We start from the raw sequence: 70,403 nt of genomic DNA on the forward strand, positions 1-70,403 counted from the left end.
GGCCCTGTCCTGCAGCATCTCTTTCTGGAGAAGTGCTGTCCACCCATGAAAGAGGAATCAAGTGCATGGTTCTGATCACCGCGGGGACTGACTCTAAATTCTAAAGCAAAGAAGGCTTTAGAATAGGCACCTGGGGACTTCCCTGGAGGTCCAGTGGCTAACCCTCCGAGCTCCCAATGCAGGGGGCCTGGGGTTCAATCTCTGGCCAAGGATCTAGATCCCACATGCCACAACTAAAGAGCCCACGTGCAGCAAGAAAGACCCAGCACAGCCAAATAAATAAAAATGAATGAATAAATATTTTTTTAAAAAGAACAGGCATGGGGGAGGAAGTACAAGAATATGGGCAGGGACATAGCCCTGGCAAACCAAGCCATCTTCAAAACAGAAAGAATCAGAGATCGTTGTTCTGTTTCTCTTTGACCTCATTCTTAAGGAGCAGCTGTTGAAGAAGCACACAGTGAGGGCTTCTGGGAGAAGGGAGTGGTTGACTCTGAGTACAGACATGGGCTTCCCTGGTGGCTCAGCAGTAAAGAATCTGCCTGCAATGCAGGAAATGCAAGAGATGTGTGTTCAGTCCCTGGGTCAGAAAGATCCCCTGGAGGAGGAAACGGCAACCCGCTCCAGTATTCTTAGCCTGGGAAATTCCATGGACAGAGGAGCCTGGCAGGCTGCAGTCCATGGGTTCACAAAGAGGCAGACACGACTCAACATGTATATTCTATTTATTTATTTACTTTCAGCATGTGGGATCTTAGTTCCAAGACCAGAGATCAAACCCATGCCCACTGCACTAGAAGCTCAGTCTTAACCACTAGACCACCAGGGAAGTCCTCCTGGTCCTTTTAATTCTTGTAGATCCTTCCACCTGGAAAGTTCTTCCCCTTCTTTTCCTTCTCAGAAACTCATATGCATCCTTCAAGTCCAGGCTGAAAACTATTCTGACAGCTCAGCCTTCCCTAGCCTCTTCAGGCAAAATTCATTCTTGATCCTTCCCCCACACCTGTATTATCTGCTTTAGTTTCTCTTACTAGACTGTGAGGCCCTGGGGAGAAGATCATGTTTGCTTCATCTCTGAACTAGGGGTCAGACACATAAATGGCTCATAATATGTGACTACTAAATGAATGACGTAATAAATTTATCTCTGACCTTAAGTCAGGCCATGAATGACATCACTCCTTAACCTAGTTTAACATAACTCCTTAACCCTGTTTCCAGAAGGTCCATAAAAGCAGTTCTAATGGTAGTGACTGGACAACAGTGGTTAGCAGGGTATGTCTCTTCTCTAGCTGTGGACAGGAAGTGCCCACTTTAGGGCAAGAGCATCTCTGGTCATCCTTGGCGCCAAAGGGATGTTTGGGAGACCCAACCACTACAATTGGTCTTAAACTTTTTGGCAATCACAAAAAGGTAGAGGACAGAGTGAATTTGAAGGACAGAGTGGATTTGAAGGCCAGAACCTGATTGTTCTCTTAAGCTCCCTTCAAACCTATGAGCCTTCCATAAGGATGGACTGTGTCCTCTAAGATGTCCTCTCAGGACTGACATGAGAACCATAGCATCAGAGGAAGGGCTAGACTGACTCTCTCAAACTGGGAATTTCCAACCTGCAAGAGAGAGGGAGGGAATGAAAGGCAGTGGGAGGAGTGAGAGAGGAAGGATAAAGAATAAGAATGACTGCAGAGAGCAGTAATGCTCTCTACATAAACAGGTGATAAAAGCTGATAACAGCAATGACAAAATTAAGAAAATAAAAACACTGCTCTGAAGATTTATAGGCCAGCTAACACAGAGCTAAATCGGCAATACCTCGGGCTGACAAAAAGCAACAGGGCATCAACCACATAAACACTCGGTCACTTCAATGCTTCCGTGTATATTACGATGACACTGGTTTGTTGACACCACCCCATCCCCATGACCTCAGGCGGCAGGAGCGGTGCCTGACTCACAGAGGGGGACGTTCTGCAGGGCTGATGCTGACGAGGAGCTTTTTCAGAAAGACAAGTTATCCTTGACTGGATGCAGATGGCCCAGTGAAAAATGAAATCTGCCAGCGGAGGCTGCCTTTATCAGCTGGAGAGGTTCAGCAGGGACAAGACTTCCCTATCCCCAGCCCGCCTGAATGAGCCTCCGGTTTCAGCACCATATCACTGACTGTCCTAATGAATTCTTCTGACGGGCTGGAGTCCGCACGTATCTGCTTCAAGGAGTGCATGCTGGCAGGCTGGGGCATGGTACCAAACTCGCCTGGGGTCTGCATTCCGCCTCCAGAGTCAGCAAGGAATGCTTGTGGCGGGAAAGGGGCTGTCAGATCCACCAGGACTGAATGCCCTGCCCACACCGACCATCCTCTGGCTCTCCTGGGCTCCCCTCCCTGACCAGCAGGCAATGGGTGCCCAGGAAAGGACAAGAGATTCTCCAGGGCATGCCAAGCCAAACACCCATGGGAGTCTACCATGTCAAAGACAAAATTACAAGCACAAGCTGCTGTTTATTAACTAACTTCCTATTATGTGCCAAGCCCCATGCCAGGCACTTCATCAGGTTTACCCCCATACGACTGTCCCTGAGGTCAGTGTTACCTTCCCACCTTAGAGATGAGCAAATTCAGAGTTCAGTCCAGCTGTCCAGTCATAGGGCTTCCTAGGCGACACTAGTGATCAAGAACCTGCCTCCCAATTCGGGAGATGAAAGAGACGTGGGTTCGATCCCTGGATGGGGAAGATCCCCTGGAGAGGGCATGGCAACCCACTCTAGTACTCTTGCCTGGAGAATCCCATCAACAGAGGAGCCTGCGGGGCTATAGTCTATGGGGTCACAAAGAGTTGAACATGACTGAAGAGACAGCATGCACATCCAGGGTCACAGGGCTGGGAAATGGCAGCGCTGGGGCATGAAACTGGTGTGACCTCCATCCATACAGCCTGTTATCCTAGGAGGACTGGTGTGGAAGAAAACAGGCAAAGTGAGATAAGTATCTGGAGGCTCTATAGTAGATAAGATAGACTTTTCCATTTTCATCCTGGTTTAGTAGTGCCATGGAGATGACTGTAGTAAAATATTGATAAACTCTGAATCTATCATTGTGGTTTTTGAAAACCCACACACTATAAATTCATCTCAGAACCCAGAACCAGAAATTTTTCATCGCAGCTGCTTTTGACTATTGGAGCCATTGTTCCTCTCGTTCGGTAACCAAACAAGGTGTTTCCAAAGACCCAAACAGACCCCAAAACTGAGCCCCACAGCTCTCCAGACTCCTTGGTCCTGTCCCTCTTGCTGACACATCCCACATTTTGTGCCTGAGCCACGGCTTCTGAAAACTTTTTTCCTCTCCTCTTACTTGGGAAGCTGAAACCAGCAGCTTCTGATGGGTTCAGTGAGGACCTTTATACGAAAGAGGGCTCAGGACACCAGGGTGTGGACCTGACAACTGATGAAGGTGGGTCCCAGCCAGTCCCGCTGACAGCCGCTCTCTCCAGGGCAACCTGTGTCCCAGCCCCTTCAGTCTCCTAGAGGGTCACACAGACAACTGTGGGATAAGTGAGGTTTGGCAGTGACCGACACCCTGTCCCTCCCAGCTTTGCCCAGCACTGCCCACGTCTCCTCTCTGCAGTGCAGTGGGCCATGGCTTGCTGGCAGGATGACTCGGTGCCAGTGTGGGCGAAAACTGGGGACAGGCTCTGCCTCAGTCCTCCTTGAAAGGCTTTGCCCTGATCATTGCACAGCTAGAGACCTGGCTACCCTGCCTGAGCATGCCAGCTGAGCATCCCCTCCAGGCTTCTGGAACACTCTGGAGAACAGTGTTGTTATCTGAGCAGAAGCTGAGGTTCAGGAGTCTTGGATCTCGCGGTTTGAGCTGCAGAGCCTGTATCTCATTGCTGGGATGCTCCTGGAGGACATGCCGACCCCAAGGCCTCTTTCAACAATCCTCATCCTCGGCTCTGGACCTTTCTAGACCCCTCCTGTCAGAGGAGAATGGAGGGACTGGCCAGAGGCTGGATCGGCAAGCAGAACCATCGTGTCTCGCCACTAGCAGTTAGGATTTACTAGACGCAGGTCGAGGACGCATCTTGCATGGTTCACAGCACCTCAGCTGCTTCTCCTAGGGCCCAGGAGTCCCTGTCTAAAAACAGCGGCAGCTTATCTCCACATGACAGCATCGGGAGCTTCCTCAAACAAACTTTATGGTGTCCACCCAGAGATTTCAGACATCTTTATCAGGCGGAGCCTACGAAAGGGGGTCAACTCAGCCTCACTCCACCTGCTGCTGCCATGAGGGCAGGTGTGGCCTCACTGGACTTCTTCCCCCATGAGACCTCCACAAACCCTTCCAAGCAGAGCGTGCCCCACCTCCCCTGCCAGGGGCCAGCTCTGCTGCAGTGGCAGCTGGAAGGAAGGCTATGCCCACATTGAGTGATAAAGCCCACTGACATGGATCACTGTATTTGGAGACCTCAGAAAAATTAGGACAAGAGACAGCTATGAGTCTGTCTCCCTGGAACTTCCTCCTTTGGATGCTAAGGGCCCAAAGACATCTTCGAAACATGAAGGCTGCCTGCTAAGACTAAGGGACAAACCTGTCCATGGGACACACCCAAGATTTCCCCCCACCCTGACCATCACCAGTCACCAGCAGCTTCCTCCCCCGCCCCCTCCCTCTGACGCAGAGCTGCTTGGGAAAGCAGGATGCTGCTTTTTAAAAGTACTCATTGACCTTGAACTCTTAAATGTGTTTCTCAATTTTCCCCTTTTATCACTGTCCGCCTAACATTATGCTATGTCATTTAAGTTCCAGTATTTAATACAAAATATTGAATAAAAACATACTTCACAAACAGGCTCTATCACTGGATATGGGAGGAACATTTTACCAATCACACCTACCCTTCCTCTGGGCACTCGGCAAACATTCCTAGTATCTGAACAAGCTGGTGGGCAAGAAGATATCACTGCTGTGTTCTCTCAGCATTTCTGTCCTCTGGTTCGTGGGGCCAGCATGCTCTGGGATGAGGGGGATAAGTATTGTAAAATGAAGGGGTTAAGAGTGTGGCCAAGAGTCAGAGTTGGGTTTGAATCTCTGCTGTACAAGAGCTCTGAGACCCTGTGTGAGGTGTTTCGTAGAGCCTCGGTTTCTTTATCTGTAAACTGGGCACATTCTCAATAAGAGAATGCATGTACAATAGCACTGGTCTGTACATAAAGATCTAGTAAATGGCCCCATTATTATCATCAAGCATCTCCCATTTGGAAAAGCCCTGGGTGCATGTTAACAGAGTTGGGATGGGTTCACATGGGTGTCGGGCCCTGTCAGACAGAAGCCCCCTCTTCCTGTCAGACTTCCCTAACATCCACACCCCATCCCTCATCTTTCTTCCCAGAGTTGTCCCCCTCTTTCCTCTTTCTCCTGGACTCCAAATGCCTCCTCAGAGTCCCTACCATGTCAAGCAATCACCCAGTGTCAACATCAATCCTCCCAGGATGCCAAGAGGAAGAGATGCCATTCATCTCAACCAACCCACCCTCTACATTGATCTCAGCCCCACCCTCATGGACCATCCCTCAATCCTTCTGTGCTCCATAAAAATACCTTGTGATCTCCTAAAATTACATATGCTTATTTCCTCTGCCTTAGCTCTTTACATCTGAGATCCTTCTGTCTGAGGCTCCCATTCACAGCAGGCTGTTTTTCAGTCTGTGCTTAAAGGTGTGGACTTCTCGGAGTCCTCAGGAGTTTGTCCTCGTCTCCTCACCAGTCTCTGAAACAAAACTTTGTTCAGTAGCACCTGAGTCTGGCTGTGTGTTCTGCTGGGTTTCTGGCCCCTTGAGAGGTGACCCTTCCTGTGCTGCCTGGATCTATTTCCTTCTTAAGACGAGTCTGAGAATTCACAGAATCAGGATTTTGCTTGAAAAATGGAGAAGAACCTAGAACCCTCCACTGAGGCACTACTATCTCAGTGTAAAAAATCAGACCATGTGGTCATCATTGTGATCACTTACGAAGTTCTGCCCAGATTTCAATCATCTGAAATACAGTTAAGTAGTCACTAGAAGCAAAGACCTGAAATAAAAGGGCCAAGCCTTTCATGTTTTCTTGGGGATTTGTTTCTTTACTGTGGTTCTTACACATTTACCTGTGAGCAATTCCTATGAGCCACTCTGCTGGCTTCAAGCTCTGAAGAAAAATGTGTCTAGCTGGGAACCACTCTTCTACTTATACTCACATACACACACCTGTTCCTGACATGCCTGACCTGGTAAGTCCAAAGTCAGTGGTGCAAACAACCCGCAGGGAGAACAGGGCTCTGGAAGACACTGCCTTCTCCCTTTTCCCTTTGGTATCTGAAGAGCTAAACACTGGCCCCTAGTAGGGACAAGACATGGGGGATTCCTGCCTGGCTCATGGGAAATAAATCCTCTCCAAAACACTGGAAGGTTTTGGCCTGTGGGCACTGGCAAACATGGCATCAGGGAGAGGCCTGCGGCGGAAATGTGAACCCAGAGGGGTGTGAGGACCGGATATGCAGGTGGACCATGTGCCATGCTTCTCCTTACCTGGACTTGGGCTGGGGGAGAGGGTGTCTCCCCTGCCTGTGGAACGTCACTGACAGAGGATGGGCAGGCTGTTTGAAAACAAACCTCTGCAGAGATGGGACTCGCCTGCATGCAGCACTTCTGACCACATTCAACACCAGTGCCCTGCCCCTCAGCCTCAGGGCCCATTACAGTAGAGCCCCAGGCCATCTTCATGGTCACTGTCCACAGGCTAAGAAGGTTCGGGGTAGTCCTAGGACTGTCAGGTGCAAAACTCAGCAGAAAGTATTTATGGAGCCCAGCCTTTAGGTTTTTGTAAGAAGTGTGGTCCATCTGAGCCACCAGAAATACAAGAATTCCATGGACAGAGGAGCCTGGCCGGCTGCAGTCCATGGGGCTGTGAAGAGTCAGACGCGACTGAGCACGGAACACGAGGTGTGGTCCACAGCCCAGCAGGGTGGGCATAGCCTGGGAACGTGTCAGGAATGTGGTCTCAGGCCCCGCCCCAGAGCTTCCGAATGGGAGACTGTACTTGAACAAATTCCATTCCATAGGGAATGTCTATGGGTAGTAAAAGCTGAGAAGTCCTTGAGGAACTAACACAGGAAGGGAGATGATCCACTCCTCTGGGAGCTCACACATGGTCAGGAAGGTGTAACTTGCAGATAGAAAACTATGGAGCAGAGTGCACATCTACATCGTCAAGCACGTTTTGGAAGGAAAACTGGATATGGAATACCAAGACCAGCCTCAGCCACTGCTATCACTGAGCCTTAGCTTCCCCAAGCGTAAAGTGGGAATAATACTTTTCCTGTCAACCTTACTGACGGACGGTCCTAGATGGGAAAGCACAACACCCATATAAGATGCTATTGAATGTTATGTACCCCAAGTGCTACAGAGGGTCCCGGATGAGAGTCTGGGAAGAACCACTGAAGGACTGGAGGTGGCCTTTTAAAGATACTGGACCAGATATTTTACTAAAGTGAGATGGGAAAATGTACATTTTGACACCTGCACCTAATATAGCCTCTAGCCTGAACTACAGAGAGCTCCCTGTGACCAGCGTTCTTTCTGACAATCTGCTCATGGTCAACACCACAGGTCCCAGAACACCTACTCAATGCCACTGGGTGCATTACCAAACACAAAACCAACAGATGTGGTCTCTGGGGGGAGGCTGACGAGAGCTTCTGTTGCTGCAAACCTTGACTCTGGTTTGTGGTACAGGGAAATGGATTTGTTTGTCGTTGGGTGGACTTGGCCTGTGAAGATAGCTGAATACCCGAAAAGGACGCTGGAGGTGATGGTAGTGTTTGGGGCAGGGAGGTGGGAGAGGAGAGTGGAAAGGAAATTAGCATGAGTTCTTGGGTAATCATTTTCCTAGATGGTGTGTATGAAGCCTTTGCTATGTGCTTGAAGTTTTAATGCTTTTCCCCTATTTAATCCTCACTACGACTATCTGTCAGACACACATGAGGGAAACAAGGACTGACGATCTGAACCCAGGTTGGTCGGCTTTCCAAAGCCCATGACCTTAACTGCAGGCTAACCTGCTGAAGTGGTGTGAGAATCTCTGGGCTTCCTCGAGCAGCTGAAACAATGTGGCCGCTTTTGTTGTGAAACCTGGCTCGTTCTGACTCGCTGACGTTTGCCATGCTTGTCCTGAGCTTCTCCAGAGAAATGCTGTCTTCTGGCAGGAAAAGATAAAAACTGCTGATACAAATGAGTCACCACATTTGCTATAATTAACAGTGATGCAAGAGCCAGATGCAAACCAAGTGGGGCCTCAGGACCTGACTTTCAGGCGGCCCCAAACTTTGAGCTGCACTTCAACACAGAAAAATCCCTGTGGTGAGCTGCTGTCTGTTCAAGATACATTTTAAATGAAGAAACGAAGCCTGGAATGCATGCAAGTTCCCAGATAATGGAGTGGAGAGGAGCGGCACCAAATTAATCTCCTTATTTACAACTGAAAAACTATCCACCAGAACCAGGAGGAGAGTTTATAGCTTATAGATAATGTAGATCTTTGCTTTCACACTCAGCTGCCCTGGAAAGCCTGAGCTGTCTCCAACCTGCTGAGCTACTTCATAGCAACTACAATTGCTAATTCAGTTGTACTAGGTGTTCAGTTTATACCGTCCTGATTGCAGTGTGTACCTGTCAACTTTTTTTTTTTTTTTAAAGAACAGTTATTTACATCTCTCTAGGCTTTTTTGCTGACATGGAATAAGAAGTGATGCAATGATAGCCTGATGAAAATGACTCTGAAAACACAAGTCCCCCCATCCAGCCATAAGCCCTTGTGATCACAATTACTTTATGATGAGAGGAAGGGGCAGTGCTCTCTGGCTGCTTCTAGGGTTAGTAATCGCCTCCTGAGTTTCAACAGAGAGAAACAAAGAATGGTCACGACCTGATTAGTCTGAAGTGGTCACTGATGTCAGTGTCAGCATCTTACCTGTGGAAAAGAGGCTCAACTCTCCCCAAGATGTGAACACAATACAGTTGATAGAATCTTACCACTTTCCTTTTGAATAGACTTTAATTGAGAGCAAAGTGAAAAATGCAGGTTACATTTTTAGTGTTATCAATATGTTGGAAGATCAACACCAAAACAGTGATGCGTCTAACATTTATACATATCCTAACTTTAGCTGTCAAAGAGCAAATCATTATCAGATATATATATTTACACAATAATTTCAAGCAACAGTAAATAATAAACTCCCTCCCTTAAAAAATAAAAACAAAACACACACACACATACACCCAACCACCTTTAAACAATGGATTTCCTCACACTATTAAGTCTCATTTTTTTTTTTCACATATACTTGGAGACCCAAAGTTATTTAAGTTACTTAAGAACAGTCTTATCAGTGGAAATTCTGGACCAGCTCTTATGTTCTTTTAGAGTCATTTTAATTTTTACAACTTGAAGCCACATAACCAGCATGGTCTGTATACTCTAAGGACACCCCAAATGATAAAAATGAATTCCACTTCCTTTGTGTGAGGAGATACGTACATCTCTGAAGATGTGTATGATTACAACTCAAAGTCAAACAGAAACACAAAAACAAAATCTCAGATCCTCAAGCACGATTTCTTAAGAGCAATGTGCTAACGTTAACAATGAATTAACTGAATGCTAAGATTCTTTCAGATATCTCTGCAGAGGTACTGGTTAGTTCTGATTCTTTTTTTTTTTTTTTTCCAGCTGCTTGAAATGCTTGAGTTTTAAAAGTTGCCTGGTCCAGGTTAGCAGCCTGCCTAACCTCCGGAATGTCGGACAGGACTCACCCCCAGTGCCTTACTCTCTGATTTATTTCTCGCTGTTGCTGTTAGTAAATGGAAACCATGACAAAGTTTACATTAGCAGACACATCCACATGCCTGGGCCCATAAATATTCTATGATGGAAAATGGTACAATGACTCCATTCCTCGTGAAAATGAGCGTAAAGTGAGAAGGGGCGGGGGAACATCACCAACAGTGGCTCTGCTTACAGTGGAAAATCCAGACCAAATGGCGACGGGCTTTTAACTAACTGGACACTGAGAGCCACTTCTCCAGGGCCTCACGAGTCAACTCAAAGTTGGCTAAGCAGAGACCAACTCCTTTGGGCAAACCTGGTAGAATCCAGTAGTACAGGCATCTTGTCTCAGACGCTGGATGAAGAAAGATCAACTGCCATTTCCTTCTCTGACAGGCGAGTGAGGAGGAATCTTACAGTCAGCTTTGAAAGGAGTTCGCGTGCTGTCCTGCCTGGGGTGCAGGACAGGGGCCGCTGTGGACCCTCAGAGCGCCAGCTGAAGTTTGCTCATGTTCCTCTGGTGCATGTTGTGATGGCGGACTAACTCGTCTGACCGGGCAAACTTTTTCTGACAACTGGGCCACCGACAGCTGAAGGGCTTCTCACCTGTTGACACAATGGCCAGTCAGAGACACTTGCCGTGGAGAGACGGAGCTGCAAGTTCAACTACCAAAGGCCTGAGTTAAATCATCGCAAGGCACCCACTCCAGATTCCCTCTAGCTATTTGCCTAAGCTCACACACCTAGTTCATCTCACAAGGCGGCCCTGACCTGGCAGCATCTCTGGGGCCTCAAGGATTAAAATGCTGTGACAATTACAAAATGTCACTAAGTCAGAAGACTTGGGAAATGGGAGAGACGGAGCGAATCTAGGTAATGGAAATGACTGGGCACTTCGTATTTAATCAAGGGGGGAAAACACTTGGTAAAACAAGACCGCTGTCATTAGACAGTTTTGTGAATTGTGTAAACGCTTCCCGTTTGCTGTTTAAGGAGGGGACTGAGCTTAACTGGAAGGCAAGGGCCTTAGGATCATCACGTAGGATACTGTTAATGGACTGCCACCCAGTAGCATAGCTGCAACTATAGCTTTAACATCTCTGTCTGTATACATATTCTGGATGGGCTGGGCGTTTTAAATAAATCACTGACATCAGTACACATGGTATTTGCTTCTTTTACTTTAAAGGGTTATTTAGAGAGTAATACCCATTATAAAAAAGATTTGAGGTGAGCCATGGTTTCGAGATTTTTTTAAAAGCCTGCCAAAAAATCGAGGCTTCTCCATCTAAGGAGGCCTCAGAAGTTTCTTCCAAGTCTCATTTTGGATGGGAAAGATAATTAGTATTTCTGAATGCCTATCTAGGTACTAAGCTCTGTGCTTGGTTATCATATTTCTATATATATATACACACACATATATAAAATTATATATATTAATTATACATAATATATATAATTTCATGTACTCTTTCCAACAACCTGTAAGGTAAGCATTATTATCCCCATTCTACAGATGAGGCTAGAACCTCAGGTGAATGCAGACACAGGCAGGACTTCTTAAACCTAGGTCTGTCTGATTCCAAATCCAGGTCTGTCTGTAGGACACACTTTGTTGCATCACACTTCCTGGGCCTCGGCATAATGGAAATACAGCTATGGCTTTATCCTAAGTAAAAACATCACAGGAGTCACTTCTTCCACCTGAGGAGGTTCTCAGGATATAGCTAGTTCTTCTCTGAGAAATACTGGATGGGACAAGCACTGAGAAATATCCCACGGGAGGCACTGTCCCCCGGTCAGAACTGGAGGCTAATCAACTATAGCTCCCAGTTAGATATTAAACAGTCTGCTGGTGACATAGGTCATTTTGTACATGTACGGATATGCATGAGGTGGGGCGCAGGGTACCAGGGATGATAACCCTTCCCCACCAAATTATGAGCTCAGGACTAAGGCAAAGAAGCGACATTAAAGGTACTCGAGTCAGGGAATGAGCTGTCCATCCCACTGACTCTGGGGCTCAGGTACTCTGACTATCTGCAAGTACAGCCTGCTGGGGCTGAGAATCCAGGACTGCATGGAGGAATCACGGCTCACACTTCCCTTGCCTCCCACTCACTGTCCCTCTGCCCTTCCTGATCTGGCTCCTGTCCCCTGCTCCCACTGCCAGCCATGCTGTCAAAGGTCACCTCCTAATGGACAAATCCTAACCTCTTCTCCTGTTGGTCATCATCCTCCTCAAACTCTCAAGGGAACTCAACTCTGCTGACCAGGGGGCCTCCTCCTGATTCTCTCTCCTCCCTGGGCCACAAGGTGAACACAGACTCTTTCCTCAGTAAAGAAGCAGTGGGTAGGTGGGCTGGGAAGAGACAGAACTGGGGTTGCTACTTACTAGCTTTGGGACTTTAAACAAAGTTATTTCATCATTATGTGCCTCAGTCTTCTCATCTGTAAAACGGGGATGAAATGTTACCTATCCTACTTTTCTTCCAAGGATGTTGTGAAGATAAAATGAGATAACCTAAGCATTGGTCCTCCCTCTAAAGCTAGGAAATACACATCAAAGATGGTGCTATTTCCATTATGAATCACACCAGCCTTGTGGAGAAGCAAAAACTTTCAGCAGCTGTGAATAAATGTCTTTTCTCTCTCTATTCCTTTTGTTTGTTTAATTTTTACTTTTTGGCCATGCAGCATGTGGGATCTTAGTTCCCTGACCAGGGACTGAACCTGTGCTCCCTGCATTGAAAATACTGAGTCTTAACCACTGGGCCAGAGGGAAGGAGGGAGTCCCTCCCTCTATTCTACTATGAAGGAAATAATACCCACACACCAATATGAGTCTGGCAGAAACCATGACTGCTCCTGGGGCATTAACTTTTAGCAGAGCAAAGATTCAGGTCTCTGAAAACAGTGTTATAAAATGCAAACTTTCAGGAGTACAAGTGGTTGGCTTGTAGAATTTCTGCTATTTTCCTCCAAGGTTGATTATCCTATCAAACTGAGCGATAAAGATTTGATGCAACAAACTGGGAACAGCAGGGACTTAGCTTATCTCTTTACTTCATTCTGGACACTCCTGAAAACAGTTCTTTTCACATCTCTTCTGATCCATACCTCCCAACCCCATTCCTTCTTAAACAATGTTATTATTTAAAGACAGCCATGCACTGTTCTCTCTCCTGAATCTAAAGCTGTTTAGAACGTTTCCACTCATCTTTTCCAATCTCTCACATCACAAGCAACTCCATTCAACAGTAGTTTAAAAAAATAAAGAAAAATAAATGTGAAGAAAAGTTTACGCACTTGTTTTACCTGTATGAGTCCTGGTGTGGGTCTTCAGGTGGTCGGAACGGGAGAACTTTCGCTGACAAGTTTTACACTGGAATGGTTTCACACCTAAACGGACAGAGAAGGTCTAGCCGCGGCCCTAACCATGTGGGGGCATAGCAAGGCCCACAAGGCCTGCTTCCCGGTGGCCTGAGGAGTTGGGCATTTCCAGCCATACCTGCAGTGTCTGGCTCGCCCTCGGATTTCCCCAACACCCCAGGCCCAGCAGGAGCCACCTAATGCCGCACAGTAATCCTTGAAGACCTGTTGTCTTGGGAACAACTATTGCTTAACCACAAGTGTCCAGCTTCTCAGAGAAGTTTCAGCTGTGTCTGAGACTGAAAAAGTGAATCACACCCTACAGATGGGCCTTTGCTCTCCACCCACCCGTGTTCTTTACTGACACTCAGTGTATCATCAGCAAATTGCTAGTGGGAGTATCATGACTCTGTGGTTTTCAGGGGAAATATGGGGCATTTCCTTTTCTTTTCTTTCTTTCTTTTTTTTTTTTTAAGAGAAGGTAAATCCCCAGCAGGGAAAATTATTGGAGAAACTTTAAAAATGGCTGACCCTCTCACACCCATATTGAACAATAAAAAGAATCACAAAATCAACCATGATCCAAGGGAACATACTGCCAGCAATGAGAAGGGAGCCTACAAACCTGTGTGTCTCCTCTGGTGTCTTTTGAGCTGGTCTGAACGAGAAAACCTTCGTTCACAGTCCTTGAAGTCACACTGGTATGGTTTCTCACCTTGGGGAAGACACGTATTCCATTGGAAAATGATTTTGTAAATAAAGATCTCATTAGAGGCAATTTCTCTTACCGGGACTGAAAGGATCCCAAAATGCTGAAAGGCACTTGGGTGGAAGGTTTCAGGGATATGCTGTCAACCTTAGGGGGCTTCCCAGGTTGCTCTAGCAGTAAGGAACTGGCCTGCTAATGCAGGAGATGTTAAGAGATGCAGGTTCAATCCCTGAGTCGGGAAGATGCTCTGGAGAAGGGCATGGCAACCCATTCCAATATCTTGCCTGGAGAATTCCCAAGGACGGAGGAGCCTGACGGGCTATCATCCTTAGGGTCACAGAGTCAGACACAACTGAAGTGATTTAGCATGCAAGCATGCCAAACCACAGGGTTAGGAGGAAGTCCCACCTACATACACACATTCATGGGCAGGAGGCGCAGAATCAGGGGCTGGGTGAATAAGGCTGAGTTGGAAGCGAAGGGAATTCGGGTTCTGGAGTTTGACACAGTGGGGAATATCCAGCTCTTTCAATCTGCTGGGTGAGGTGTCGTTTCCTCAGTGTGAAACGGGGCCAATAACCTGACAGCTTCCAAGGACTTCTAAACAGATTACAACAGACCATCCACAGAAAGGGCTTAAGCCTAGGGCCTAGCACAGAGGCAGTGCTCAAAAAATACTGGCAGCTAATATTTAAACAAATAATAAACCAAAGCGGTCTTAAGTCCAAGACTTGAGTTTGTGGCAGAATTCTGGGATGGATGTCCCCTGGAGCTGGCCCCGTGGAATAAGTACTTTATGTTTTACGGCCTAAGGCTCTGGTATTCTCTGCTACTGACTTCCCATCCCTGAGTTAGGTATAAACAACTCCAGGGTTGTAAGATGCTCAAATTAAACCAGGAGCCAGAGCCTTAGAGTTCTGGGTATCCCTTTACTCGAGAGAAGACAGGAATGGGATTGCACAACCTCCTGCCTCACAGTGGAGAAGCCCTGCCCGTCTTTGCAGGAAAAAATTCAGCCAAATCCCAGGAGCTGCGCCCCCTGAGTGCACTGAGCAACCCTGGACCGTCCCACCTTCTTATGAGAATTCTGAGTCACCAGCATTCTGGGATGGAGAGCAAGCCATCCCAGGATCAGTTGGCTCTTTCTGTTGTCGGGCAGTTCCTGGTTACCTTTCCAGCCGTAAGACCACCTCTGCTTCCCTAATTCATCTATATTCCTGCTCTACAGAGCTCACCATTCCTGAACCCTGCCTTGTACTTCGCTCACACTGAACACCCTCCATCCCTATCTCCAGATCCCTAACCCATCATAAACTCTATGGCACGTCCCTCTCAAATGCTGTTTCCTCTGCGATGCCTTCTTGGAAGCCTCCTGTTCACTTAGAAAACCTTTCCTTCCCTCATTACAGAATGGCTGACATGGGGCCTTGTCAGATCCACCGTCTGCCAGACTGGAAAATCCTGAGAGCAGGAAGCTTTCCTCAACTTTCTGTTGATATCCAGCCCAGTGCCTTAACTTCAGCTCTTCAAGCTGGAAAAGCAACACTTCTTTCTGTCCAGTCTCGTCTTTTTTCTGCCTTTCTGCTTCTGCTCATCCTTTACCTTCTCTGCCCGACCCTGCCTACCCTTTATTGGTTAACCCAAGCCCTTCCTTCTCCAAGAAACAAATGATGCTCACTCAAAACAATACCCTCTGAATGAATCTTCTCAGAGCCTCCAGATTCACTCAGTCATCACACATTCTCTCCTCCCTTTTCATTTTTTTTTATGTCTTGCCTCCAAAACACACCATCGACTCTTTGAGCAAAGGGCTTGTGACTTGGAGTTAAAAGGCATGAGTTTGAGTCTTCCCTATATCCTACCCACCAGATAATTGTTTTCTGTGTGAGAATAAAATGAAATAATGAATGTAGAGAATTTGGCCCATGGAAAGTATTTAATAAAAGGTTCTTAACATAATAGTCTGTACTATTATTAGGAATAGATACAAAAAGATGGCACTCTTTCAAGAAGGGGACGTCAGTGATGTTAAATACCCTTCCCTCCTCGTCTTCTGCAAGAAGAGTTTCTTAAAGGTTCCAGCAGGTCTGAGGGTCATGGCTATATTTCTTACTGCCTTCCCTTTCCCCAGACATCTAACCCTTACTGTTTTCTAAGTGCCTCTTTTCCATTATAATTTCTACAACCATACTGCCTTCAATGTATTCTCTTTTATTTGTCTAGGCAGAATTTCGGAGAAGGCAACGGCACCCCACTGCAGTACTTTTGCCTGGAAAATCCCATGGACAGAGGAGCCTGGTAGGCTGCAGTCCATGGGGCTGCTAGAGTCGGACATGACTGAGCGACTTTACTTTCACTTTTCACTTTCATGCATTGGAGAAGGAAATGGCAACCCACTCCAGTGTTCTTGCCTGGAGAATCCCAGGGATGGGGGAGCCTGGTGGGCTGCCGTCTATGGGGTCGCTCAGAGTCGGACACGACTGAAGCGACTTAGCAGCAGCAGGCAGAATTTTACTTTATCATTTTCCTTATAATCAGATACTTTTCAAATGATCTCATTTGGGGAAATACATAACAACACAACATGCAACTTCTCATCTTCAGCTTAAAGCAGGTGGTCGACTGAGTGTAAACTCAGGTCTATGCCGGAACTGTAGCCTTCAGACACAATGGCTTAGCAAAGACCAGTGGTCTAAAGAGATCTGAACCCAGCTCATTTTCTTCTTCAGCTTCCCCAAAGAAAAGTCTGCAGTAACAATAAAACAGTGAAAGTGAAAGTCACTCAGTCGTGTCTGACTCTTTGTTACCCCTTGGACTATACAGTCCACAGAATTCTCCAGGCCAGAATACTGGAGTGGGTAGCCAGTATTCTTCTCCAGGGGATCTTCCCAAGCCAGGGATTGAACCCAGGTCTCCCACATTGCAGGTGGATTCTTTACCAGCTGAGCCACAAGGGAAGCCCAAGAATACTGGAGTGGGTAGCCTATCCCTTCTCCACCGGATCTTCCCAAGCCAGGAATCAAACCGGTGTCTCCTGCATTGCAACCAGTTCTTTTACCAACTGATCTATGAGGGAAGCAATAATAAACAATAATGGTACTTAAAACAAAGAAGTTACCTTAAATCGTGGGGAAAAAATGGTACCAGCTCCCCAGTAGGAAAGCCTGTGCTTTGCCCTAATTTCCTGTCGGGAAACTCAGTCACATTCCCATCTAGTGCCCACAAGGCCAACCAAGAACAGACATTTGTGAAACCGATATTCACATGCACTGTGGCCAACAACCAAACGTGGCCAGTGCTCTCCCAGAGGCAGACCCTGTAATCTATGGGAAAATCCAGTTTTCTTTAAAACATCTTCAAAAATCATCTTTTTTGGGGGGGTTGAAAACAAAAATTAAACCTAGAAGCCATTTTCCCATTCTTACCTAGTTGGTTATTACTAACCCAAGCAGTTAAGCTCTTCTTTGGACCATCTCATCCTAAGTCTCCAGAATGACCTTGCATATCAAGTTCCTAGAATCATCTGACTAACCAAGCCCCCAGGCTAGTTCCTCTCCCTTAAGAGATGCTAATACTATTGTAAAACTAATAAGAGCATTTATTCAGACTTACTGACACAGGGAACTGTAAGAGATGGTTCATCTCTCTAATTCCTTTCATTCAATTTGATTTTAGAAGTTAATCTAGTCTCAACAATTGTATAAAGGAGGCTATCATCTCCATTTTCCATGTAAGGCAGATGAAGTTTGAAGAGTGGTTAGTAACTTGCTCAAGGTAACACCACCTGGTAGTGAAACCAGACTTCAAGCCAGGTCTCTAATTCTGTGAAATGCTTTACCTACGCTGCTGCTGCTGCTGCTGCTGCTGCTAAGTCACTTCAGTCATGTCAGACTCTGTGCGACCCCACAGACGGCAGCCCACCAGGCTCCCCCGTCCCTGGGATTCTCCAGGCAAGGACACTGGAGTGGGTTGCCATTTCCTTCTCCAGTGCATGAAAGTGAACAGTGAAAGTGAAGTCACTGAGTCGTGTCCGACTCTCAGCGACCCCGTGGACCGCAGCCCACCAGGCTCCTCCGTCCCTGGGGTTCTCCAGGCCAGAGGGCTGGAGGGGGGTGCCATCTACTACTCTGCTCTTCCCTTTTTTAATAAAGGATAGAACTTCAGGATACAAAACGGCCTGGCAGCCTTTTTCCATCACTTGAAAGTACTGCCTACTCTGGATTCCAGAAATCACCTGTGTCCTGGCAGTGACAGCTGGAAGCAGGGGCTCCTAAGCCGCCCCTGAGCCACCGGAACCAAGGCTGGACGGTGAATGCACTTACCGGTGTGCTTCCGGCTGTGCATCTGTAAGTGGGACAGCTTAAAATATCTCTTATTGCAGCCTGGGTAAGCACACATGAAGGGGCGTTTCTCACTGGTCTCAGATGCCGATCGGACAAGAGTCGGGGCCACTCCAGGCACACGCCGCACATCCTGCAAGCAGAGCGTAAGATAAACAGAGGCTTTAAGCCACATGTGAACATTCGCATTGATCCCAAGGAAAGTGAGCTTTGAAGTATTCCCAGAGGAGGGATAGTGGATGTGATGCCTGAAACCACTCCCCACCACACCTGAGGTGCTCAAAGCAGACATCGCTAGTGGATGACAGAGCAGCACATTCAACAGTGCATTGCCCTAAGATCATCACTGCTGATCAACCAGAACCGGGACCTGAGATGAAGTCAGTCTTAGGGCTGCTGATCCGGAGCATCGGGAAAAGAAATGCTGCACACTGGGAGAGCTCCCAATCTTTCCTGTCTCTCAGCTTCTCATCTTGAAGCAGAGGTCTGGAAGTTAAAGCCCCAGGTTCTATTCTATTCCCTTCCCCTCGGACACCAGGCCACATGACCTTGGGCCCTATCTGCAATGGGTTGGGAACTCCTTATTAGAGAAAAATGAGCCCCCAACTGAGCAACCTTCCACGTGTGAGTCAATGACAAGGAAAAAGAATACATCCTGGGAGGTGAGGGCTCTGTCTGTGAAGGGAGCTGAAACCACAGGAAGCTCACAGTGTTGCCAGCATGATCCTTTACTAGAGACACCAGGAAGCACTGTGTGTCTGCCCTCTGCCCACTCTCTGTCCATCGCAGGGCATTCTGTGGATCACCTTTATCCTGGAGGAGTGTGTGTGCATGGTTGGTCCTCCATGAGAAGAAGCTAGAGGGCAACAGTGAGGCAGATGCCCCTTAGGCTCCGGGGACCAGTGAGTCATAAACAAAAGCAACGCAAGTGCCTGAGGGACCACTGAAGCCTCCTCGTCCTCACACAGAGGTGCAAAGTCAGGGCCCGAGAGCACATCCACAGTTTGTCTTAAGACCCGGGACCACTTCTAAGCTTACCCACACCTGCCCTGGGCACTTCCCATACCACCCACCAGCATATGTTCAAGTTCTTATTTCACCTCTTGCTGCGCAAATCTTTTTTGAAGTAAACATACAGTAGTACCATATGGCTCTACTACTGATGGGCCCCAGTGTCTTAAGGCAAAAGATGCAATAAGTTTAAATGAGGAGCCAGCTGTGTCTGATTGGTCCACTCTGGAAGAAAACGAACACAGACCTCGACAGAAAGTCTGATAAACTGGGCTTGGTGAAAAGGAAGGGAAAAGGAGTTTCGTACAGTTCCTTTAATTCACCCCAGAGGCAGCGCACAGGGCAACAGGGAATAAAACAGAGTTGTCAGTGTCAGCCAGTCCTGGTGGAGAAGCCTGACATTACTTGTCTGACTTCCATCAGATGTCCCATATTTCCGTCACCCCCACCTTTATTCTCACCACTGGAAGGCTTTGGATGAGGGGACATGCTGTTCTATTTTCATGATGCCTCTGGAAACATTCTTCAGAACATCTCAGAGCACTTGCTCCACACATCACGTGGGAACTTGGCCCACACACAACTTATTTCTAACGTGCTGGCTACTCTGGAGAAAGTATCTCAGCCGTTACTCATGTTGTTGCAACCACAGAGTCACATGCCAAAGGCACAAACACAAACCCTTGGTAACTGTGCGTGGTTCTGAACGCACAAAAGAGGCTCTGGGAGATGGCCTTCCGTCCAGTTTCCATTTTACTTTCCTTTCCTCACTCTCGCTTAGTAAAGACAGTCTACCTTTGGGCACTTGCCCGTGCAGAACAAGTCTTAGAAGTCTAGAGTCCAGGTCATTAATTCAAGCTCATTTAGCCCCAACATAAGATGTGCATAGCCTACCCTAGAGAAGGTGAATTAAACAGTGAAGGAGGAAAGAAGGGAATTCTGCAGAAAGCACCCTGGTCTGAGTGAGGTGGCTGCATCCACACTGGCCTCTGGAAAGGAGAAGACCCCTCAGCCTGCCCCAGTGGAAGAGGGCGCATCTCTGCTGACACAGCAGCCTATGGTTAGGAACAGACTTGCCAGGGCCAAACGGCCAGCAGCGAGGACGTGAGAGGCTGTTGGGAAGAAAAGAGGCAGCCGGAGCCCCGTGTACTCGCCTGAATGCCCCTGAAGACGCCGTGGGTGTGTATCCTGTACTGGGCACCACAGAGGATGGGCGTGGTATGGTTGTCACTCTCGTACCCCGTGCCGTGGCTGCAAACACAGAGGAGGGAGAACAGGACTCAGGCTGGTTCACAGGCACACTTCAGGGCAATGCGCCTCTGCAGTGAGACGAATGTCCTTTCAGAGCTCTCGGGACACCTCGGTTGGCTTCTGCCTCCCTCCACTGGGGCTACCCTAGAAGCAGCACTTTGTGAAAGGCAGAGCTGCTCAATCCTCGGGTGACCCCCACGCAGTCCCGTACCCTCACACTCTCCAGGGCACACCATCTGGGTCCATGTCTCTCTCAGACAAGCCAGGGAAAAGTCACAGTGGCAGGAGTTCATTCCCAGCAAGTTGTTTACCATCAAGACAGCAGGGCTGACAGCTGTGAATATCTCAGGAATGAGCAGATGCCTCAAATTTCACGTTGAATGCAAGGGATTTTTTGTCGGCACCTCATGACTCAGTTTTTACCAGATAGCACCAAGAAAGCGATGACGCTTACAAGAATAGAGGTCGCATCCTTAGAAGCAGGGATTACACATCTGGGGCTCTGCTCCACTTCAACTGCAGATCAGGTTTCCAGATCAAAACTTAACTCTTTGGAGCCAAGCCAGATCCTAGGTGGACACTTCCTCCAGCATTAGACTGACCAGTCCCCGAGCCAGAGCTCAGTTAGCCTTGGACTAACTAGCGAGAGCTGAGGGATGGAGAAGGCTGGAAAGAACACTTTGCAAGGGGTGGATGTTCTGCTCTAAAAATATTCTCTCCTTTGGGTAACAGCTGATCTCTGTTCTTCAGTTGTTTTACTTCCAAATGAGGCCAAGTGGACTTCCCTAGGAGTCCAGTGCTTAAGACGAAGGAGGAGTGGGTTTGATCCCTGGTTGGGGATCTAAGCTCCCGCATGGCCGCAGGGTGCGGTCAAAGATTACAAAAACTACAACCACCACCACCAAATAGGACTGGGTGAGAACTGCAACCCACAGGGCAGCACGCTATAATCGCAGCTCGACTCACCGTGGGCAGCTTTACGAAGCCTCTGTAAACTGGTGACACTGCTTTGAACCACGTCTGGCAGTTCCTCAAAAGCTTAGATGGAAAGTTACCATGTGACCCAGAAATTCCACGTCCAGGTGTATTCCCAGGAGAAATGAAAATATATTTCCCCACAGAAATTTGTAGCCATTAGCAGCATTACTCGTAATAGCCAAAAATGAGAATCAGCCCAAACGTCTGTCACCTGATGGTGGATAAACAAAATATGGCATATTCCTAAAGTGGAATGTTATTTGAGGATAAAAGGAATGAAATACGTGATAATGAAGTACATGACAAACCTTGAAAACATTATGCTAAGAGAAAGAAGTCAGTCACAAAGGACCGCCTGCTCTTTACAAGAAACGTCCAGAAGAGGCAAATTTATAGAGATAGACAGTAGATAGGTGGTCGATTGCCAAGGACTGAGGATTTTGAGGGGAAATGGAGAGTGATTGGTAAAGTGAAACTGAAAGTCACTCAGTTGTGTCTGACTCTTATAATCCACAGAATTCTCCAGGCCACAACACTGGAGTAGGTAGCCTTTCCCTTCTCCAGGGGATCTTCCCAAAGCCAGGGATCAAACCCAGGTCTCCCGCATTGCAGGCAGATTCTTTACCAATTGAGCCACAAGGGAAGCCCACGAATACTGGAATGGGTAGCCTATCCCTTTTCCAGTGGATGTCCCCGACCCAGGAATCGAACCAGAGTCTCCTGCATTGCAGGCAGGTTCTTTACCAACTAAGCTATCAGGGAAGCCCGTGATTGTTAAAAATGTCCTCCAATTGTGGTACTGGTCATACAAGTCTGTGAATATACTAAAACCCCTGAATTGTGCACTGCAAATGGGTGAACGGTACACTATGGAAATACATAAAGCTCTTAAAAAATGAAGGTGGGGGAAAGGATAAACTGGGAGACAGACTGACATACACACATTACCAAATATAAAATAGACAATAAGACCTGCTAGGAACTCTGTATTCTGTAATGGCCTAATGGGAAAAGAATCTAAGAAGAGTAGATGCATGTGCATGTGTAACTGATACACCATGCTATACAGCAGAAAGTAACGTGAGATTGTCAATCAACCACACGCTTAATAAAAAAGTGACTGTGCCAAAAAAGAATTAAATCGCAAGCATTTATTTTTTTAAAAATTACCTCTGGGGACTGGGGTCCATGCATTTTTTTAAGCCTCTGGGTGAAGGTTAACTGTCAGGACTGAGAGCTCCCACCCTCTGCCTCTGTTATTCTAGAGAGTCCCAGGGGCCCGATATAGGAGGCACGTAGCCCACTCCATCCAAGGCTGGCTCAACTCCCACTCACCCAGGGGAGAGACTTCCTAGAAGGGAAGAGTGTCAGGATGACGCACACGTCCACACACTCTGTGGCCACAGCAGCTGTAGCATTTCACCTCTGGTTCTGGCTCCAGGCTTTCTAGAAAGAACTGCCTGTCTCCTTCTTACAAAGTGACGAGAGCAGCTGGGGGCAGTGGGTGGCAGTTCTGCTCCCTCTAACCTCCTACACCTCATCTCCACACCCTTCAGGTGATTTTTGACATATCTGGGGGGGGGGGAAATGTCCCAAAGAGCCAGGGTCAGATACACAAAACTAGGAGGAAAGGCCAAACTCAGGTAGTGTCTGCCTTTTGGAACTTTAGAACGTGTTCGCCAAAAGAAAAAGGTCCCGTCTGGCCTCTTTACAATTGCATTCTATCGACAGTGGGGAAGGGAGAGCTGATGAGAATGCTGATATGGCAGCAGAAAGAGGACAGACAGAACAGGAATGGTGCTACCAGAACATTCTGCCTCCCAGGCTGCCTTTGCTTGGTTCGGCCTTCTGCACGGAGCCCAGATGTGACATACATATTTTCTAGGGCTCAGGGACCCAACAATAGAAGTCTGTATTATTCTCAAGTTCCAGTGTCAAAGGGGAAGGCCTTCTCTGGTGGCTCAGTGGTGAAGAACCCACCTGCCAATGCAGAAGACCTGGGTTCGATCCCTGGGTTGGGCAGATCCCCTGGAGGAGGAAATGGCAACCCACTCCAGTGTTCTTGCCTGGGAAATCCCATGGACAGAGGAGCCTGGCAGGCTACAGTCCGAGAGGTCGCAAAAGAGTCGGATACGACTGAGCAGCTAAACAACAATAACAAATCAAATGGGAAGAACCTGGAGTCTCCGGTCTCAGCAGCTCATCTCTGGATGTTACCTGGATTCCTGGAGGTGAGAAATATGGGAAACCGACTTTTCTCAGCCTACTTGTCCCAGGAAATGAAATGTTGCCCCACTCAAATGGGATGCCATGATCCTCACAACCAGATGCAACCAACCAACAAAGCAGCAAGACTGTACCCGCCAAGTGTGTCACTGGATTCTTCCAGCACGTCCGTGAACAAGAAAAACAGCCAGGTCCGTTCTCATTGGCTCCATAAAACAAACACACCAATGCAGTTCCACCTGGTGGAAACTATGCCACCTCACACTCTTTCTAGCCTGGTCCACCCAGAACACTGAGTTCAACTCGTGGGCATTCAGCTTAGCAATGACTCTCTCCAGGTAAGAAAACCAAAGCCAGTTGAGGGGCTTGAACCATAGATTAATAGAGGCAGAAAAGTCATCTGTTCCGACTTCCTCCAGCTCATCTTTACCAGCAGGACAACATGACTGGGGACTAGTTTTTAAGGCAGCCCACTCCACTGGGTGTTCTTCCTGACCCAGGGACGGAACCTGGGTATCATGCGTTGCGGGCTGATTCTTTACTGTCTGAGCCACCAGGGAAGTCTAACTGTTGGGAAAGGCCTTTCCAAACTGGGCATAAATCTGCCTCTTTTATGTCTCCTAGAGAACCAGAGTATTACTATTTTACAGCCATCTGGGTGTGTCTCCTCCACTGTACCGTAAACACAGCCTTGAAAACAGAGACCAAGCTGCTCCTTTCTGCACCTCTCAACTTTGACTCAAGTAAGGTGCACAGTCTAAAACAGTTCCCTAAGATGGGCCGAATCCAACTCCTCTTCCACATGACAATCCTTCAGATATCTGAAGACAGCTCTCCAGACTACAGACCTGGGGCTCTCTCAACTATAACAACGTGAACTGGCATCTAATTCCCATGCCATCCAGAACATCCTCTTCTTCATCACATTCATCTTGTTAGGTCTCTCTCAAAGAGTAGGCTTAGTTCCGGAGAACTGTTATTTATATAAGGGAGTGAAGGGAGAATCACGGAAGTCTTTAGAATCACAGAAGTAACAAACACCTAACAATGGAGAGAAATGCCTCACCCAAAGAAATTTCATTCCAAAATTTTTTTAAGTCAATATGCTAGTCAATACGATGCATTATGCCCACCAGCTGCCAGGGCTCAATCCCTGGGTAGAGGGTCTGGGGCTTCCCCTCTCAACCTGGAGAAAGCATTGCTGCTAACACACGTAAGAGCACATTCTCTCTTAGCACTCAAGTCACGGCGATCTTCTTCAGTCAAAAGAAATCCCCGACTCCCACCCTAGCATGTACCACAGTTAAACCAGGCATTCCAACCTTGAACCTGAAGGCATGATTTTTGTTTTTTATTGCAATTCAGGACCACACATTTATCCTTCAAATTCCATTCTATTTCCTTTAGAGAGTCATCCTCAACTGTTGAAATCTTTCTGCTTTGGCTTCCAAAGCCTTTGCTTTCCATCCCATTTCACATTATTTCAACATTTAAAAAGTACCTTTTCAATGTTTTCATAAGAAGAAAGGCTCTTCCTTGCTGCTGCATATATTTACAGTATGTAAAACTGGTCTCTGATATTCAGGCAGTGAAAAGATTCTAAAAGGCCTCTCCATGAGACAACCTGAGGGAAGCTATCATAAAGAATCTAGTCATTTAGATGGGGTTAAGTCCAAGAGAGCCAAAAGTCGTCAGCAGGAATCAATCTGAGAAAGGGCTCAGGAAGACAGCAGCTGCTGCTGCATCAATAGCCACTGTTAAGAACCAGCTGCTAATTTAGATAGTCAAGTGAAACCAAGCTTTATCCCCAAAGATATCAGCCAGTACAAGTTATAGTAAGTATGTTGCGGATGAACCAAACAGGAGTGAGAGTAGGACTCCTAGAGGTTTGAAATCATTAAGCCATTCAAGAAGGGCAAGTAGTTACCAGCCTAGAGAAGAGATTTCTGGGGCCAAAGATGCGCCTTTCAAGAAAGGAATCACAGAGCCCCAGAGATGGGGTAAAAACTTGTCATGACCCAGAGACAAGGGTGTTATTATTCATGGAGCCAACTGGTATCAGAAGGCAGGCTCTAGAGAGAGCATGAATCCCAAGAGTCCCACGTCTCCCTCGGGGTCGAAATGCACACACAGCGACTTCCTTGCAAACCAAATAATGAGAGGAAGGTAAAGGAGCCCTGGCACTATGCACAGCACGGCACGTGACCCAAGCCTGAGAGAGGCTGGACTTTCCTAAGGAAAAAAAAATGGTGCTTTATACAATGTTTTCATGCTTTGCTGCCTCGCGAAATACTCTTTGATAGATAAAATACTGGACTCGGCTGAATGGCAGAGCAAAAGGATTTGAAGACTCTTTGGCCAAGATGAGCAGGGAAAGCACAGGGATGGACAGTGAGGTGTAATGAAGGCAGCCACGGGGCCAGCAGGTGAGAGGAGTCAGAGGGTCTGGTGCAGGCAGGGGACCATACGGGAGAGGAAGCTGAGGGTAACACAACTGCCACTTTCTTCCTACCCTGGAGCGCTACACGAGAAACCACTCACAGGCTGATAAAGATACTTAACACAGCTCCTTAGGTTTTTTTGTTCAACTAGGCACAAATCGGCTTCCCTGGTAGCTTAGAGGTTAAAGCGTCTGCCTGCAATGCAGGAGACCCGGGTTCGATCCCTGGGTTGGGAAGTTCCCCTGGAGAAGGAAATGGCAACCCACTCCAGGATTCTTGCCTGGAGAATCCCATGGACAGAGGAGCCTGGTGCGCTACAGTCCACGGGGTTGCAAAATCACTCACTTAAGTACTTAGCCTATAACTATCCACAAAGATATCAAAAAATAACTATCGTGTCTTTTTGCAATAAAGATCAACTACATTAGTGACCTTCCACGGAGACTAGTAATTCTATAAACAGACTTGAGCATTGCCTTGCGCATGATTAACACACCTTTGTTCCTAAACTCTTGTTTTTTTCCCTATGTGCTTTCCAAAATCCAGCTTAATAGCTTTACCAACAACTCATGCTAATCTCACTGCTCTATGGTTTCCAGAATCTACTGGGTTTTTTTTTTTTCTTCTTCCTATTTAAAAACTAAGATATTTGCCTCACTTAAGCAAAAACTAAGGCAAAGTCTCAACTCTTCTGCCACCTCACTCCATGAATTTCCATGATTATCAGCCAAGGGTCAATGATTTCGCTAAACTGTTCAGAATATGGATTTTTTTTTTCCCCTTAAAGCAGAGCCACAAACTCAGGCACCTACAGGGGCCAAGCAAGTGAGAAAAATAAATGATGAAGGTCCGGGAAAGAAAGATGGCATCAAACTGACAGGGACAGCCAGCCCAGCCACCCCACCCCTGCCCAAAGGAGGCAGCGAGGAACTCGATCTACCAGCCAAGTACTACTGATAACATAATCCCAATGTTGCCAGATCTTTCCATCCTCCAGAAAAGTCAGAAATCACAGCTTTTATATGAGATCAGTTGAGTTTTAAATTCTGGGAAATAACCGAAATTGTAAAGAATCACTGTCAGATCAAACAAAATCTATCTCTGGCCTAAGGGCAATCAATTTGCAACCTCTGCTTTAAAGGTTGAGCAGTGAAGTTTAAACTGCAAGCTGGAAAACTCCCTCTGGATTCTGTTGCCTCCTCCTACCTGGCAACAGAATGAAAGTGGCGATGTGTCTGATTCTTTAAGTACTGAGTCATTCAGTTCAGTTCCATTCAGTCGCTCAGTCATGTCCGACTCTTTGCGACCCCATGAATCGCAGCACGCCAGGCCTCCCTGTCCATCACCAACTCCCGGACTTCACTCAGACTCACGTCCATCGAGTCAGTGATGCCATCCAGCCATCTCATCCTCTGTCGTCCCCTTCTCCTCCTGCCCCCAATCCCTCCCAGCATCAGAGTCTTTTCCAATGAGTCAACTCTTCGCATGAGGTGGCCAAAGTACTGGAGTTTCAGCATTAGAATCTTCCAAACCCTTGAAAGTTTGAAAGGATGCATACTTGAACAGCAGAAATGGTCAGTGATGCTAGACCAAAATCCAGAAGTTATCATCTATAGGGGTCAGTGGTTTACCTCTAAACATCACTGGCCCATTTCAAAGTAGGCTTAAGCACTGACTTACAGACAGAAAGCCACAGTTGTTGTGCAGTAAGTTGAAGTATGGGGCTTCCCTGGTGGCTCAGACAATAAAGAATCTGCCTGCAATGCAGAAGACCCAGGTTCGATCCCTGAGTCGGGAAGATTCCCTGGAGAAAGGAATGGCAACCCACTGCAGTATTCCTGCCTGGAGAATTCCACGGACAGAGGAGACTGGTGGGCTACAGTCCTTAGGGTCGCAGATTTGAAACAACAGAGTTGACTAACACACATACACACAAGTTGAAGTGTATCTGTTTTCTACAGATGCTGTAACAAATTACCATAAATTTGGTGGCTTGAAAGGACACAAATTTGTGCTGTTATAATTCTGGAGACCAGAAGTCTAAAATAAGCTTCACTGCACTAAAGTTTGTGTGTTGGCAGGGTTATTTTCTTCTGGAGACTTATGGGAGAATCTCTTTCCTTGTCTTTTTCAGCTTCCAGAACTCACTCGCATTCCTTGGCCCCTCCTTCACATCACTACATCACTCTGACCTCCTCCCGCCTTCATCACATCCCCAGTCACTCTTCTGTAGTCCAGTCTCCCTCTGCCTCCCTTTTATGAGGACACTCATTACAGTGAGGGCCCATTCAGGTATTCAGGACAGTCTCCCCGTCTCAAGATCCCTAACTTAGTCACATCGGTCAAGTCCCTTTTTGCTACAGAAAGCAACATTCACAGCCTCCAAGGATGAAGACTTGGATATCCTTGGGGGTCATTATTCAGGCTACCATACCAAAGGAACTGGATTTGTTTGGTTTCTTGCAGATATATTTAACAGAGCTAAATTAACCTAGATTCTTTATCTCTAGATTAACCCAAAAGATCAGTCTGAAAGAACGTGGGTTTTGCATCTGAATGCCTGTGTTCCAGGCCCACATCTATCATTTATTTACTCTGTGGTCATGGGTGAATCATCTAAACTCTGACTCAGATTCCTCCTCTGTAAAATGAAGCAATAACCAATTTTATACATTTGCTTGAAAACCAAAGAGCTAAGCTATATGAGGAGCAAAAGTAAAACATCACTCAGTAACCTTATCCTAATAAAATGTTCAGGCCTACAGTTATATGCATGAGGTTACTAACAACCACAGAAATTATTTCTCATGTTCTTCTTTTAAGCCTGGTGATTGAAATCTGGACTTCCCTGGTGGCTCAGACAGTCAAGTGCCTGCCTACAATGCGGGAGACCCGGGTCCAATCCCTGGGTCGGAAAGATCATCTATGTGTGTGCTTAGTTGCTCAGTCGTGTCTGACTCTTTGCGACCCCAGGGACTACAGCCCACCAGGCTCCTCTGTCCATGGGAGTCTTCCCAATCCTGGGATTGAACCCAGGTCTTCCACACTGTAGGCAGATCTGAGCCACCAAGGAAGCCCGACTGAGATCAACAAAACATACTTTTTATCCTTAGCACAATGCTAGGAGTCACTAAGGGCATCACTTGAGGCAAATGACTTAGCCTTTCAGGCCTCAGCTTCGTGCACAATGAGAAAAACAGTACTCCCCATCAGACTGTTACAAATGAGATTTGGTAAGTAAAGCACTGCTTGGTACATGGTATGCCCTCAACAAATGGCATTTAACAGTGCTATCCCCATTTTAAAGCACAGAATGCTGAGGTTTAAGGAAAGATCGAATTACGTGCCTGAAGTCAGATAGATGGCAAGCAGCAGACAGGGTGTTTGCATCCAGGTCAGTGTAGCTCGTCTTCCTGCAAAGCCAGCCGGACAATTCTGGTGGTGCAAGCCCAACCTGGGTTCACTTCTATCATCATGACACCTGAATAATCCCTAGCTCCTTTCTCCTGGCGTATGAATGAAATTACCCATGTCTGAAGGTTTGAAAAATGCAGTGGGAGTGGGATAGGAGAATGCAGGCTGTGAGGGGCAAGTTCAAATATGTACTCTTAGCACAACTGAGCATCTGCTTGGAGACACAATATTTATTTGGTACAAGAAAGGGCAAAGTACACTGAAGGAAATGGTCTGCTTGTGTGCACTAGAGCAGTTGATGGTGAACAAAATTTTTACAAGAAAATTTCTTTCTACCTAACTGGGAAAATAAACTAAGCAGAAGAAATTATCAGCAGAGCATACATCTCATGACTCCGCTTTTGGCTGTGACACAGACTGTACATTTTCTTAAACAGCTTTAAAATGCATTAAAATGTATCCTGAGAAAGTTTGCTTTTCCTAGACAGCTTTAAAATACATAATCATGTGATCTTAGAAAGTTTGTAAAAACAGGAAAATGTCCCTCATATAACACAAGTTATGAGCCCTCTTCCTGCTAAAAACTTGTACATTGAGGTTCGACCCAGAAAAAACTTAATGTTTAAAGAGTAGCTTCTTTAGAAATGATTAATTTTGATATTTCACAGGCACAAGAAGATTAATAAAAAGGAATTGAGGTTTTACAGATGAGGAAAACCAGAGCTGCCCTGAAATCCCTTATCAACAGAAGAAGTTTAAAAAAAAAGAGAGCCTTTTGAGGGCAACTAGCATTTGATATGAATATTCAAAAAGGGGAAACCTCCACCTGTGATTTCTCTCTCCCACCTCTAATCTTTGGCCAGGTGAATAACCGCCCCCCCCCCCCCCCCATTCTTCACCTCTTTCTTCTTGTCTCTGCAGAATTAATCAGATTTAAAGGGAAACACATGGGAAAACCTCATACTCTGGTGTATCTAGAAAATGAAACTTACTCATCAACCCTTCTTCTCGCTCCATCTTTGCTGCTGCTGCTGCTAAGTTGCTTCAGTCGTGTCCGACTCTGTGCGACCCCATGGTCTACAACCTACCAGGCTCCTCCGTCCATGGGATTCTCCAGACAAGAGTACTGGAGTGGGGTGCCATTGCCTTCTCCACCATCTTTGCTACTTAGGCTTATATATGAGATGCTGAGATGCCTGAATTTTTTTTTTTTTTGGTGTTGAAAATACACTGTGCAAAAAGAAAATATACTTTGTTGCAAGCCTTGAGAACCATCACCCCTGTCTAGTGTGCCAGTTTTGAGGGAAAAGAGCAATGGAATCAGGTTTTAAAAGTTCACTTCCTGAAAGTTTAAACACAAGAGATGAAACTGAACATACCACCATTCCTCAATTATTCTTGCCAAAAAAAGAGGAACCCAAATCTAATCAAGCCTCCAGATCTAACTACTTATTTATAGGAAAAACAGGGCATGGACATCCCAAGTTAAAAGACTTTAAGAGGAAGCAATCTGCCAAACCTGATTGTGAAATATTCTACTGACCAATTGACCTGCTATCTTCAACAAATCAGAGTATGAGAAAAGAGAGGAGGTGGGGGCAGGGAGGGCAGTTACAGCATAAAAGAGACAAGCTGCTGCTGCTGCTGCTGAGTCATTTCAGTCGTATCCAACTCTGTGCGATCCCACAGACGGCAGCCCACCAGGCTCCCCCGTCCCTGGGATTCTCCAGGCAAGAACTTTGGAGTTGGGTTGCCATTTCCTTCTCCAATGCATGAAAGTGAAAAGTGAAAGTGAAGTCACTCAGTCGTGTCCGACTCTTTGAGACCCCATGGACTGTAGCCTACCAGGCTCCTCCATCCATGGGATTTTCCAGGCAAGAGTACTGGAGTGGGGTGCCACTGCCTTCTCCAAAAGAGACAAGAGAGGACAATTATTAACAAAAAAAATCAACAAAACAACCCTATGCATAAATACTCACCATACACACAGACCAGCCAGAGACAGTCGGACTTGAACTGATGAGTCCTAGAGGCTTAGGGTCAAGAAGTCCCCTGGGAAGCCTCGTGGTCACACCAGAATGCTTGGGTTTAAAGCTTTACTGTATGAAAATACAATTTCCCTATAGTTTGAAAAAGCATACTGAAAACAAAGACTGAAAGATGCAGTTTCTTTAACTAATCCAGCATAGAAAGCAGAATATAAAAATGAAATGATCAAGTTAAACCTGACCGAGTTTAAAAAAAATAAGTAACTGATAATTTACGAGTATCAGATTTCCTCAGTAGTCTGCAGAAAACAATCAGCCATATTTTTACTTGAAAAATTTATTTTCTTCCTGCCTTCCAGTGTTTCATTTCAGTTCAGACCTCAAGAAAAAGACCTATTATTTTTTATGTATAATTAAAATATTTGTATATCATTTTCCATTAAAAATTATACTATACTAATAATTCTTACTATTATGCTTTTTAATGAACACTTTTTTCATGAGCATTAGAAAGAAGGCTCCCCATCCCTACTCCATCCTTATTTTCTATCCAGGTCTTGTACATCCCTGCAGCATCCAGCTCCACATCATATCTGGAGGGGAAGAGGATTCACTCCACTTTCACTAACTCTGACTTTTCAAATCCCTCGAGTGTCCTTCTATCTTTTTGCCCACCTTCCTCTGGAAAGATAGACCTCTTCTCCATTCAGGGAGCCACCCCTCTCGAACGCACCCTCAGGCTCCAGGAGTGTGTACATGCCTAGGGCTTGGCCAATCAGATCACTGTATTCTCTAGCTACGCAACCCAATCCTGGCCAATCAGAGCCTTCCCTGGGTCCTTTGGTGGAGAAGGACCAAAAGGGAAACTGTCTTATGAAACTGTCAAAACAGCTACTTTTGTCACAATAAAGAGAGCCTGTCTGAGAAGAGAGCCAACACAAAGGAGAGCAGAGGCAAAGGACAATGAAACAGTATTCTAAAGACACTGTCTCAGCTCCTGAATCCATACAAGGGGATTTAAAATACAGTAAGCTGCTAAATTTAAATTCCCTCTTGACCTAGGCCAGTTACAACTAAGGTTCTGCCACTTGCTATAGAAAAAGCCCTGCTAATGTATAACAGTTATCTCAAAGTAATCGGATTTATTTTTCAACAAACATACCAAAACACAAATACCTATAAGTGAGTACTGAGAAAGGTCCTTCAAAGTATTACCTTCTGGAGAATGACCACTTGTTCCAACCATGCTAGCTATTACTACTGAAACTTGTTTGGATTCCTGTTCAAGAGCTTCACTACAGTCACAGTTCATGTTCTCACTTCCATGCAGTCTAGTCGTTGGCCACTATTTAATAGGGAATATAGGCTGAGTGGTTAACAGCCTGATAACAACGTTTGTATAAATCAGCCATTATGAACCATCAAGCTTTCCTCACCATTTGAAATGGTATACAAACCTCCTCCAACTGCCTTTTCTCTTACTTTACACTCAGAGCAGAGCTAAAAACAATTTAAAATCTAGTTTCCCACAATAGTTTGGGGAGAATACAGCTCCCCTTCAAAAGAAATCCCACTCTACTTACTGACTGCTACTGCTGGGAAGAATATTTTTAGGCATGCTTCCTACCTCAACACATACAAACATAGGAACTCATGTTCTCACAGACGACCTCACCAGATCATACAAGAAAGAGCTGATCTCCCCTTACATGTGTCCGGTTTTGAAGTGCTAGTTCATCAGAGTCCCAGTTTCATCTAACTCACTGGGTTCTATATTCTCAACGCTTTGGCCAGAGACTGCTCCTAGTTTCACCCTAAGAACAGGTGTCCCAACTTCACATGATAGACAAATTCTATGTGGGGAAAATTAGCGGGATCTTTTGCAGCCTGAGTTCTCAAAGGCTCCCACCCAGCTTGCTCATACACTCTTAAATTCTTAAATCTGAAAAATTTTACTCAAGTATTCTCAATTACCTAAAAAAAAAAAAAAAATCCTCCCTAAAACCCCAGAATCAAGCTCAGTGGTCTTAAGACTAAGCCCTTTCCTGCTTCTCCAGTTGAAATGGAGATTGGTACATGTGAAGGCCAGTGTACATAACTCTCTCTTTCAAAGGCACCACATTACAGCTGACATTAGGGCTTCCCTGGTAGCTCAGATGGTAAAGGATCCATCTGCAATGCAGGAGACCCTGGTCTGATTCCTGGGTCAGTAAGATTCACCTGGAGAAGGGATAGGCTACCCATTCCATCGTCCTTGAGCTTCCCTGATGGCTCAGCTGGTAAAGAATCCTCCTGCAATGTGGGAGACTTGGCTTTGATCCCTGGGTTGGGAAGACCCCCTGGAGAAGGGAAAGGCTACCCACTCTAGTATTCTGGCCTAGAGAATTCCATGGACAAGAATTGGACACGACTGAGCGACTTTCACTTTTTCAGCTGACATTAGTAACATAAGGTATTTCAAGGTGAAGAAACAGAAAAAAAAACCTGTAATACGTTAAAAGGAATCACACTCACTCTCAAACAGATGTTTGAAGCCAGAAGCATTAAGATCATGAATCTTTTCAAGATTAAAAAATCTTGAAAAAGAAATTCAAAAGAGGGACATCTGACATACATAGAATGAGACCAGAATTGATAAACGTAACAAGGACGGATTATTCAAAGCAGTTTGGGGATAGGACTAGTTAGAAATAAATTAAGGTGGAATCAGTTGTCTAGTAAGTTGAGAATAAATTAAATGTTTAAATGTTAAGAATTCAATCAAAAAAAAATACCAAAAGATAGAAAGTAAATTAAAAAAAAAACAAACTTGGAATTGGAGAAATCTTTTTTGCTATGACAATAAAAATTTCTAACAGAAAAACATTAATATTGTTAAAATGTAATACCAAACAGAGGAAACATTTGCAGCATATATGACAAGCAAAGGGTTAATATCCTTAGAGACAAAGAGCTCTTGGTAACCAATACTACCACTAGATGAACTATCTCAGCTCCTAGATGCCCATGAAGCCTCTTCTCTTTCAAGGACCCTGTTCTAGCAATTCTATCCCCTCCCATCATTAATTTCACTCTTCCTGATCATGTCTCAATAGCAAACAGGCAAGTGCTTCCATCTAAATATAAATAAATCAAAGCAATTTTTAAAAATCCAACTTTTCCTGACCCTCTCTCCCTACTGAGCTAGAACCCCATTTCTTAGCTTCCTTTGGCTGCAAAACTCCAGGGAAGTGTTATTTTAATACAACGTCTCCAGCACATCTTGTTCACCTCTTTGCGACCCCATGGACAGTAGTCCACCAGGCTCCTCTGTCCATGGGATTTTCCAGGCAAGATTACTGGAGAACATTGCCATTTCCTTCTCCAGGGAATCTTCTCAACCCAGGGATCAAACTCACATCTCCAGCATTTCAGGGGATTCTTCACCTGCTGAGCCACCAGGGATCTCTTAAACTCATCTCTATCAGGCTTCTGCCCTTTCCCTCTAATCTTTTCAGAGGCAACTATAGTTAATAGTTCAGTAAATGTTTCCAGAATATTTTCTTTGCAGATACAAATATACCCCAATATGTTTAAACACTAGTTATCTCTGTGTGGTGAGATAACACACAACTTTTCTTTTTTCCTTTATAATGTTTTGGTACTGTCTGAATTTTTTATTATATAATAAGCCTGTGTTACTTTTATAATCCAGGAGGGGAAAAGCTGTTTCCATTTTGATAAAGTTACTATCTTAGCCTTAAGAACACTACATCTGTAGCTTTGCTTTTAAAGTGAAGAGTTAGAAATGAAACTAGAATAAATGAACGTGTTCACTTTCAATAGGAAAAAAACGCTACTAAAATAGGCAGCAGCCCCTCATTCCAGAGGTGCATTTATTTGGATGACATTTTATTTATTTATTTATTTATTTTTCTTGGATGACATTTTATGACTGCAGCTTCTATACGGATGTTTTTCTAGTTAGAGATTATGATGGGGCATGGGGGTTGATGACAAGGAGAAGAATAAAAGGTAAAGCAGAGGGTTTCAAAAAGGCCCATGATGGAACCATAGACATGAGAGGTCTAAAAGACTCCTTGAGGTCATGAAAGAGAGCCTCCACTCACCTTATATACCTTGCTGTTGCTGCTCAGTCGCTTCAGTCATGTCCGACTCTGTGTAACCCCAGAGACAGCAGCCTACCAGGCTCCCCCGTCCCTGGGACTCTCCAGGCAAGAACACTGGAGTGGGTTGCCATTTCCTTCTCCAATGCATCAAAGTGAAAAGTGAAAGTGAAGTCGCTCAGTCATGTCCGACTCTTAGCAACCCCATGGACTGCAGTCCACCAGGCTCCTCTGTCCATGGGATTTTCCAGGCAAGAGTACTGGAGTGGGGTGCCATTGCCTTCTCCCTTATATACCTTATATACCTTCTCAAACTCCAACACACACCTTTATCAACAGACTGGGACCCTCATTAACCCCTTCCTGCACCGAGTCCACCATGCTCGTCATTCCCAGCTGGGCCCCCTTCATCACCACCTTCCTTTTGTATGATTTCCGCTCAGTAGTTCTTTCTTCTCCTGACCTGAACAGGTCTGTTATCTATCCTTCTGTTTATGAGATAAAACTCATTCCCTGCTTTAAAACAGAATAGTTAGAAACACAGTATGGAGGCGCTAAGTCTATAAAGCCCAAAATATTTTTTAAAGCAAAGTATTTTTAAGAGGTTGAGAATATTTTCAAAAAAAACACAGAACCCTGCAATGGCCTACAGAACTACCTTTGCTGAATCAGATCTAAGTTGAAGCCAACCATTTGTTAATAAAAAAGAAAAGGACACAAATGGGAAAAGGTCTGATGGGTATGCGACATAATATTAACAGTAGTTTCATCGGGGCTGCTGCTGGAAGTGTTAATCTCCTTTCCTATAAAATTGGATTTTCTGTTCTATAAATCTATACATGAATTGAATAAATGCCCAAAGAGAAAAGGGGGAAAAGATGAAAAGCTAGAGGAAGGAAAGCAGCAGCAGGGAAGTGAAGTGAAGACAAAGAAACCACTGCACCAGTCCACGCTGGAAGAACAGGAGAGACAGGACTAAGTCAGTCCTCGTCTCTATCCTGCAAACGCAGAGAGTCCCCTGCTTTGTTCTGGGAAGTCCGGCTAACGGACTCCAGCCAAGTCCAGCACAGTTGAAATGCGTAAGTGTAACTGTATAAAAGAAGAAATTAACAGCTTTATCCTGGGAGTGGAGGTGGAGGAGTGCCCTCAGGAATGCTGATATTCCCAGAGCTGCTTCTTTCCACCTTTGTGTTTGCATCACAAGCTCCAGGAGCCCCTGAAAAGCAAGCTATCCATTTTCGAGAAGTAAATCTCTTGGACGGATACCTTCTGTTCACGGGCTGGAGAGGGAAGGTGCTGGGCTGTGTGTTGGAACTCCCAGCCAGAGAAGACAGCTATCTCTTCTGGCAGAGGTTCTCAGGGATGAGACCATGTCTAGTGGGGATTTTCTCCAGATTCGACAGCCTTGGCCCTACCCAAACACGCAGCTTTGTTTTCACCATACATCACTCATCCTGAGACCTTTCGTTTTTCCTTTCAAGCATCCACAGGTCAAATACTGTGTGTTCCCAACCGTCTGAACTTCTTGGACCAGCAAAGGGGGCCATTCATTTTGCTCAGCACTCCTTTCACATTTCTATTGTGTTCAATTTCCCACTCCCCCTACCCAAGTCCCCAGAGAATAACTTCTTCCTTGTTTTAACAACTTGGACCACGGTCAAGGTTGATGTGTTTCTCCATTTTGCAGGATATTTTCTTCAGAAGAGACAAAACAGAGGCTGACAGAGGAGCTGGGCTTGGGAGCAGCGTTGGGAAATCAGCAGGCATTAGGAACACACAAAAAATGCTTCTAAAGAAACACAAAGCAGACAACGCAAGGTGCCACCCACAGAATTATTCAGAAAAGCGGACTAGTGCTGAGAAAGATTTCCCTGCGATTTTTTTCTCCCAATGACCCACTTAGAAAATTTAATCTCATTGTTTGTAGGTAAGGAAAGTGGTCAGAGTTCTCAAAGTAGCTTCATAAGGTATCTTCCCTTTGACTTAAACTGAAATACAACATTCTCCCACTTGATGTCATAAAAGCAGCTCTGATTCTTATCATGCAGAGATGAAAATGAGTAAAGGGAGAAGGAGAGAGAGGAGTAAATCAGTGGCAAGATTCTTTCCTCCCCCTTGTGTGGGTGCTTAGTTGTTCAGTCGTGTCCGATTCTTCGCGACCTCATCAACTGTAGCCTGCCAGGCTACTCTGTCCATGGGATTTTTCAGGCAAGAATACTGGAGTGGTTGCTATTTCCTCCTCCAGGGGAATCTTCCCAACCCAGGGATCCAACTCACATATCCTGTGTCTCCCACACTGCAGGCAGATTTTTTACTGGCTGAGCAATCAGGGAAGCCCCTCCTTGCCCATGTTTCATGTTTTCTTCTTATCTTGCCCTCACTCTCCCTAAAACTCTATCCCCACCCAGTATAACACTGCTTCCCAACATCTAATGAAAGATGTCTCTGTGGACTTGCCTAGGACACAAGGAAACAAGCTTATTCTTTTTTAAAAAGTATGATTTTCAAAGAAAGAAAATGTGAACAAATATTTAATGGGTATTAGTCTCAGGTACATGATCTTTTAATAAAAATGTGGTAATGCTTCTTTTTTATGAGTGATTTAGAAATTACATCCTTTTCCCCAAAAAAACATGACTCAGACATCCAGTTTCCCTGTTACAGATCTACGCTGTTACCATGACGTTTCACACCACTGATTTCAGATAGTGTCCAGACACTAGTTATGGATTAATGCAAAAATACAGTTAGTTCTCTTTGTCTTTCTTCACAGAGGATCTTTTCCCAAATTTTCCATGAAAAGCCTTTTCATACCATGACAAAGGAAAACAAATCTGGTACAGAGAATAAAGACACCTACTCAGATTATGTACCCCCTGGGGAAAACCACTTTCTACTGGGATATTAGTTTCAATTGTATCCAGTTCTCAGCTGTTCATGGGCTTGAAGGAAAGAGCTAAGGAGTTGCTATTTTAAGAGCTAAAAGAGAGGCAAATTGTGGGTCATGATACATTAGCAAGTTGTAAAATCACAACCAGCATTTTTTAAGATGATATGCAATAAAGCAGAAAACATCAGTAAGTAAAGCATGTAATATTTTTTAGTGAAAATGTGTGTGTATGTGTGTGTTGTGTACATTCGGTCTCAGTGTAAAGGTATTTTTAACTGTGGTCACAGTCTAAAAAGTTTAAGAAACTCTAATCTAGAGCCCAGATCCTGCAGTCAGACAGAAGTGGGTTCCAACACGGCTCTGACACTTACTTGCTAAGTGAACTTGCTTAGGTAGCGTAACCTCTCAAGCCCTCATCTGAAACATGTATGTGACTACAGGACTGTCGTGAAAACAAAAGAGAAGTACATAAAGCCCTTCACACCTGGCCCAATAAGGTTCACATCCATCTTTAGATAAATATTCAATTCCCACACAGAAGCAAACATTTAGCTGACTTACAGTATGTGCCAAAGAGATCAAAAACCCAACGTGAGAGAAGATAAACTAGACAATTGTAACTTTTTGTTCTCCAGAGAGTTACAGTACTCTTATAAGACTATCTATTGGAGTCACTTGATGCTTTTTACACAGCTCTCTGAATAAAGTATTCAAGAAGCACATTTTAATTTCAAGAATCCTTTTCCAAAATGTAAATACCAGATCAATGAAAACTCTTCTAGTTTTTGTTTCTTATACAGGATTGAACAAAACAAATTTATTCTCACTTAGCACTTCATCTTTATAGCTTCTGACTCCCTGCTGCTGCTGCTGCTAAGTCGCTTCAGTCATGTCTGACTCTGTGCGACCCCATAGACGGCAGCCCACCAGGCTCCCCCGTCCCTGGGATTTCTCCAGGCAAGAATACTGGAGTGGGTTGCCATTTCCTTCTCCAATGCATGAAGGTGAAAAGTCAAAGTGAAGTCGCTCAGTCATGCCCGACTCTTAGCGACCCCATGGACTGCAGCCTACCAGGCTCCTCTGTCCATGGATTTTCCAGGCAAGATTACTGCAGTGGGGTGCCATTGCCTTCTCCTCTGACTCCCTAGCAAATGACTAATACCATGTGCCTGAAGATTTTAAAAGATACCAAGGTTATCTCACCAATGGAAAGACCCAGATTAAAATATATGCCAAGATTCCTTATACATAATTCTTTTAATTAAGCAAACAAACAAAGCCTCTATTCCATCATGAAGAAATTTTAAAAAACTGAAACATACTCCTCACTTCACAATCATGTTCTATCTATTCTTGGCATGTAGTTGGGGGAGAGTTACTGAATTCTGAGAGGAGAGAAGAAAAGTAAGGGATTCAGAAAGAAAGGCTGGGACCAGAAAAGATAACATAAGTTGCAAGTAGGTGGAAAGATACAATGCTGAAATTGTCATCAACCCTTGGATGGAAATGGGGAGAGAAAAAGTCCCAATCAACAGCAGGCTTTTATACTTCTGGTCTAGAGAAAGGAAGCGGAGATTTGGTTAAAATAGTTGACAAATTGTGGGCTGGGTGTGGAAAGAAGGCTCTAATAGTTTTAGAAGATGAAAAACACCTTTGCTGATCACCAAAGGATGATCCAAAAAACAGCACAGAACCAACAAAAGAAAGAAGGGCCAGAAAAGGGAGGCTGGTTCTGGTGTTTAAGCAGAGAAAACAAAATCAAAAGAAACAGTTACAAAAATGTCCCAGGGTGTAGGTTGTAAGGCTGGGGAAAACACAGATGTTTAGAAACTCTAAAAAGTCTTCGCAGAAAGTCTGACCATAGATTTGGGGTAAAAGTTCAGTTCTCCCTGAGAGATTTAAAGGTAAATAGAGAAAAGGCAAATTAAGTATGGCTGAAAGATTTGACAGATGTAACAAGAATATGTGTAATACCACAAATTAAATATTTTTTTGAAACATTTGCCAGGAAATGAGCAGGGTTCCTAAGGCATCATTTCTTAAGTTGTTTTCCAGGAGCATGCTGATGAGAAATGTCACCACCTCCATTTTTACGCACATACATATCTACAGTAAATAAGAGGAGGCAGAGAGGAAAAAAAAAAAAAAGGATCACTTCTTCCCATCCCTGTGCACCAACTGCTGCCCTGATTACCCGTCGTCAGTCCTAACTCCTACATCACCCAGCTGCCAGTCAACAAGGCCTACATCGTTTGCTTTGCCATCATCGCATTGTCCACTCACTTGCTCTGCCCTTCTGTCCATTTCACTGAGCTGGAGCTCCCAGCAGCAACTCTAGAAAAGAAGAAGAGGTGGGAATGGGGACTGGAGCATGCACGGCTCTAGCAAGCCCAGATCCCGCAATCCAATGAGAAGCCACTAAATACATAGAGATGAGGTGCCAGCTGTCTAGTCAAGAGTGCTGAACTATGTCCCTGATCCCACTCGGGCTGATGGTGGGGGTGGGCAGTAGAAGGCCCCACAAGGAGACTGGAAAGAGCCTTTGCTTTGGAATCAGAAGTGGACTTGGAATCTCAGCTCTATCGCACACATAGTATGATGTGAGCTTGGGAAATTACTTAAATCTCTGACCTTGACGAACTTCTTTGAAAAACAGGATAACAGTGCCTAGGAGGCACCATAATGCCATTGGGAAGATAGGATGAGGGGACCCAGATGAGTATCTGTTACATCACAGGGGCTTTGTGACTGTCATGTCCGACGGCCTATCCACTCAGATTCAAACCTAAAAGTGACTTCTCTTACTATTTAAAGCAAGTTCCACCTTGCTTTTTTCATTTCCAGGTGCAAAGCATTGCCCCTACCTATGTTTGACTGCTGTGTTCTCTGTATTCTGGTTGTGTATCAAATGTGATAAAAGCCTCTTGAGGCAACAAGGTGTGACCACATCTGACTTTGGATGGTCCAAATCACCTTCAGATACAAGTTTAGATCTTGGACTTTCTAAACTCAAAGCATTTCTAGGGAAGATGATATAATGATTAACTTCGGTGATATCACAGGCAAAACATAAATATTAAACAAGGTTGAATGGACACAACTTTAAGGAACTCTAAAACATTTAATGGAGTTTTCCCAGTATTCTCAACCCCTCATTCTAGACAAAAACATCCCTTAACTATATTCCTAAAAATTTAATACTGAACAAAACTGACCAACTGGGAGAAGGAGGCAAGCATCTTAATTCTGTAGAGAGCCACGCCTATCCTACAACTGTGCTCTCTTCCTATGGAATAAGGACCTTGAAAATGGTTCAAACAGGTGTAAGTTACTGTTGAAGGGAAATGGAGTAGAGAACTTACCCCTTCAATGTGGCTCCTAAGTTCATTTGATTCCAGGTCATGCATTCAAGTTGGGAGGTCATCTGGTATAAATTGTCACTGTCAGAAAAACGTCCAGAGTTAGAAATTCATAGTATACAACATATATGTGTGCAATTTTTTTTTCCAAAAAGCAATAGACTTTTAACTTTTCTTTACAGTGAAAGCCTCCACATTTTCCAGAATGGACAGAATACATGAGTCTAAAATGATTTTCATTTTCATCCCACTGATCTCCACATGTCATTCAATTCACACACAGCAGAAAGGATGTGAGAACAATTTGAAAGCCTTTAAAAAACCTTAGTAGAGCAAACACTGAAGTTTCTAAAGAGGTATTAAACCTCTGAAGGGAAGAGGCTAAAGGGAGTGAAACTTTGAAAGGCAACACAGGCTGGATAGCTCAACATTAAAGTTAAAAGCCTGGAGCTGAAAGTAGAAAGACAGCAGATTAATTATTCGTGAAAAGGCCATTAACTTGTTTTAATCAAAAGGATAAGTATCATGTGGATTATGAGGGCCTGAAAAGTCAAAGAGTGATGGGTGATGGATGGTCTAATACTCAAGGATGTGACAAGCAGAAGAAAGAGGATGATAAACTCTAGATACAACTCAAGGAATCATTCTCTATAAATTTTATGGTCATGGTATAAGTCAAAGGGAGTTTTTTTCAAAGGTCCCAACCCAAACCTTTATTATATAACGGAAAACAATGGCTGATCACTTACATTAAGATCCCAAAGGAAAACTGTATCACCATATAAACCAACCAAAAACTATTCTTTTATTTTTCACATACAACTTTTAAAACCATGTCTTTGCGTATGTCTTAAAATACTTTTTAAATGCATTATAGAAGAGCTGTCACATTTATTTCCTAAAATAACACTCTTCTCAAAAGTATCCTGCATGGTACAACTCAACATCTTTATTACATGCTTTTATTTTTACTAATTCATTAATTTCATATTTATCTCCTTTCTAGAAAACTAACATACCAACCGATCACCAGAAATCTCCTACATAGCCAAGTTCTATTAAGGATACATTTAGTCCTGAAGTAAAATGGTTAATTATGAAATTTGAGGCCCAAGAGATGAATGGTTTTGTCTGGGAACCTTTGGTCTAAACACATTACAGACCATTTCCATTCCACCTTCATGGCAGAAGGGAAAGAAGGTAAGAAGCTTTCAGTATGTGATACCAGATCGCAAATTCTGGACAATCTCCACCTTGTCACCACATTCCTTTGGGCTGCTTCATCCATCGGGCAGAGGCAACACCAAAGTTTAATTAAGAGAAGGTTTTGTCAGGCCAGCCAAACTGGGAACCTGTGGAGGGGTGAGGGAAGTAACAGCATGTATCCCTTGGAATAAATGAACCCTGTGCTCTCTCTCAACATCGCTTGATAAATCACGGTAGAGTCCATCTGCCTCTCATAGAATGACTCGGAAAATTATTTGGAACTCCTTAGTGGCGGGCACACAGAATAAGGAGGAAGTCAGATTCCAGGAGGGAATTTTACATATGAAATGTGAAGTGACTTCAAACTCCAAGTATGTGTAGTTTCATTAGTCAGTGCCTATCTGGACCCCATCATTCATCCCCGTGTCCAACTGGCTATTATGCTACTACAATATACTACATATCAATGAAAAAAAAAAAAAAAGATTAGTTTCTCCAGCAGCTTCTCTGTTCGCAGCCGCAGTCGGTGCTGGTCTGTGCCACTACATTTAGCAATTCCACGAATTCTTGCTGTAAGGCCAGTGTAATTAATTCCTGAAGGACCCCAATTTTTATTAGAAGTGCCAGCCTGCTGCATTTAACACAGGAGAGTTTCTTGAACTTTCTTTGGGCTGACAGTTCATTAATAAGCAGCCTCCTCCACAATCTCTACTGGTTTTTGTTCTCCTGTGCCTTTTCATCAAGCAATCCATTTATTAATCTTGCCATTAATCTCAGCCAACAGGCATTGTATTCCCCAGGCAGCTCTCTGTTTTTGTCACTGATTTTTTAAAAATTGTTCACCAACTAAAATCACTCAGCCCCGGTTGACAATTTTCCTAGGTCCTACTGGGATTGGGATCTTTCTGAAATTATTTCATCCTTGCATAAGACTAACAACATTGTAATTTTCAAGAGGTCTGAGAAGCAAGATGAGTGACAGGAGTTTACACATATGGGTCAATGAGTCCCAAACATCTAACTTTACGATGCTGGAATTTTCTCACAGACTTAAAGAATAAGCCCAACAGATTCCTAAAGAGAAAGTAAGTTTTTAAGTACATTTTCTTGGCCCCCAGAAAGCAAACCTTCTTAAATACAGAATCTATGCCTTATATATGTATCTTCCTAGTGGGGGCTTGAAAATCCTCTTTACTGCACTGCTTAATAGGTAGCCACTAGTGAGACATGCTGTTTAGAACCTGAAATATGGAGAGTGCCACATGCTAAAGTAAGAGTTGGGCTTTCGGAGTTAAATAGAATGTTTTTAAATTTTTCTGTTTCTAATTTTTTACATGTGGCTACTGGTAAACTTCAAATTAAGTAGATGATGTGCATTATGTTTCTACTGAACAGGGTTCCTCTGTAAGTTTTAGGACCTTGAGCAAATCAGTTCAAGTCTCTGCACCTCAGTTTTCTCATCTGTTAAATGGGAATTTTAATCTCAATCTGTCTAAATTTACAGGGATGTTGAGAAGCTCTAACAATAACTCTTTTAAGACTACACAGATAACATATTTCACTTTTTCTAATCCATCAGATTTCGTACAGTACACTCACACATCACCAATATTCATCACAACAACTCTGTGAGGCAGGCATACTTATGACTGCCTTATGGTCATCATTTATCAGAGGAGAACTGAGGCTCAGAGACTTGCCTAGTGCTGACCTGCCTGATGCCCCCACCTCCACTCTGCCCCGCCCCTTTAATGGCTTCTTGGCATTATTTGAACGCTGAGCCTTGTTCTCTCACTGCTATTTAAACAACAGAAAAAACAATATGATAATAGTACAGACAAGAGTCTGGAGGTGAAAGATAATAGTGTGCCAGGGTCCCAAGAGGACCCCCACTTCTGGATTTCAGTAGTCCTGATAGTTCAGCCTGCAAATCCTCTTAAGAGGAGAGAAGGTGAAGAGGCAAAGGAGAAGGGCTTTCAGAATATTCCCAAGCAAAAACCAAAAAAAAAAAAAAAATAGACTTCCTGAGGCTGGTCATAGAATCAGAGCACGATTTTAACCACATCCTGCCTTCTGCTGGCTGGGGCTCCTCAGTGGCTCAGCCAGGCAGCTTGGTTGGCACCATCTTCCAACTGGAAGTCAATGACAGTAATGACAATAGCTGCTGCTGGGAGAGGACAAAATGTGAATCTGAGCTAAAAATACCAGGCCCAAGCTCTGATCTCTTCAGGCGATCGGTCAACACCCAGCTCTCATCATGAAAACCCCCCGAGAAAGAGGCAGCACCAGTTAAGGAATATATGACCCCTGGCAAACAAAGCATCTAATTACTAAATAACCACTGTAGGTGTCGGCCACCTCATTCCCAGAGGAGATCAGATAAGCAGGTGGTTTGGCTCACAGCAACCACAGCGGTCACGTAGGCATTTCAGCTCCCCATCTAACTCTGTCTGCTTGGAAAGGAATGCTGAAATTGCCAGCTGCCAAAATATATTCCAAAATATATGGTCATGGTGTCTTTTATATTTTCTTTCAAGTAGATCTTGAAATTAAAAAAAAAAGTCACTGGTTTCCTATGTAAGAAATGTTTGAAGTTGGAAGCAAGGGAGAGAGGAAAGAAACTTCTATAACTGGGATTAATGCAAGTTGGAGTAAAATAAAAGGAAGTCAGTCCTAGCAAAAAGGAGAACTTAAAAGGAAGTCAGTAGTAGATCATATAGAGTTTGTTTTGGCCTGGACTGCAGGATTACTGAGTTCTCGACCTCTGCACAAAAAGAAAGGAAGAGAAAAGCTCTCTGCTATTATCTGGACCAGAACTCCCTCACTCTTCAAATGCATGTGTAATTCAAGTACATGTTCATCTTTAAGTGTGTTTAAGTATATGCAGAAGAATGAGGTAGAAACATTCTTTTTGCCGCTGGAATAGGGCTGCCGAAGACTGATCACAACCTGAGTTGCCTCTGCCAGAAGGCGGTTGTTGTTTAGTCACTGAGTCGTGTCCGACTCTTGGTGACCCCTCGGGCTGTAGCCCACCAGACTCCTCTGTCCATGGGATTTCCCAGGCAAGAGTACTGGAGGGGGTTGTCATTTCCTTTTCCAGGGGATCTTCCTGATCCAGGGATCAAACTCACGTCTCCTGCACTGCAGGCAGGTTCTTTACCACTGAGCCACCCAGGAAGCCCCCTGCCAGATGGTTATCAGCTGGCAAAACAGCATCTTGGTGGAAGAAAAGTGTTTCCCAGGGTGAAAAAAAAACTCCCAATTAGAAAAAGGCATATGCAAGTGGCATCTGTGCTCAGAATTCATGTTCCCAGAGTTTTCTGTAATAGCTTTGCCCCACACTTCTACCTGATAACCAAGGCCCATGCACAGAGGCTGCAGCCAAATTTCCACACAGACCTTTTCCTGCGTTCTTCCCTCCGAGGCGCCATGGAGGCGGCCTGTTCAATAATTTCTGCCCAGCAGGCCATGGTGAATAATCATTTTACAGTCAATCTCTTGGTATTGTCATTTCTCTCTAGCTCACCAGTGAACCAAAGAAAAACCCACCGGGGCTTTAACTTCTATTCATAAACACTTGATCAGCACAAAAGTTGCAGGAATATTTGAAACTAGGTTTTTCCCGCTCCCTGGAGACAAGTTCAAGTCAAACCTTTCTTTGATAACACTGCCCACCACCCTGGAAACCATTTCAAACTTTCTGCCCTCATGTCTACCTATATGGGACACAAGCATTGTCTTAAGTGAAGCTTGTACAGCGTATCAAGTATTTGTAGACGAACATGTAAAAAGAGACATTATTATTATTTCTTCAGGTGAGAGCTCTTCTCTGATTTAATTCTACGCTGAAGGCCAACCTAAATGGCAGATCATGTACTTCCCACTGACTAGATCCCCAGAAGCTCTATAAGCTGCTAGAAGCTTCTCTCACATGAAAGATAATCCGTATGGTAACAGACTCCACTGTCAACTTCATCTCTGGTGAATCGTCACCATTCAATCAAAAGTATTCAAATCAGCAACTACTGCTTCTGCATTTGAAGTTTTACCTGACAAGGGGCCAAAGGAAATAAGCATTCTCGTTTAAATTGGTAGGACAGTTATTAAATGTAAGAATTAAAGATTTTTAAATTAAAAAAATAAAAAACTATTTAAAAAAAAAAGAACACAATGAAAAGGAAACTATAATGTCTAAAAAGATTAGTGCGTGTGGGAATATTTTGCAGGCCCAGAACTCCTTTTCAAAGTAGCTGTGAGAATCAACCCATGAAATGGGCATGATCAAGGACTTCTGGCTTTAAGGGGCTCAGCAAGCAGCAGGAGAGAGGGGACTTGTGGAAGAGGATTCAAGGGACATGAGTAGGGAAAGCCCTGCTAGCTGCCTGTAGTAGGTCACCATCAGGAGAAAACTGTGCTTAGTGGGGTTGGACTTCGCTACTTCTTCCCCTCAGAGGAGCATGGAGGTCCCACCTTCCCTGAGACCTTGCTCTGGGCAAGCAAAAATCAGAGAGGCCCTGGAAGCTGTTGCTCCCCCTGGGTCTGGATGGGTGAAGAGAAAGGTCTCTGCCATTTCAGCATGTTTCTTTAGGAGCCTGAACTGAACTTCAGTAGTTCTCACTACTGGTGAAGGCAAAGCTAGAGGAGTCTAGAGTTTGAAAGACGGAGGTTTGTAAGTTAAAGACTTTTTGGAGTGAAAGCTCAAGTTAGCTCTTACAGTACTGACTGATGAAAATACTGCCTCTGATCCACAGAGTGATTTTGATTGAAAACTATGGGTAAAACGAAAGGATAATGGGGTTTCTTTCACAGATGTGAGGAATAATAAGACCTTCCTCGAACAAGACCTAGGGCAGACAGCACCTTTGGAAAGGAAAGGGCCCTTAAGCATCAGGACAGGCAGCCAGGTGCCGGGAGAGAGGATGGATGCAGAGCCTCACACCTGTTTTGTCCCATACTGTGTCTCACCAAGCAAATTCACCTCCAAGGGCCTCAGTTTACTCCCCTGCAAAATGGGGGTGATAACCTACTGAAACTCTCATGTAAGTCTTACATTTAATTACAGATTAAATGTAAGATTAAGTGCTTAGAATGGTTTCAGAAGGTAGTAAGCTTATGTAAGCAATTATTAGCAAAGGTGCTATATAAGAGGAATATTTCAGGTGGAGGACAGTGAGTGACCTGGAATCCCTGTGGGCTTTAAAGACAAGAGAGACTGAGAATCAAATCCTAGTTCTGACTCTCGTTGCTAGGTAACTTGGGCAAGTTACTCTGAGTCTCTGAATCTCTCTCTTCTTTAGCAGAGTGGGGATGGGAGTACCGACCTCAAAGGTAATCAGAAGAATTAAAATGAGTCACTTGAGTGAGGCAAGTAGCACAGTATGCCACAGCATAAAATATGCAATAAAGCCTAGAAATGATGTAATCGGGGCTTACGCTTTCACCCAGCTATGATCGATGGGCTCCAGAAGGGCTGAAATCTGGCTCCAGAATCCTTAGTGACCTTCAGAATAAACTCTGCCCACCCTCAATATGTGGGGTGAGGGGGGCATTGAAGAATAGAGAAAATGATCTCTTAACACTTTCCATAAGTAGACTGGGGTCATTTTTTATACACTATTCATCACATCTGTATACAGCTATACCTCCTCAGATCTGTTACCTGAAAAAGAGGAGTCACTTTACAGTTCTCTCCAAATAGAGAATTTTGAGAATTTTCTCAAAGCAAATTCACATTGTGTAGTGCTTCTTTAATGTCAGTGTATATACCAAATACACTAACCCCAGACTAAATCCAAGACTGGGGAGACAGAAGCAGCTTTGGAAGGGCAGGGCAAAGAGTCCTGGCAGGCTGCCTTAGCAAGTGCAACAAGGCAAACAAAATACGAATTCAAAAAATACAAGCAAGCCTTTCCCAGAAGGTCCCAATGTTAGACAGAAAAGGGAACAGAGCCAGGGACCAGTAGAAGAACCACTGAATATCTAAGTGATTAAAGTTTAGTTGCATTTCCTATGTTTTTCAAAAACTGTATTCACAAAAGTATTTAAATAACCTTTCAAATTTTTTTAGAAGTAGGAAAGAAGGAAATGACACAACAGTAAAGTGGATGCACATATCCTAAAACATCCCTACACCTGTACATCCATCATTACTGCAGGGGAAGTATCTGATTTTTGAAAGGTGATTAGAAATATTGTGAATTTAGGGTGGATGGAGCTTCAAAGACTCAGGCAGCACCAACTTCAAGGGAGCAAACTTTTCCTACAGGGGTCACAAATTGTTTTTTCAGGAGATGTTATTACTTAGAAATATTTCTATAACAAGAGAAAATGGTATTTTTATGACATTTATACAAAAGTGAGCAAAGAAGTTCCAATTATGTAGAAAGAAGAAAGGAATAAGCAAATAACTCTGAAAGATGAACCTGACAAAAGTGCTTTATACAGCAGCCAGTTAGAAGATGGATTAGAAAACGTGAAATTTTTTATGTATAAAAGGCAATCCAAGTGACTTTTCCTACTTTCATAGCAACCACAAATTCAGCGGAAAGTCAAAATCCACCACAGGGACTCAGTTTGGAGAACTGCTGTTAAGCCAGAGGTTGTGATCACTTTATCCCTGACTCTTTCTAGGCTGTTCAGTCCCTTCTTAAGAGACCCACAGGGTGGACTTACACTTGGAAGAGGGGGGAGTAAGAAATGCGTGTAGCTGTGTCACTACTGAATCAGACTCCAAAGCTCCCCAGTCCCCAACCTCCAAGGAGGTATCCCAGCCCATTTAAACAGCACCCATTCCAGCATCAAGGTCTTCCTCTCTGCGTGGGGTGAGGCATCAACCAGGAGCCAAGGAGGAAGGACTGGGCCAAGGTCATCCCACCAGGAACCATTTCAAAGCCCGTCCCACCCCAAGGCTAGAGTAAGAGCAATGCCAATCTGGAAACAGGCAGAAGCAGCTCCTTAAAAAAGATGGCAATGATCCCACCATCTCAGTTTTGGTTGGGGAGGTGCTTTACAACAGAGATTTCAGATTCTGTACCCATTCCAGTTAGCTGAACCACCAAGGGCAAGTGCAGAGATGTCTGCCCGGAGCAGATCCCTGAGCCTGCTGTACCAAGAACAGAACTGGGTTCCACCAGCTAGGGAGGGAGACAGGAAGATGAGAAGGTGTGATCATTCAATCTGTGCCTGGGCAAGTGTTAGTAGCTCAATAGTGTCCTGACTCTTTGCGACCCGATGGACTGTATAACCCACAAGACTCCTCTGTCCATGGGATTCTCCAGGCAAGAATAGTGGAGTGGGTTGCCATGCCCTTCTCCAGGAAATCTTCCTGAACCTGGGCAAACTGCATGCTTTATTTTTTTCTGCTCTCTCTCTCTTAAAAAAAAAAAAATCTAGTGGAGGTCGGGCGTAAAAAAAGAAAAAAAAAATAACAAAACGTGATCTTGAATCCAAGATCAGATTAGATATGCCGGATTTCCCCAGTCAAAAGGAAAGGTTTCCGAAGTCTGTGTACTCCAGGCCTAGAGAAGTAGGTGGGCTGGACCCTGTCCCTCCCCAGGATGGGAGAATCAGACCAGTGTCCTAGGCTCGGTTTCCTAAATACTCCGGGGCGCTGGGGTTGGGATGAGCCGCTGCGAGCTCGGAAACGAAGACCCCCTTCCCCTCCTCCACCTGTGGGACTGGAGGGCCCCAGGCGCGGCCATTCCTTCCACCAATCTCCCAGGGCAGGCGCTTTTCCTTCCTTCATTACCTCACTACCTCCTTCCCTTGACGTCAGCCCCGGGTCTTCCAAACGAGGGGAGGGAAGATGGAGATGAGTCTGGGGCAGTCGGTATCAGGATCCCCGCAGCACCGGGTCGGGGGTAGGGGGTGGAAAATGAGGTAATGCGCGCCCAATCCCCGGCCTCAAAAGGCCGCGAGCGGCCACTTCCCTCCCGGCTCCGGCGGGTGTAGTTACTAGGCAACCCTATCGGCGACGCGGGATGCCGGCCAAGTTCACCCAAAGTTGAAGAATAAATTTGGGGGAAGAGAAGGTGGAGGATGGAGCAAGCGCCGAGGAGGCAGGAGGGACAGGAAAAGAGCTTGGAGGGAGAAGCAGCTGGTTTTCCGCCTCCCGGGATCAGGAAGAAGGGCGGGCGCGGACTGGAGCTGTCTCCCCGCAGACACCGCAGCCTCCGGCCTGCAATCCCGCACCCCGTCCGGGGCTGCGGGGCGCTGCCGCACCCGAGACTCTGGCGGACTGGGGTGGGGAGAAGGTGGTGGCTCGAGTGTACGCGCCCTCGAAATGGTCCCAGAGAAGGCTGGCGAGTGTGTCCAGCGCGCGAGGAGGGGGCTGGAAAAGGGAGACAAACTGGCTGAGTGGGTGGGAGTGGACCCCGGGTTTAATCTTTGATCCCGAGGAGGCTGAAGTCCTCCTAGCAAAGAGCCCTTACCAAAAAATAAAAATAAAATCCTCAAAGTTCTGCTCTTCAGCTCCAAACGGTGACCGTCCTCATTGATATTCCAAGTAAGACCACCAGGAGACCGGGAAACCTACGTCTTTCAGATAGGAGCCAAGAGATGGGCTTTAATTTGCTTCAGGAAGCCCAGTGGGTTCGAGGCGCCTGTGGCCTCCAGGACTCGCAGGCGGGGCCGCCCGGCGGCGGACACTCCAGGGCCCGCCAGCTCAAGCGCCCCCTCCGGGATCGCGGGGACCCAGACCCGGTGCGGAGCGCCTTCCTACCTGCTGTAGGGCGTCCTCAGCAGCAGGGCCTGGCTGCCTGTGCAGCTGTCGGTGGGCGTGTGGCAGCCGTAGACTGGGGGCGGCACGGAGTACTGCGGCTCCCCTGCAGAGAGCCAGGAGAGCCGGGTGAGCGCGCGCGCTGAGGGCTGGGGGTGCGGGGCCGCGGGCGGGGGCTGGGCCCCCAGGCTGTGCAGGGCGCACGGGGGACTGGATGCCGGGGCCGTGGAGAGACGGGTGTCCAGATCACAGCGAGCTAAGCTTCCCCCTTTACCGTATTTTAAGCAGTCACCGCACAGAACACGGAAAAGACCCTCTGGACATTCGCAGTCTAGGCGGAGTGGGGCTAACAGACTTGGAGTGGGGGAAAACAATCTTTTCTTTTGAGATTAGGCTATTTCTAAAATTCTTCTAGCTGTCCTCTTCTCCCTTCCCCAGTTTGCTGTGGGTTGGAAATTCCTGGGGAGGCAGGGGTGGCCTGGAAGAAGGGGAGAAGGCCCCCACCCCCACCCCGGCTTACCCAGCGAGCCCTGCTGGCCCATGGGGTCCTCGTGCTTGAAAGAGTGGTTAGGGAACTGCGCCGCGTGGTGCGAGGGCGTGTGACCGTAGCTGGGCGTCCCGTCGAAGGTTACCGTGCTGTATCCTGCGGACGAGGCCGAGAGAGAAACAGCGTCAGCGGGGAGTCAGGGACCCTGTGAACCAGAAACCGGGCGAGGAGCACCCAGCCCCGCATTCAGATCCCGCGCCAATCAGCCCCCAGGGAAGCCGGGCCCAGTGTGACTTCGGGACATGCTCCCCGCCCTTTCCCGAGTAAAATCCAGACCTCCCCACAGTTTCCCAATTTATTTACGCCCTTGTCTTTCACGACGTCCACGGCTTCTGCACCGAACCTCGCCAGTATGAAAACTTTCAGCCGCTCGGCGGAGAAAGTCGTTCTCCCCCCAAAACAAAACAGCGCGGTTCTCGCGCAGGGGCAGCGGCGGGCGACCACAATGGATCTGCTCGGCTGACCCGGCGCTGACTCGGAGCCGTAAATCAGAGGCCCGCGCACCAACTTTCATTAATTACTCGGGGCCAGTTAAACGGCCTGGGCTTTAAATGGGGGAGAGTAATTACTGAGTAATGTTATCTGTCTGAGGCTGCGCGACCCGACACCACTGACACCCAAAGCCCTCGGGAAAGCTGGTGAGGGGGAAAAAAAGGGGGCCTTTCAAGTTGGGCCCGCGGGCCTCGACCCTGCGCCTTCCTCCGTCCTTCCTCGGACCCAGCTCGCGCCCTGCGGATCGGACTGTGACCATCACTGTAGGGGCCGACTTCCTCGCGTCCCAGGCCGGGAAACCTTTTCGTTTCAGAGTGTGCCTGACAGTGTACCTCCCTTTCCATACAAGGTACGCACGGGGTCCAATGCCTCAGTTTCCCTGCCGAGAAACCGAAGGCAATGTCGCGGCATTCTTCCCCAGCTTTCCGAAGGTGAGGGGGAAAAAAAACACGTGTTGGTGGTTGAAAAAACGTAGTCTCCTGTGATTACTGTCACCAAAGTACTTGAAACATTTACCCCACTGGCTTCTGCAAAACCGTAGCTGCCTCTGGGGGAAAAGCATCCTCCAGCTAAGATAAGGATCAGTTCTGAGTCCTGAACCCAATGGTGGGGTCCTTTCCTGGAGGCAGGCTCCGTAGTCTGTGAACTGAGGTCCTGGCCAAGTGAGGAATATTAGTCCAGAAGCTCACACCGGCTCCCTGCAGGGCCACTGGGCTGAACCCAGTCCCCCCACCCCGCCCTCGCTGGGCCCCGCCTCTTGCACTGAGCTGAGCCTCCAACCACCCCCCCTCCTCAATTCTTGGGAGTAGGGTGAGTCAAACAACCCTCATTCTCCAACTCTTGCCCCAGGCATAATCAGGGCTCTACAACAAACGTCCCTGAAGACAGACTCAATAGTGAAAGGTAAAACCCACGTCTTTTAAACGCCCCACCCCCACACACAAAAAAACAGAAACAATAACTAAGCTTCTACAGTCCACTTTGGGGAATGTGGTGTGTTAAAGAGCCGTAGGGAAGGTTGGAGCAGGTCTTAATAAACGAATTGTACAAGTCTCTCGCACCAGTTGGCGCCACAGGTTGACAACTTAAGAAGCCACCAGCTTTAGCAATTTGCATGACCCCAGAGGCCTCTATTTCTGGCCTGCTAAGTGGGCAACGATAACCCCCGGCCCGCTAGCTGTCAGGAGTGGGTGAGCACCCTGGCGCTTCCAGGCACTTCCTTTTGGGAACGGAGGCCGCGCTGTTTGAGGCCTACCAATCAGCTGACAAGCGAAATTTGGCTCGGAGCGCCCAGTTTTACAGGGGGAAGGCCGAGTTTTGAAAGAACTGTTTTTTAAATAAAGAGGAGAAACAGGAGCGACAAAGAAGGTGTCTCTAGACGGACCCTTCTCCATTCCTGAGCCAGTGGCCGGAGCACCGTGCTGTCCCCGGAGGCGGCCCCCGCCACCATAGGTGCGCGGCGAGGGCCAAGGGGTTGCGGGAGGCCGCTCCTGCGTGGATTGCCTCAACTCCGCGCCCCGCGAGGCTCCCAAGGCCCCCATCCCCGGAGAGGGGGTGCACATCGGTGAAAGCGCCCTCATAGAGGAGGGGAGAGGGCCCTTTAAATTAGAAGCTTATCGGATGCGGGAATGATTAGAGCGCGTGGTCCCGGGCCTTGCACTGAGCCAAGCGCGGAGAGCGCGGAGGCGGGGGCCGGGGGCCGGAGGAGGGACAGCTGCCGGCCAAAGGGGACAGCGTGTTCAGAGATTCCTTGTATTGTTACAGGCCTTAGAGGGAGAGGCTCGAGCGGCCAAGGTAGCGCCTTTCCCACGGTTCCTCTCGGCCCGGCAAAGCAGTGCAACCTTGACCGCGTGGAGCAGCGACACACGCTTTGCGCTTCTCTCCCCCGCCCGCCGCAGCGGAGGAGTCCGGGAACAGTATGGCCCGCGGAAGCTGACGGGTGGAGGGACAGCAGGCTCAATCAGGAAGGTGGTCCCAAGGGTTGAAAATGATGACTCCGCAGCTGCGGCAGCATACGGGAAGGTTATCTAGCAACGAAATACCCTCTCCAAAGCGACCCGAGGGGGGCGCCCTTGGCCCTAGGGCTGTGCTGGTGTCCTCCTGTGACACTAGGTGGCCCAGTGATAACCAGGTATCCTCCAGGGATAGGGTTCTGAGCGTCAGAGGGTCTGGGGAAATCGCTCAAGACTCTCAAGCAGTCTTCCTCTTCCCTTCCCAAACTTCGCACTTAAGTTTGGGAATGCAAGCCCTCACCCTCCTGACAAATTCCCCAAGGGTCACACCCAGGCTACAGTGGGTTCCGTGCCCGTCCAGCAGGGAAGAAGAAATCCATCTCAACATGCAGGCCAAGATCCCTAGAAACGGAGGTTGAAATAGCCTAGAATGGTCTGGGTTTGGGTGCAGGTTCGGCCAGGGAGAGATCTCCTGGACACCGTATCTCTTAGAGTGTAGATTTACTCCGGTGTCAGGCTGTGAGCTTCTTGCAAAAGATAAGACATTCTCTCTTAACATTCAGTCTCCAGTGCCTGGCACAGAATAAGTGCTCAATAAATGTTTCCTGAATGAGTATTTATAAGCAAGATTAGAATACAGGTATAATTGAGAAACTAAAAAACAACTCAACTGAGGTATGATACTTTGGAGTGGGGAGATAGGCAAGAGTGCCAGCAATTGTCTCCTCCCCTGAGCCATTGAAGGTTGCCCTGCCTAGAGACTGGGATCCAGAATCTTTACTCCTCTCCCCTGGAACTGACCTTGGCCAGCTGATGGGCTGTGGGGAAGGAACTATTGCCCTTGCTTTCCCCAACTCAAGCCTCCCACCAAGACTCTACATTCCTGGGGGAGCTGCAGGAAGCCCAGAAATCAAGAGAATAAATCTGAAATCTCAGGGCCCAATCTGGTTGCCAACACCAGGGCTGAGCCACAAGTGGCTTCTGACATCCCACCCCAACTCCCAGCTGCCAAGTGACTTACAGACTGGGCAAGCATGACCCCTTATATTTTTATCACAAGAGAAAACCCAAGCCTAAAGACAGGAACCAGCTTTCAGGCTGTGGCCTGGGTCTGTGGCCTCTCTACTGAGCAATTTCCCAGAATGTTGGGGCGGGGGAGGCTCCTTTACCTATTAGTCGTGGTCCCCAGTTCCCAAGCCCCTTTTCTGTTTGACATCTCAGGCCTATCCTCTAGAGAGGAATTAAGATTTTTCCCCTTACGTGTAGTGCTGGCTGGCTAGGAAGCCCAGAGTCTCAACCCTGAGACTTGAGTTGATGGAAATCTGGGCATCAGATGACCCTGTAGTTTGGACACAAGGACCCAACCAAAGCCACAGAGTCCTGGTTCCAAAAACCCTACAGAACCTAGATGGACTCAAAATGATAATGGTATTTTGCACACGGGGTACTTAAATGGTTTCTAAGGTGTCTTCAAATAGCGCACTACCAAACAGAGACTCACTCACCTCATACACCTGCCTGCCAGTCTTGCTCTTTTGGGTCCAACCAAGTTTAGGTGGCTGCTGCCTTCTGTTTAGAACCCGGGTTGGGGGGCGGGGGCGGAGTCGGACTTATGTAGCATAGAACTTCAAACCAGAGTCAGACATCAGGTTGGGCGTCTTGGCTCTCTTACAAGAAAGAGAAACTGAGACCTGGAGATTTACCAAAGGTTACACCAACGTGCTAATTAGATGTGGTACGATCAGAGAACAAGAGTCTGCAATCCTCACTGAGATGTTCCAATACTCCATGAGTTCCAAACACTAGTTTTCCTTCATGAAAGACTTAGAGTGGAGGGAACTCATGGGTGGGTTTGAGGTTTTCCACAGGACATGAATCCTAGATTCCCCGAACGAAGAGAAGAGGGTGGTTTCGGTTTCGCCAGAGCTTCTGGCGGGCCAGGTGCTCTCGGCTGGGTGTGAATGGGGTCGCGCGAAAGAAGATACGCGTTTAGAACTTGCGCGGGAAAGCGGGAGGAACACCGCCCTTCTTCCGCGCTCCTTGGGCGCCCCAGCACCTCCTGCAAACAGTATGCACTCTTCTGCTCCCAACCCACGCATTCCAAAAACAGACTAGTCCTAGGCCCGAGCGAATTTTTGCTCTAGGAAAAGCATCCGCTCCTGCGTTTTTAAAGCATCTCCTAAAAGATCGAATCAACCAGAATTGGTTTAGGTTCATAACAGCGCATATGTCTAATAAACAAAATAAAATGCAGAAGTTCGGCGTAATTGATTCTGCTTTGGTCCCTGAGAAAAAGCGGGCGACGGCTCAAGATGAGAAACCTACAGCTGTGTCCCTTGCTGTACGAGGACTGAAAACGGAAAATAAACCTCTCTTTGTTTTAACTTTCAAGTCTTGCAAAAATCTTTCTCCAGCTACAACCCGGGTTCAACGACTAGGAGGCGCCTGAGGCGGGCTGGAAGGAAGCCGGCGCTCTGGCCTCATTTCACCGCCTGTGGTAGGACCCCGTCGCGCAGGGTTTGGAATCGGATAAACGGGGTTCTCCTCCAGCCCTGGAGCCCGCGTGGCCGCACCTGACCTGGCACCCAGGAGCTATCCACTTCTACACTACTATACACTGGAGCCAAACGCAGACAGGGACATGGATCTAGGAAAGCCACTATTTTGTCTCCAGCTCATTCATTTACTCATCCTAGGGCTCCAAGGTACTTATGGTGCCTCCATTAGGGCCAGAGGGCTCCTGGCATTTTTGGCGGGCAGACGCAGCAAGGGCTGCTCACCACGCGCTGGTCCCACTCCGAATCCAGGGTCCTAAAACGTCAATGCTTGCCGACAGTTTGGTGGTGCCTTAGGCGACAAAACCTCTTCCCGAGGCAGAGTCAGGCATTGCACCGGTTCCCGCTTCCCATCCCCACGGGGAATAGTCTGGGAATTTCCTGGGGTCCAAGGGCCCCCAGATGACCTCCCGGCTCATGCGAAGGGTCCGGTTCCCCGGTTCCCCGCCCTGGAGGATGTCGGGAACCCACGCCGTGGACTTCCTCCTCTCCCCGGGCCTCCTGTCTCCCCCAGCTGCGGCTTCCTCTACCCTCACAGTTCTTGGGGAGGCGACCGGGTAAGAGCTGTGGTCAGGGAAGGGGTAGGACAGGGGAGTGCCCGCGCGCGGTCACAGCCCAGCGGCCACCGCCCCGCGTGCAGGGGGCGCTCCCCTGCCCGCTTACCCTGGTTGCGAATAGCGGGCTGGCTCTCGAGGCAGCTGGGCAGGTAGGGCGCGTTGGGGAACATCCTGGCCTGGCCGGACGACGCCTGGCTGGGCGGAGGAGGACCGAAGGGTCCGTAGCGACAGGCTCCAGCGGTGCCGGTAAACTGGCCAGAGAAGTGGACGGTGAAGGCGCTCAAGCACTGCTCCTCGTGCGGCTCCGCGCCTCCCCAGCTCGGCTCCTGTTTGATGAAGGAGTGAGGCGGCGGCGGCGGTGGGGGTGGTGGCGGAGCCGGCGGCGGCGCAGGACCGCCCAAGGACCCGTAAGCTGAGGCGCCCGGGGGCGCAAAGTCCAGCACCGGCGCCCACTGCGCCGCGCCGCTCACGGGCAGGGCGCAACCGCCGCCGCCGCCCAGCGAGGGTACGGCCGGCAGCAGCGCGTTCAGGTCCCGCACGTCGGAGCCCATCTGCTGTGACTCAAACCCGGACGTTCCGCGGGCCCTCCGGCTTTGCAGACGCTCGGCGCTCGACTCCGCCTCGCCTAACTTGGCCCAGATGCCTTCCGGACCCCGGATCCCCGGCAGCTGGGGCTGCTGAAGGCACCCAGGCGCGGGCCCGAGCGTGTGCGAAGACGCCGGCTCCGGGGCACACGTGGACGCCGGCTCTTGCCGCAGGAGGAAGTCCAGGATCGCGGCGAGGAGGCGGCGGGGCCCCGGCTCCTGGGCTGCCGTCCGGGCTCTGGGTGGGTGGGTGAGTGAATGAGTGGGAGGGAGGGAGGGACGGGGGGAGCGGATAGGCGGTCGAGTTGCAAGAGCCCCCGGGTGTGGGCGCTGCCTTGAACTCCTTACCCCGGCTGCCTGGCTGCCCCCAGCTTCTCAAAGCTCAAATAAGAGGGGCCGGCGGCGGGGGAGGAGGAGGAGTCAGGAGTCTCGGCGGCTCCATTCACACAGCAGCCCTAGCGGATCCAGGCAGGGCGCGCGACTCCTTGGGGGCGTCCTCGCAGTGGGGGTGGGGGGCGGGCCAGAGGGAGCGTCCCTCTCAGAGACACCCTCCTCTCCTACCCGCCACGCGTTCTCCGCTGGCCTGTGGGACACAGGCCTTCCCCCCACCTCCCCTTCTCGGCCTTCGCGAGTGTGGGCGCCTCGCGGCACTGGCGAGCCGCTCCAGGTGAGCAGGGAATGTCCCCCCTGCATCCCTGTGTGGTGAGGGTGGGGATGGGGTTGCTAATCGGGGAGGGCGGGTTGGAGGGAGGGGCAGGGGGCTCCACGAGGGCGGGAACTTCGGAATAGCTGCAGAGAACTTTCCTGGACTTCAAAAAGGTGGATTCCTTGCTTTGCGCCCGCGAGTCCGGCTCTTGCTTCAAGAGCCGTCAGACTGGACTGGTGGTCATAATCTCAGAGTCACTGGGGAGTGGGGTGGCTTTTTGTGGATTCCAGAGGCCAGACTCAGGCGTAGGTGGGTGACCTGGAGGTTGCATCAATTTAATAAACGGAGCGTAATTCCATTGACTGGCGACATGGTGAGGTTTGCGCCCAGAGAAAGGCGGTTTCCGCGTACCTGAAATCGGTGCCAGCGACACCTCATCTCCCTTTCTAGTGAGGAGTATCTAACTCTTCGACGGGGACGCCGGGAAAACAGAAGGGCGACTAGTTTGGGAGGAAAGAAAACCCTTAGGGAAATGCCCAGATTCCGGTCGGAGAATCCTGGCGCCGAGTGTGGAGGGTAGGGAGTGAGGAAGGTTTGGACACGAAGTCCTTGGAGGTGAGATTGGCTCCCGGAGCGGCTCCTGCTGAGCTCTGCCTCCGCTCATTCCAGTCGGGAGTACCACTCTGGATACGTGGTGACTGCCCAAGAGGCACAAGCCAGGTTAAGGGGACGGAGGAGAACCTCAAGCGGCCCAAGGCAGGGTTCTTACCGTTGGGAGCTCCCAGAGCCCCGCGCAGCCAAGTCAGGTTCCTGGCTCCACCTAGTCATTCTTTGGGAGTCCCGCGCCCCAGAACAGGTGTTTGAGGTTTTGTTTAGTTTTGTTGGTTTTTCTAAAATAGTCGGCTTCTATCGGAAAACAGACCCTAGGCTAGAAGCCTAGGGAACCGGGCTTGGAGTGCGGGAATTCTAGAATCTGGGAACCTGGATTGGAGTGCGCTTCAGGGGCGCGTGGAAACACCCAGGAGGCTGCGGCGACGGCGCAGCCTGGGACTGCCAGGAGCGCCGGGCGCGAAGCGGCCGGGTGCCGCTTGGCCTCTGACACGAGGCTGGCCGCGGATGGGGCCCGAAGATGTTCAGCCAAGCCCATGTGAAGCAACAATCAAGGTGGTTGCAGTTTTATAAAGAAGCTGGGCGTTTTTAAAGCCTTGCTTTACTCACAAGGAGCTTTGGTTTTAATTAATTTGCGCTAAGTAAAAGCCAGGAGTTCTGGGTGCGGCCCCGCAGCGTGTGTGGCACCTACACGCTAAGTACAGGTCCCTCCTCTGGATGTCGCTTGTCCTGGAAGCGCAGGAAGCCTTGAGGGCAAAGGTCGGAACGGGCGCTACCCATTTGATACCCGGACCACGTTCGCAGTGACGGACACCTTTCTGCACGACTTTGGTGCCTGACTTTTCGAAGTTTGCGCTCAGAAGCTTTTTCTTTCTCTTTTTAAAAAAGTGAAAAGGCTCTCGAGGCCAGCTCCTTCTCGCCCACACTCGTTGTGGGCCGCCCATTCCTCTCCCGCACGCCGCATCTGTAAACCTGAGCAGGGCTCCAGCGCTGGGCAGAGGACATGGGCTTTATGTCTTTTTGATGGAGAAAAGGCCTCTCGAGATAAGGCTTCTCAGGCCAAGTTGCCCCCTAGGACGCCCCAAACCCCTGTCTCACACCCTTCGTTCTTATACTTCGAAGTCGTTTTTTCTTCAGGAGGACTCGCTCAAGCGCTGTGAGGGAAAGCGAGCCATTTATGAAAAGCCAGGGATTTCCACTTCTAAACGGGAAAGCTTGAGATCATTTCTTTTTTATCCTTCTTTGCAGTTTGTTGGGGGTATTTGGAAAAGGGCGGCTTGATTGTGCCCTTTTGTGGTTTTGCACCCTAGAGAGAGCAAGAACGCTTGACTCTGACTTTAGGGGAGGGAGAGGTCTCGCCTGGGGGTGGGGTGAAAGGAAGGGGAGGGGGGCTAGGAAATGTAGGACTCTACTTGTTGCCGGAAAATTCTTGAGGGAGGGAAAAGCAGTGATGCGATCCCCATTTCGACTCTGGGGTACCCCCTCGCCCAGACCTTGTAGTCCGAAGCGGTGGGAGGAGTCCCTTGCAACCCACAGCGCAGAGAAATAAGTGCTGTGCATCCGAAGCCTCAGCCTCCCCCCGAGATGAGGTCTTCGAAGGTCCCTCGGCCTCGCCCGCGTCCGTGCCCTGAGCCCAGGCGCCCCGGAGCCAACCCTGGAAAGCCGGCAAACTACTGCGCTCACCCGGCGCCCTACGCTCTCCACTTTTCCCTCCGCTAGACAACGTTCTCAGCGGGCGCTCTGCGGTTCCCCAGGGGACGGGCGCGCTCGGCTAGCCTCCGCGCCCTGAGCTGGGCAGGCAGTCTGGTCGGAAAGAAGATCCAACCTCTGCCCTCCCCAGCAGGTAGGGCGATCGGCGGCATCCCAAGGTCCCAGGGATCTGAGGGCTGCGGAGACCTGGCCACTCCTTTCTCTCACTCACCTTCCCAACCCCCAGATAGCGAGGACACCTCTGGCAGAGGATGTGGTCTGAACCACCGATTGGCAGAGCTAGAAATTCAACTCCTCGTTCTACAGAAAAGGAAACTGAGGCCCAGGCAGAGGGAGGAGAGGCAGCTGTGGCGTGCAGTGGTTAAGAGCAAGGGATTGGTGGACAGAGAAAGGGATCGCAGCTCCCCACCAGGTAACCAGCAGCTGGAGGATCATAGACGCAGTCTGTAGCTGCCGGGAGCCTCAGTTTCCTTTGTGGTCACATGGAATAATGAGCTATTAGTACCCACCCTCAAGGGGTCTTCAGGAGTAGACAGAAGATGGTGTTGGCCTACGTCCTCGATGAACGTTACAGTTTCTTATTATTGTCCAAGGACATTGAACAAACTAGTGGCAAAACCGAGCTGGAACCCAGGTTCTTCTCGGAACTTAACCCACTACCCTCTGCCTTTTTAGAGCTAATGGAATGGAGAGTAAAGGAAGAAGGAGGAAGAGAGATGCTGGAAAGCTACGTGGCTTTGGTGTCATTGGTAAAGTTCATCCTGGCCTGGAAGGTACTTAATTATTCCAAGATTTTTAAATCGAGGCTGAGTGGGAGGGGGAGGGAGGTCTTCTGACCCCCACCCCTACCCCCACACCACTCTGACCCCGGCACCGTCAACTGGATCTGACTAAGCGCCCAGCCTGGGCCTTTAGCCGCGGCCCCAGGGACCAGACCGTACTCCGGAGCCGCGCTCCGGGCGTCACCCCCGCGGCCGCCGACAACTGAATAAACACACCGAGTCGCTGCGATCTGTCAAGGGCTGGGGCCGCCTGCCCGCGCCCGGGGCCGCAAACAGCAGAAAGGAGTGGTGGGCTGCGCGGGAGGAACCGGCGCTCGATTTAGCGCCTCGCGCAGAGGCCAGTGCCCGAGCTCCACGCGTCTGACCGCTGCTCTCTCCTCCCCGCCGACTGCAGCTCTTAGCAGTCTGCCTACCCCGGGCCGCGGCAGGCGCTTAGGCTGGTTTCCATCCCAGCGCAGGCGGTGGAAATCCCAGCTTCATTTATCTAAACTGAAAAAAAGTAAGAGAAGGGCTTTTGTTATTGTCTACCCCCCGGCTTCCTCCGTTCATTTGAAAATTAACTGGACTTTTTGGCCAGTCCACCATCTACGGTTCAGACTCAGTTGGTTTGGGGTCCCAGGACCGGTGCTCGCTACCAGGTACGCAAAGCAAAACTCCCCTTTCCTCCACCCCCGGCTCGCAGTGTCTAAAGCGGTCAGGGTTACCGGTCTGTTCTGATGCCACCGCGAGAGTCCCCAATGAAAGGATTCCGCAGCGCTGCCTCTATTATTATACCGTAAATCTTTTTAAATTCTGGAACTAATTATATAGAGGATATGTCTCAATTTGTTCTGCATTAATGCCACAGTGGGGATGGAGGCCGGGCCGTGGCCAGAGCAGATACGCAGGCCTATGAAATTGATGAGCTGAGAGTTGCTTCTAGTCCTGAGCGCACCATCTGGAATTCCAGTCTGAGGTTACAATTAGAACTCCTGACCCCAGATTCAACTTTGCAAACAACAGGAGAAAAAAAAAAAAGGGGGGGAAAGAAAAAAAACGAGGAAAAAAAAAAACCCCGAACTTACTCTGCACCTGTAAAAAAATAAATATCCTCACAATCTTAAAATCTTCTCATCTTAGAAGATTCTTTCCAAGAATTTCTTTTAACCTATAAAAGATAATGGAATATATTTTATAGATTGGATTTTATCTTATCCCCTTTCCCTCTTCAGGCTGCACTCGATTTAATAGTTGTCAGTTTTCCTTCAGTGTTGGATTTAATTATATAGGAACAAAACTTTCCTCAGTAAATTAGCTTGCTAAATATTCTGTCACTTTTGTGATTCTGCCTTTGAGAAATAGCGTTTCTATCTAAATCTAGGATTTTTTTTTTTAACTTGCCCCACCTTAACTGTAATCAGAGATGTTATTTGTGTTGTAATTTTATTTGTGTTCTAAATCAGTTGTGCCAATTTCTTCCTTCTTTCTTTAGTAACACGCTGCTTTATTTTCCTCTCACTTTGACCCCCTGAAGAAAACGAAGGACCAGGCAGTAAGGGGGAATCTGTTAAATTTATTAGCATAAATACTTAGACAAAACGAGATATAAATCATTCAGATGAATTAAGCCATAAAATATCCCAATGAACTCAGTCCCTTGCCAGGGTCCTGGTGTATAAATGTTCATATAAAACAAGGTATCAGTATTATCTTTCAAACTGAATATGTTGTAAAAATATCCAAATGTTAAGCAAGGAATATGAGGGCCATGGCAGGGCACGAAAGGAATATTCTTTAGAAAAGCCTGTTAGCACTGTGGTGCTCAAAATGTGTGAAAGAAAGGAAAAATCTGAACAGTTTGGATTTGGAATATTCAGTAAAGAGGTTTTTTTTTTTTTTAAGGATATATTTGATCAGAAGCACAGGAATAAGGAAAGAAGAAATAAAGAACAAAAGACATTGCTTTCTATAGAATGTTTAGCTTCAAAAAAAAAAAGAAACTGCTCAGAAAGGCACTGGCTCTTCATACAGATAACGGATGAGCCATTAGTGTAGAGCCACCTGGGCCTTCGTCTGCGAACCCGGATATGCAGCTGGTCAGCAGGAGAAGGATGGGTGTTCACTAGAGGTCGACCGGGAGAAGAGGTGTGGGGGAGCGAGGGAAGGGAATTGCCAGAATTCCTAGCAGAGGTATACCGAAGGCAAAAATCGATAAAAGGAGCAGTGGCTTGAAAAACCCATAACCAAGGCTCTCCGTAAATCTTGGCAAAGCAGAGCATTTTGTTGTTGTTTTGTTTTCAGAATGATTGCTCTGAAGCTTTTTTTTTAAATCATGGAGTCAACCAGAAAAAGGGAATAGTCTCCCCTTTATCTCCAGCAGGGGCATCCTTATCCTTTCATTTCTATTCATTTATTCACCATGCAGCAACTATTCACTGGCACATCTTATGTGACAGGCGTTGTAGCAGGGACTGAGACTAAAGCAATGTGGGGACAAGGTCTGCCTTCCTCGCATGGATCTTACATTCCAGTAGGAATGACAGACAAGCTACAAGTCACGTGCTTTCATATGGTGATAACTGAGCTATAAGGAACCAGGAGGCCTGGGGATGGCAGCACCAAATCGCTCTCCCTTCATTCTGCCCTCTACCCACACTGCCATATTTTAATGTCTTAGTAAGTATCCCATCCTACTGGCAAGACGCAGGGAGATTCTGAAGGATTTGGAATACTTGGTCTAGGTAAGTCTCTGCCCACCAGGCGGCTGGACTTTACGGAATCAGTCGGATAGCTGTTTAGGTGGAGCTGCGTTAAAATTGTCAGCACTAGCTGAGGGACTGAAAGGTACTGAAACTGAAAAACTTGACTTTCTCCTTTCAAAGGTAAAAATAACAACACCTATTCAAGTTGTGAGAACTAGATGAGATAAGGCACATAAACTTTTTAGCCCATAGGAAGCACTCCATAAATGGTGGCTGTTATCTATATTAACATACAGTCTGGTTTTCTTTTGCTTTGCCTTTTGCTTCCAACTATGAAGAACTAATGAGTAGGTGATGGACAGGAAGGCCTGGCGTGCTGCGATTCATGGGGTCGCAAAGAGTCGGACACGACTGAGGAACTGAACTGAACTGAACTGAATGAGTTCTAGACTTAGAGCTGGTATTGGTGTGAGATTGGTAGCAATCTTTGTTCTTGTTGGATCAGGGAGAAGGCCAGGAAGGGAAGCCCTTTGCTTAAGAGTCTGATCTCAAGATAGGATGTTGCCACCTTAAAGTAAATTGAGGTGGATGAAACTGGAACCTATTATACAGAGTGAAGTAAGCCAGAAAGAAAAACACCAATACAGTATACTAACACATATATATGGAATTTAGAAAGATGGTAACGATAACCCTGTATGTGAGACAGGAAAAGAGACACAGATGTATAGAACAGTCTTTTGGACTCTGAGGGAGAGGGAGAGGGTGCAGTGATTTGGGAGAATGGCACTGAAACATGTATAATATCATATATGAAACGAGTCGTCAGCCCAGGTTCAATGCATGATACTGGATGCTTGGGGCTGGTGCACTGGGATGACCCAGAGGGATGGTATGGGGAAGGAGGAGGGAGGGAGATTCAGGATGGGGAACACATGTATACCTGTGGTGGATACATGTTGATGTATGGCAAAACCAATACAATATTGTAAAGTAATTAACCTCCAATTAAAATAAATAAATTTATATTTTTAAAAAATAATAAAAATTTTAAAAAGGTATGTACTTGAAAAAATAAAATAAAAGGCAACATTCTGATCATAAAATAAAGTAAATTGAAATAATTGTGCCCTACACCTGGGCCCTGAAACGGGAAATATGTAACTTTGCTTCAAAATCAATTTCTTTCCGTTCAGTACAGAAGGCTCAAGACTAAAGTCAGCTTGAAAAGTTTAGGATTGCCTTCTTGTAGTCACATTTCAGGTACGCAGCCAGGTCCAAAATAAAGAATCCCAGGCTAGCTACAAGAAAACCTGGACTCAAATCCTGTCTCTGCCAATTACCATGGCCTTGGAGAAATAACTTAGGCTCTTGGTTTTTCAGTACCCTTATCTGGGAAAGGAGGATGGTGAAAACAATGAAATACAGTATACAGAGTGATCTGAAAACCATAAAGTGCCAGGCAGTGCACAGAACTATCAGGGTGATCTGTAACATGAGAACTAACAGGAGTACTCTTGGAAGCACTGGGGCCCATCCCTTGTTCCCATGTTCTCCTTCATTTGTAAAGTGGGCCTTTCTCTTGTGTTTGTTGTGAGAATTAAATGAGATACATGTACACAGTACTTGGCAGAGGGTGTGTGCTATGTGGATGTTGCTGGTACTATTATTGTTACCCTTCTCTGGTCATTTTCCTAGGCTCAGAGGAGGGCCTTATGCTTTCACACCAGTAGCTTCTTTCTCTGGAAGCACAGACTAGTATGAAGAATCTGGCTTATGGATAAGATGGCTGGGGCTTAAATCCTCCTCTGCTGCTTGTTTTCTGTAGACTTTGGGTGACTTTTGTATTCTCTATGAGCCTTAATTTTTATAACTGTAAAATGGGGCTAATAATACCTTTGCCTCATAGAGTTGTTTTGAGAACAGATTAACACAATACATGTAAAGTGCCTACATGGTGCCTGGCATGTGGTCAGAAATCTAAATGGTAGTAATTAAATTTTAATTTGTCTAATCAGAGAATATTAGCTGATCAGCCCTCAAAACTTGAATTATAGCATGATTCTGAGCATTCACACAGAAACAAATTCCTATCTTCTTTTAAACTACCTGGGGCTGCGTAGATATCTCACTCTCATTTGTGAAAGACTTTGCAGTCAAGGCATTGACAGTGTTTCCTTTTTGACTATGAGCTCTTTAGGATAAAAATTAGAATTTTATTTAGTTCCACTGGGATCTTTGCAGAATATCTAACATATATCAAAGATGTTGGTCATTACATGCTTTTTCAAATAAGCAGGAAACTGTTTTCAGCCAGCAGAGAGAAAAAGCAGTTTGACTGTCTTCCTGGAGTTATCACACAGCATTTATTAATAGTTCTATAAACAGGCTAAAACACAGTATTAGCTGGGCTGCTCAAGATATTATAGAAGTTTATGAGAAGTCGCTTAGGAAAAACAAGATAGAGTCATTAGAAATCTGATACTGGTCAATAGTGCATTTAATTCCAAGTCTCCATAAATCACAAACAGATGAAACTTCTATAGTGATCACTGTTCCAGATCTGAAGGATCCCCTTCTTCCCTTTTTAGACATTAAATAGATTAAGAATGCCTAAATTTTTTTTCCCTCTACTAATATAGAGGCTAATTACAACATTTCCCAAGGGATAATAAATGTTAAACTCTAATCAACAGATTGACACATGATTAAATAAGAAAGAAGCACATAACTTTGACTTTCTATTTAGGGCACATGTTTATCTTTAATTATCCCCAACCTGGGAATGGAGTAATTGCTGTTATCTATTTATTATGTGTTTCTAGAGTGACATCACATTTTTATTTTGCCCAGGGCAGCTTCAGTTTAAGCTGTTGTCCCAGCTTAGTTATTATTTTCCCTTTACTTCCAAAAGCATCCTGGTTTTAATGGTAAGTGATAAGGTTTCCACTTGCTTAAAATTTTATTTTATGAAAAAGATGGATTTAAGAAAGCTGTTAGAGAAAAGGTGAAAGATAAGAGTTAAGTGGAGCTAGTGAGAAGGAAAGATTGGATTGATGTTAGAAAGAATGAGAATAGCTACTGTAATTGAACATAAATCTTAGCTCTGAGCTTCCTGACAGCCAACTCAAAAAGGGAAAATAAAACTAGTTACATATCTCTCTTAATGCAATAGAGGGAAGAAACCCAGTTTTTCAGAAGAGACCAACTTTTCTAGCAACAAAAGGAGCTTATTATTTAAGAGGAACTTATATCACTGAATTTTCTATAAGAGTCATCAGCAATGGTTAGTAATTTCAACAATAATGTTTCTAAAGTTGCAGAGACAGTCTCTAACTTGTGGCTTCTCATTTCAACTCAATAGTGTGATATTAAAATTATAGTTCTATAAAGCTTTTTTAAGAGGGACAAGGCAATAATATAAACTCCTATTAAAATTTTCTGAGGATCTAACTTGATTCAATTAACCTGGTGTTAATTTTTAGAAACTCCCAACTGATAATTTTTAAAAACATCTTTTATTCGTTAATCATCAAATAACTTAGAACATGAACCAAAGTCCTATGATCATTGTTCTCCAGAATCAGTGATTTGATTTGGAAACAACTGTAGGGCAGTGGTTAACTGAGGTGATTTGCCCCCCGCCAGGGGTTGGGGTGAGGGGAAAGGACAGCTGGCAATGTCTAGAGATATCTGTGATTGTCACAACTCTGTGGGAGTAGGAAGGTAGATGCCACTGGCATCTAGTGGGTAGCTGCCAGGGATGCTGCTGAACATTCTTAAATGCACAGGGCATTCCCCCCACGACAAAAAATTATTTAGTCTAAGATAGTAAGTGCTGAGGTTGAGAAATCCTGCTCTAGAATATTATCCGTAGAAGAGATTATTATTTCTAGCTGGGATATAAAGGAAAATTCTTCTTAGAGGAGCAGGCCTTGAACTAGCGTACCCTACCCCACCCCAGAGGAGCTGGAGGATCCCTGTCCCCAGATTCAAGAAACGGTGGCAATAGAAATAGGCAGGTAAGAATGTTGTGAGGTGAGGCATGTTGTAGAGATGCCATCTACAAAGGGAATTGTGGGTATACTAATTTGGCTAGAAAAGAGGGAGAATCCATGTGGAGTACGTAAGAGAGAAAGCCAGAGAGTACACGCAAATTTAGGGCAAAGAGTTTCTATTCTGATGTTATGCTCCAAGATCCCTAAATATTGCGAGTGCATTTTAAAAGCCACACAAATCAGAGGCAGCATAAACTTTTATGTTCACAAAGATCATCTTTTGGACACTGGTGTATGGTGTATATATAGATAGGCACATGTCTGCTTCTCCCCCGCATCATTTTTCATCACTTAAATATTAGAGATTCCTTGGAACTCAGTTTTATATCACATTAAATTTTTAAAAATGGGTGCCTGTTTATTAAAAATACAACCCATCAAGGCACAGAAAATTCTGAACCGCTGCTGTAATTAATAGAACATTGCAGGAATCGCCATTAAGAAATATTATTCTGACCTAGTTTGCTGTGTCACGCTGCAGATTGTCCTTTTCTTAAATCGTGGAACAATTTGTAAGAAAAGACCACAAAGCTGGGTCCCTCGATATTAGCCATCTCAGCCCTCAAAAGTTCAGCCAGGAGTGGGACAAAACCCTCCTTACTGTGTTGACATGTTTATTTCTGGCGTAAGAAAATATAGATGTTGCCCAAATTTGGCTTTCCAGTCCATTCATTTGCCTGAAGTCATATATTTTATTCTTTCCTTTGATGACTTGCAAATAAATTAGCATGATCTGCTAAGGTTTGCCAACATATATGCATTATTGGAGAAATCTAAGATGTTGAAAAATGATTGCAATTTATCCTATCCCAATGCTTTCTTCTTAAGGACCAAATAAATAGTATCAGCTAGTTTATACACCTGACATGTTTATTGCAGTATTCCCACTGAGTACTTCCCATTGTCATGTGTTCTCACACATTGTTTTCACAAATTGTATTTTGAAAGAAGTCAAGGGAAATTCAGGCCAGAGAAACAAGATGTTATCTTTTGGAAAGGATGAGCCCACTCTAATGGAAGAGGATAATCCATTCAGAGGTTTAGAGAGCCAGTGTCCTCCAGTGGGTGTGATAAATCCACAGGATCTGAATCCAGGATTTTGCACTGGGACCTTGAAGTCAGCAGGAACAGTTTAATCGTCGTCCAGATAAACACAGTGTATCATTATTATTATTATTGGAGAAGCATGGACATCTGTTAGGTCAATTTAGCCCCATCTCCTCAAGGCAGTTGTATTTGCTAAACACAGTTCTAATTATGTGTATCACAGATAGATCTAAAGTGGATCTATTAATGCCGTAACTGCTCCTTGATCATCTCTCTCTTTGAGGCTGGGTTTAAAAAAGAAAAATTCACCTGCT

The 70,403-nt window shown here is 46.5% G+C and overlaps 1 protein-coding gene and 1 non-coding gene across 2 annotated transcripts; one reads left to right on the forward strand and one right to left on the reverse strand.

The window, feature by feature from the left end:
* Positions 1 to 10,402: 10,402 nt before the first annotated feature.
* WT1 (WT1 transcription factor) lies at positions 10,403 to 58,523 on the reverse strand. Its single transcript, XM_052652870.1, has 11 exons — positions 58,079 to 58,523; positions 52,390 to 52,512; positions 51,873 to 51,975; positions 41,951 to 42,028; positions 40,872 to 40,922; positions 20,449 to 20,545; positions 18,266 to 18,416; positions 13,860 to 13,949; positions 13,181 to 13,264; positions 12,258 to 12,313; positions 10,403 to 10,468 (listed from the first exon to the last, which is right to left on the reverse strand). The coding sequence occupies exons 1-11, from the start codon at positions 58,521 to 58,523 to the stop codon at positions 10,403 to 10,405; spliced, it is 1,344 nt and encodes a 447-aa protein (XP_052508830.1).
* Positions 26,355 to 26,426, forward strand: TRNAC-GCA (transfer RNA cysteine (anticodon GCA)). The gene has a single exon. It is a non-coding gene; the product is annotated as a tRNA-Cys (tRNA).
* Positions 58,524 to 70,403: the final 11,880 nt, after the last annotated feature.

Source organism: Budorcas taxicolor, chromosome 15, assembly GCF_023091745.1.
Source record: "Budorcas taxicolor isolate Tak-1 chromosome 15, Takin1.1, whole genome shotgun sequence".
Taxonomy (NCBI): domain Eukaryota; kingdom Metazoa; phylum Chordata; class Mammalia; order Artiodactyla; family Bovidae; genus Budorcas; species Budorcas taxicolor.

Coding starts and splice junctions, on each gene's coding strand:
- WT1 (XM_052652870.1), bottom strand. CDS start 58,523: ATGGGCTCCGACGTGCGGGACCTGAACGCGCTGCTGCCGGCCGTACCC. Junction 20,546..40,871: donor TGGACAGAAGGGCAGAGCAA/GTGAGTGGACAA, acceptor CTGTGTTTGCAG/CCACGGCACGGGGTACGAGA. Junction 13,265..13,859: donor ACACCAGAGGAGACACACAG/GTTTGTAGGCTC, acceptor CTGTCCGTTTAG/GTGTGAAACCATTCCAGTGT.